This window comes from Pteronotus mesoamericanus, unplaced genomic scaffold, assembly GCF_021234165.1.
Source record: "Pteronotus mesoamericanus isolate MK-2021 breed Mesoamerican mustached bat unplaced genomic scaffold, CSHL_Meso_final scaffold_705, whole genome shotgun sequence".
NCBI lineage: Eukaryota > Metazoa > Chordata > Mammalia > Chiroptera > Mormoopidae > Pteronotus > Pteronotus mesoamericanus.
This window is the reverse complement of record NW_026555326.1, coordinates 5,239,742-5,302,625: the sequence shown is the minus strand read 5'-3', so window position 1 is coordinate 5,302,625 and position 62,884 is coordinate 5,239,742. Positions and strand designations below refer to the sequence as shown.

The 62,884-nt window shown below is 47.9% G+C and overlaps 2 protein-coding genes across 5 annotated transcripts; both read right to left on the bottom strand.

Moving 5' to 3' along the window:
• Positions 1-4,760: 4,760 nt before the first annotated feature.
• PM20D1 (peptidase M20 domain containing 1) lies at positions 4,761-24,496 on the bottom strand. Of its 4 annotated transcripts, XM_054562997.1 has the most exons (13): positions 24,266-24,496; positions 21,416-21,502; positions 20,430-20,662; positions 19,892-19,978; positions 18,407-18,540; positions 17,986-18,105; positions 17,088-17,163; positions 16,659-16,720; positions 16,336-16,414; positions 14,247-14,318; positions 8,913-9,078; positions 6,372-6,471; positions 4,761-5,158 (listed from the first exon to the last, which is right to left on the bottom strand). In XM_054562997.1, exons 1-13 carry the CDS (start codon positions 24,426-24,428, stop codon positions 5,035-5,037), a joined length of 1,503 nt encoding a protein of 500 aa, XP_054418972.1. In that variant the 5' UTR covers positions 24,429-24,496; the 3' UTR covers positions 4,761-5,034. The 4 variants fall into 4 exon arrangements, with proteins under 4 accessions (XP_054418972.1, XP_054418975.1, XP_054418973.1 ...); XM_054563000.1 differs by lacking the exon at positions 8,913-9,078; XM_054562998.1 differs by lacking the exon at positions 14,247-14,318.
• An 11,976-nt stretch (positions 24,497-36,472) lies between these two features.
• On the bottom strand, positions 36,473-55,771 carry SLC26A9 (solute carrier family 26 member 9). The gene is made up of 20 exons (XM_054563394.1): positions 55,645-55,771; positions 52,373-52,512; positions 52,159-52,269; positions 51,003-51,178; positions 49,325-49,489; positions 48,619-48,771; positions 48,216-48,298; positions 47,302-47,449; positions 46,899-47,012; positions 46,623-46,700; positions 46,001-46,096; positions 44,240-44,346; positions 43,401-43,470; positions 43,190-43,282; positions 42,946-43,059; positions 42,081-42,362; positions 40,980-41,034; positions 39,680-39,825; positions 38,188-38,253; positions 36,473-36,846 (listed from the first exon to the last, which is right to left on the bottom strand). Exons 1-20 carry the CDS (start codon positions 55,767-55,769, stop codon positions 36,799-36,801), a joined length of 2,370 nt encoding a protein of 789 aa, XP_054419369.1. The 5' UTR covers positions 55,770-55,771; the 3' UTR covers positions 36,473-36,798.
• Positions 55,772-62,884: the final 7,113 nt, after the last annotated feature.

The following is a 62,884-nucleotide window of genomic DNA, read 5'->3' as shown; positions in this document are numbered from 1 at the left end:
GCATGAGGGTTCCCTTTTCTCCACATCCTCCTCAACACTTGTTTGTTGTTGATTTATTGATGATAACCATTCTGATGGTTTTGAGATGATAGCTCATGGTGGTTTTAATTTACATTTCTCTGATGATTAGTGATATTGAACACTTTTCATCTATCGACCATCTGTATGTCCTCTTTGGAGAAATGTTTATTCAGGTCCTCTGCTCATTTTTAAAAATTGGATTGTTTGTTTGGTGTTAAGTTGTATGAATTCCTTATATAATTTGGATATTGACCCTTTATTGGATGTACCATTGGCAAATATCTTCTTTCATTCAGTAGGTTGTCTTTTTATTTTGTCGATGGTTTCCTTTGCTATACAAACTTTTTAGTTTGATGTAGCCCTATTTTTTCTTTTGTTTCCCTTGCTGAAGGTGATATGTGTGAGAAAAAAATATTTCTAAGAGAAATGTCAGAGATTTTACTGTCTATGTTTGCTTCTGGTAATTTTATGCTTTTAAGTCTTACATTTAAGTCTTTAGTTCATTTTGAGTTTATTTTTGTATATGGTATAAGAAAGTGGTCTAGTTTTGTTTTTTTTGCATGTATCTGTCCAAATTTTCCAACACCATTTATTGAAAAGACTATATTTACCCCATTTTATATTCTTGCTTCCTTTGTCATAGCCTGACTATGGCTTGGGTTTCTTTCTAGGCTATTTATTCTGTTTCATTGATCTATGTGTGTGTCTTTATGCCAGTACAATGATGTTTTGATTACTATAGCCTTGAGCATGTTTGAGATCAGGTAGTATAATACCTACAATTTTGTTCTTCTTTATCAAAATTTCTTTTTCCATTTGGGTTCTTTTGTGATTCCATATACATTTTGGGATTATTTGTTCTAGTTTTGTGAAAAATGCTGTTGGTATTTTGATAGGGATTGCATTGAATCTACAGTATGGCACTTTAACGATGTTAATTCTTCTTATCCACGAGCACACTATATGCTTCCACTTATTTGTATCTTCTTCAACTCCTTTTTTTCAATGTCTTATAACTTTCTGAGCACAGGTCTTTTACTCCCTTGGTTATATTTATTTCTAGGTATTTTTTGGATACAATTGTAAGTGGGATAGTTTTTTTAATTTTTCTTTCTGATAGTTTGTTATTGGTGTATAAAAATGCAACTGATTTCTGAATATTAATTTTCTATCTTGTTTACTGAGTTCATTAATAGCTTTTTAGGGTTCTCTCTCTATAGGATCTCTTATTCAGGCTTGAAATCTCATCTTATTCATGGCCTCCTCACCACTGAGGCCTTCCTGACTTCCTGGACCAGGCACCATGGGGTATCTAAAATAAGACCTTATCTCTTAGGCCTGGGCAAGAGAATCCCCTGCCCTGGGCGACATGCTTTAGAAGGTACCACATATTACAACCACAAAAGAACTGCATCTATTAAAAACCTAGGGGTGTTTCTGTCACTTGGACTCAGCACTCAGTGCTGACTCGGAGCATCTAGTCACCCTGAACACATACTCCTGGGACTAGCACAGTTCAAGCCCCAGAGAAACACTTCTCCATGAATCTTGCCCTACATTTTCAGGAAAAAAAAAAATCCCATCTGAACACTCTCAAGTTTTGTGGGTTGTATCAATGTGAACTGAGAGACAGACATGGCTTTGGAATGCAAGGGAGGAACTGAGTTGTCAAAGTGCCTAGCCAAGAAAAAAGAAAATTGACTTGTCAAATCCTTCCCCCAGATAGCATGACTGCAATAGATTCCTTCCTGCATGACATATTTCCCAGTGGTGCTGAGCATCCACTTTCTCGCTCCTCTTTGAGTTCCAATTTCTGGTTCTCGAGCAACTCGTGAATTAGTGTAGCACTTGCAGCACTGCACATGGTGGCTGAGAAACATTTTGTAGTGCTAAACAATTTATATTATTCTTCCATTTTGATATTTGTAGGCCTAGATGTAACATACATGAAACAGGATTCTTATCCACTTTATTGACAACTACATGAACACTGAACAGTAAAACTGTAAATAGTTTCATTTTTATAAAAACATTTAATTTGATTTAACTTTTCAAAAAAAAATTAATGACACGTCCAGCCCTTCAGTAGGGTCTCTGTCTCTCTATTGTCTGCTCTGGGAAAAACAAAAATATACTAGATCTGGAATGGCCAAATTAAAGGACTCCAGCCAAACTTTACTCCTTTACTTTTTTATTTTCTTTGCTTATAAATATTTTGTCTTCCTTCCTACTTTAGGGAGTGAGTATAAGAAGCTCAAGCTAAGTCCTTGGTGGGGGTGTCGGGTGTACCTGCGATTATCTGCTAGATCTACCGCAGGTGGATTTGGGGAGGGGTGGATGGATGGGGGCAGGGGCAGATGAAAGCCCTAGACTCCTTGCCCCATCCTGCTCAGAGCCTTGGGGCTCATGTGGTCCTGGCCTGGCCACCACTTAGCTGCTCTCATCAGAAAAGCCTTTGGTGGCCACAGGGCTGCAACACCTGTGTGCAGAGCCAGGGTTTGGAGCAGTTTCCTCTCAAGAGCCTTCCTTTCCACTCCAGGGCCTCAGAAGACTATCCCTTCAGATGCTAGCAGAGAGTGGTGACACCAGATGGGGACAGGATCCCCTGCTCGCTCTTTTCCCAGTTATCCCATGGATCATTAGAAACCTGGCTGTCCTGGGGCTCAGCGAAGGGGGAAGAGCTGAACCCAGAAGCTGGGGCTGGGGTGGTAGGAAACAGTGGCAGACAGAGGGAGAGGTGTGAATAGGGAGAGGTTGGCCAGGGGAACACAGACAGCTAAGAACTAAATCCAACAGTGGAACAGCCTTTGTCCTTGAGATCGCCTTGGACCCGAATGAATAAGCCACACACCACAGGTTCTTGGGGCAGAGTGTGTGGTGCAATTGAAAAAGAACTAAACTTGGGGATTTTTGACCTGCATTTGAATTTTGGGGCTGTCTCTTCAGAATTGCGTGATCTTGGGCAAATGACTTCTCAGAGTCTCAGTTTCCTTTTCAATACTATTAGCAGATAGACTGCCCGTAGCACCTGCATGACCTTGGACAAACACAACACCTCTGAGTCTCAGCTGTTGTCTCATCTGTGAAGCAGGGGCAATACCTTAGAGTTGTCAGGATCAAACAAGATCATTGATGGGAAGCAGGTTCCAACAGTAACTGAGGATCACAGAGTAACAGTGAGTTTGGGGCAAGGCGGCAGGGGTTAGATGTGTACCCACCAGCTAGATATGTAACCTGAGAATCAATTGCTTCTCACTTAAAAGAGTAACATCTTCTCCACGGAGGTTTTGTGGGGCTCCAATGAGATAAAGCGTATGAAAGCCCTCTATAGAGCTCTGTACAAATGTGAAGGGTTATTTTTGCTCCTCAGCTTACCCCTCTAACAAAGGCTGAACAAGTACTGAATTGGCCAAAAAAAGGGTGAGGGAAGGAATGCGAATCTCAGGGCAAGTAGCAAAAAAGCCCGAATAATCCCAGCACTGAGTTTTTAACACTTTCCATTAAGCTCCAGCTCCAAGGAGCAGCTGCATCCACACACAGGAGGGAGGTGAGGAGTGGTGGGCAGGACAGGGGGTTGTCAGGAGGAAAAGAAGCCCACTGCTGTCAAACCCCAGGGAGGTCCCGGTCTGGTAAGGAACGGCGGGAGTCTCTCAAGTCCCAAGCTCCCTTTGTGTCTCTGCGACCCCAGTGCCAGTGTGACCCACATAGCATAGCTCCCAGCCTTGAACCAAGCAATGCTGCCTTCCAGTGCCCCACACCTGACAGCTACTGAGCAGATTCAAGGGTTTGATTCCTGAAAAAGGCAGGAGCTCTGCCATCCCCTAAGGGAGGGCAGCTTATACTTCCTCATGCCCATAAGCCAGTCTCCTCCTGCCCCCTCCCCTGCTCCATGCCCTGCACTCCCTTTTGATAAGTCTGAGCGCGAAGACCTGAGGCCGGGGCCCTGGGCCCTGCTGGTCCTGGGCTTCTCTGAGGCGCTGGACCACAAGTGCCCTTTCCTGAGAGGCTCAGCCCACAGGATGTGCCAGGGAAATGTTTCCACACATTAGTGCTTCCTGAGATAGGGCAGCAGCAGCAGGTGGCAGGAAAGGGCAGGGAAGGGCGCAAAGCCTAGGGAGTCCTTGGCAGAAGCCCAAGGACGGGGACTTTCCTCTCTAAGCTTCAGGAGGTTTGGGGTTCCTCCAAAGCACCTGCCTCAGTTTCATCCCCCAGTAACCAGCTGAGGCTGCACAGGGCACTTAATTTTTGACCAGTTGTTGTGGTAATTATGGTGGTATCACTATTTGACTAAATCCTGTTCCTGAATAAATTGGAGGGTAGGGGGAGAGATGCAGGAAAGGAGAGACAAAGAGCCAGCTAAATAATCCAAGAAGAGAGGGGGAAAAAGGGAAAGGAAGTGACAGCAAGAAGAAATATATAAGCCATGGACAAGGCAGCCTGGCAAGAGCGCCCTAAGTTAAACACTTTCAGCAGGTAAAACCAGGTTAAGATTTTTCAAATCTGCATTTGGAAGCCAGGCCTGGAATGTGGTGCTGTTAAACAACCAGCATAAGACAAGACAGATACCTTCTCAGATGGAACAAGAAGGCAGGAAATGCTGGTCAGTCGAGGGATGGAGATGGTGTGGGAAGGGCGGAGCTAGATTCCTGATGGCTGACCCCTGACCTAGTTCTTGGGTGACTTTAGGAGTGAGGAAGGCAGGTGGTGATGTATTACAATGGTTTTTAAAAGTTATTTTTTGTTTATTGATTGATTTTAGAGGTAGAGAAAGGAGGGGGAGAGAGAGAAACATCCATTTGTTGTTCCACTTATTTATACAGTCTTTGGCTGATTCTTGTGTGTGCAGGAATTGAATCCTCAACCTTGGTGTCTCAGGATGATGCTCTTACCAAGGGAGCTACCCAGTCAGGGTTTGAGTGTGGTTTTGACCCAAAGTTTCATCCACATCGACTTGTTCCTTCGGGTTAGTCTCGGCCCAGAGTCGGGCACCCCTGATCCAGCTGTTCCTGGACCTCACAATTCGTGCAGGTGAGAAACTGGCCTCTGGTCTGCATCAGCATTCTGGATAAACTCAAAGATGAATTTCACCTGGGTCCTGTAGACTTTGACTGAGATTTTCTCATTAATTCCATGGATGCTGAGGGAAAGAGATTTGGGGGAAGAAAAGAGACAGCCCACTGCTGAAGCACATGTTATTGGAGAACACTCCCCACCTCATACCCCCAGAAGCCTCTGGCCTTTGACCTTCTGGGGTAGGAAGTGGACGAGGTGGGTGAGGCCATTTGTAAGAAGTGAAGTTTCCTATGACATATGGGGGTCTGAGCCCATAGCAAAGAACTGTGGAGCTAAGTAACAACGAACTTCTGGGGAGTTCAAAATCATCTCCTGCTCTGGAACCATTCTATAGTTTCTCCTCTGAAGAGAAATGATCTTTCTAAGTCTCTTTCTCTCAGGCCAGGGCCCCTAGCTAGGCTTATCTCTAAGCCAGCATGGCTCCCACGCCACACCCACATCACCAGGGGCACAAGAGGTTAGGGAGGGCAAGTGCCTACGGTACTGGCAGTGTCCTGCACTTCCCTTTAGGGGCGTCCCTGTCAGACCTCATGCCCTCAGCCTGCCTCTACACAACGCAGAACAACACACAACCACGTAACCTCAAAGACGAAGGGAGATACAGAGTTAACTACCTGCGCCTTTAAAAGAAACGAAAAAATAAATAAAAACCATGAAAGCTGTTTAGCTCATATTCAAAGATTTTCATTCTGTTGGCAATTGACTTACTGTGGGGAAATCAGGTCTGGATATGACAAGGAGCAGAGAGGTAAATGGAAGTCGTCCTCCCACGGCCCAGGGTTAAACCTTGCTGAAGAAGCCAGGAGGTAGGAATCACACACAGCAGTTAAAATGTGTGAGTGTGTCTTAGGATCCCAGTGTGTTTCCTTCTGAGAATTCAAAGCAGGTGCTCACCTTTGACCTCATGCGTGTCTACATTTCACTGAGTGATCATCAGGAACTCCAGAGTCTCCCCATTTGGGGGAAGAAAACGAGGTTCAGAGGGTAAGCACTCTCCCAAAGGGAGGAAGAGCTGGGATTAGCCCTCGAGGGTCCTACTTCTACCTGGTTCTCTTCAATCATCTTTTTAATCTCCATCCCTGAAAAACAGTGGCCTATCCCCACACATTCTGGGGAGTGGCAAGACTCTGGCAATGAGGAAAGTTGGCCAGATGGGTTCTACAATGTTTCCGTTTTAGTTTGTACACACCCCAGCCTTCCCTCATTCTGCAGACTTTCAGAAGAAAGGGGTGGAAAGGGGACAGGTCAGTTGCTTCAAACCTGTTCTACTCACTCACCTACGGAAGTCCTGAGGCTGTGCATAGAGGGGGTTGAACCGATAGATACCACTGGTGAGGTTTGAATAGTGTCGGCTGTCTGTTTGGCCAATACAAATACCTAGAAAGGAAACATCAAAAGGGGGCTTTGGTGAGCAACCAAGCCAGGAGTGATTGGAGGTGGAAAATGAGAGCCTCAGGTCACTGCAGAGCAAGGGCCCTCTGGAGAGCCTGCAGCTATGAATATTTATCATTTAACCTACCCATTCTCAAAGCTTTACTGAAATGCCATTTCAGCCAGAAACACGGAAGCTCCTCTCTAGGGCATTAGTAAGATAGCTCTTGAATGATCCAAAGCTAAGTGTCCTCTCACCAAGATGACCAGGGAGGTCAGTACCTATTTCATACCCATAGCCAGGCTACTTTAGAAATCTACAGGGGTGGGCAAAAGTAGGTTTATAGATGTTCGCGTAGAAAACTATGTAATAGCCCTGGCCGGTGTGGCTCAGTGGATTGCGTGCCAGCCTGCAAACCAAAGGGTCACTGGTTCGATTCCCAGTCAAGGGCACTTGTCTCAGTTGCGGGATGAATCCCAAATTGGGGGCATACGAGAGGCAACAACACATCGACATTTCTCTCTCTCTTCAAAAATGAATAAAACCTTAAAAAAGTTTTGTATTAAAAAAGACAATTATGTAATACAAGAATTAATAATACAAGAATAAACTGTTTCATGTACTCACAACTGTAAACCTATATTTGCTTACCCCTGTAGTATCCATGAATGTAAATATCACTTCTGTATTACCCCGCTTTCTTCTGTATCATCATAGATCAAAAATAAACACCCTCGAGGGAATTTTACTGCTATAAAATGCAATCTTCTTAAAGTGGAACATAACTTCCTATTATTCCCAGCCTGTCTTCTGAGAGTCAAACCTCAGGTTAGGCACGTCCTAGGATATTCTCCAGTGTCCCACTGTCTTGAAGCAGCTCACCCAAATCCCCAGCTTTGGCTGGGACTTGTCCCAGCTGGAGTGTGCTTTGGGAAAACACCCCCTGGAGCATCAGTTGAAGTGTAGTGGGATGATATGAGATGGTAACTTGTGTTCTGTTCTATTTTCCACTCCTGACTTTAGACGAGTAACTAGGCCCTTCACAATTCCCTGCTTTGGGGATTTCTGACAGTTGATTGCTGCCTATCTTTTCTGTACAACCCTGTCAATGGGATTACAGCAGATGCCTCAGAAGGGAGAGGATAGGGTAGGAAGCCTTTTAGGGCCAAGAAGGGAGAATATGGGACGGTGAGGACCAGGGTCACTGGATGGGGTTGGGGGAAGGCTCAGGCCCTACTCTGTGACAGAAGTCCGAGGAAGTGGCAGACGTCAGGGGGATGGCTGCTTGGTGTCTTCATGGAGGTGGGATTTTAAATCTAGCGTCAAAGATCCTGTTCTCCACATAGGCCAGGGAATGAATCGGAGGAAATCTCCAACTTGAAGTGACCTTGTAGCTAGGACAATGGATGTCTCAGAGGTAACCACAAGGACCAATGGCCACTGGCCACGGGACTCTAATGCTTTGTTGCTACATAAAACCTCGAGGGCCTGATTCAAGGTGGGAGTTGGGGGCGGTCCTTGGAGGCTGAATTTCTCGCGGAGCGGGCCTTATAGTCAGGTTTAAGTCGATTCAAAAAACGAGGCTGCTTTTTTTCATGCCTCAGTTTTCGTGGATGTAGAATTTCAGAGTAAGCTCTATAAGGACCTGTGCCAAGCAAAGGGGCAGGTCCGAAGTGCAAGCTTAGACAGTGTTTGAGGGAATCCATGATTCGACCTAGATAAAAAGGAACTGGGCCCAGTTCTTAACAGTGGAGCATTTCTTCCTCAAACCATAGACCAGAGATTCTCAAACTGTGGTCAGCCATCATCTGGTGTTAGAATCCCCTGGTATATCTGCTTAAAATGCAGATTCCAGGGTCCTCTCCAGAGCTAGTTAACCAAACTCTTTGGAAATAGGCCCAGGTAATCTGCATTTTGATATATTCCCTAGGGGGATCCTCTATTACTCTTGAATTCAAGAACCACTGTCTATACAGCATAGATTTGGAAAGTGTGCTGAAGACTAGAGAAGGGCACAGAGGTACAGCTGCTGGGGGAGAAGGGAGTAAATGCAGACGGTGCAGGTCGGGGGGTAATGCTGGGCTTCTGAGTTCTGCTGGGGGCTGTATCCTAGCATGGATCAGAACCAGACCAGGCGGAACCTGGCCACCTCCCCTTCCAAGGGAGGGGGAGTCTGGGCCGATCCTCTCCTCCATTCAGTCTGGTCTAGGTTAAGCAAGAACCAGGCTTGACCTGACCTAATTTAATTGTTTCTGCTCCTTTCCTGTTTGTTTTCTCACTTCCACTCCAGGGAAGAGGGTGGAGGGATACAGTTCCAGTCCCATCAGGAGGGGAAGCAGCCAGCTGTTTTCAGGCTCAGCAGCTGGGGTGGGGGTGGGGCAGTGGACACTGGATAGGAAACAGTTCCAGCCTCCCACCCTCCAGGCGTAGTTGATGAAATCATTACCTGGGACAATGCTGACTTCTGGGAAGAGGGACTGTAAGGTCTGGCGGATCAGCTGGTAGCCCAAGGCCTGATCATCATAGGGGCTGGGAGGCATGGGATCAAATGTGTTCAACACATGGAACTGGACCCGGTCATCAGCCACAATGTTCTTGGCTAGTTCAAGGACCTCCAGGGAGGACACAAAGAGAGTTTGACATCTTATGAATCTTCTATCCAAGTACTATGGGAATTTAAACAGTCCTGATTTCTCTTGAGCATGGCAGAGCCCAGGGGTCACAGAGGAGACTCATTTTTAGCACTGTGACACAATATCAGCCAACTGGCTGCAGGGGATAGAAGGGCTGGGTCTTTCTGGAGAGCAATTTACAGCACAGTCAATTTAGGTTATGTGCTTGGGAGACTTGCCTCACAGACATGAGGCAGGTAGGGAATTGGACAGTCAGGAAATGGTGGGCCTTTCCCCTGGGTTGCGAGCCATGGGCCAAGTGAGACTGTAGAAGAGTCAGCAGAATGCCAATCTCAACGATCTCGAGGCAGGGGAATAGGTGTGATGACCTCACTTCAGCCTGGGATAGCCTCAGACAGGTGAGAAACAGGTCACCCACTTTGCTTTCCCCTCTCTGGGCATCCCTGCTTCCTGTTTGTAACCAACTGCGCTGGAACCAGGAAGATGAGCTCAACACAGACAAAAAGCCAGGAGTCAGGGAACTGGTATTGAAGTTTTAAAACTCTGCCTCCTTTCCTCAGGAAGGAACCTGAGGAAGCTCCTAGAAATTCAGTCTAAATGACTAGAGCTGAATCCAGCAAAAGTTCTGGCAGGATGTAGACCAGACCCTCAAGACTACGTCACACGGAGCCATGTGCGAATGGACCAGGAGGCTGGCTTGGGGTGGCTCCCTCAGCCTACCCAGCCAGGCAGGGAAAACGCCAGCACTAGTTTCAACTCGCAGGATCAGCAGTTGCTTTAGACGTCTCTTCCTAGATAGGGGAGTGTCCCATAGTTGGGGGTCACCTAAATGGGGACGTTATCTTGAGTACCCTTTAGGTCAGTGTCCCCTAGGCGTGTGCTAGGAGCTGAGTCTGGAAAGGAAAGGAGGGTTCCTCTTTCTGGCTTAGAACCCCTTTGAGCCAAACCAATATCCTACCTTTGGATTGGGGTGGGGAAGAGTGGTCAGCTCAGAGCTTATTTTCACTCTAGTACTTGTGTCCCCAGTACTCTAATACAATACATAGTCATGACATATTCTTGAGGCACTGGGAGGTTCCTGAAGTCATTCCCTTGGAGGTGGGCTGGGGCTGGGGCTGGGCCTGCTGCTCCTCTGACCTAAATTACTTAAGATTCCTGCCCCTCAAAATTGAAGAGGGCACACAGGTTGGACCCCTTTCAGTGAGTGGCCACAAGACCTCAGTCTCAAAGCAAGCCCTGTGTCTACTGTATTTCTAGACTTCCAGTACGAAGGACATTAAATACATGTAAGAAATGTTGAATACATGACATTTAAAAGATGTGGACCAATAAAAATAATGTTGGGAGTTGTCTCATTAAGTGGCTTACCCAGGGTGATACAGTTAGTGCTGCTGGGCTGAGTGTCTGAACCCAGTCTGTCCGACATCAAAAAGACAATTTTAATTGCTTCCAAAGTACCTACAGGTTGACATGGTAAGGACAGAGCTAGCAAGAGGGTAGTGGTCATTTAAAATGAATTCCTTGATGGTATGAATTTTGAGCCAGAATTGGAAGGAAGGACAGAAAAGTGATGCAGAGGCAAGAGGCAGTCTGAACACGGAAAGGGGCATGCGCAAAAGCTGAGGACGCCAAACTTTGTGCCTCAGTCAGCACTTAGGGCTGTGTTACCTTGGGTGAGCTCCTTAACCACTCTGTGTTTCTGCTCGCTCACCTGTTAACATGTGGATATTAACAGCAACTACCTGGTAAGGGGTTGTGACCATTACTGGAATTAATATATGTAATGTCCTTAGGCCAGTGCCTGGCAAACAGCAAAGACTCATCAAGTGTTAGCTGCTATCTGCCTGCTTAGAACGTGGGCACTCTCCTGGGCAATAAGCAGAAACACAAGGACAGGACTAGGAGGAGGGGCTTGGCAATGGGAAGAGGGATTCCCAAGTGACTTGAAAGCACATAAGTCTCTCGTTTCTCTTAACTTCTACAGTCCTAATAGCACATTCCCACAGTGGCATGTTGTTCTCTTTTATGTGTAGACATATTTGTCTCTCAAGTGCACGGCAAATTTGTTGAAAGCAAGGACAATGGATACTTAATTGGTAAGTCCAGCTTCGGTCCTGCTGCAAGGCCGCTCATTAGAACATCCGTGACAGGTTGTCATCCAGCCTGCGCTTGAACTCTTCCAGGGGCAGCAAGCTCACCATCACATGTCACATTTCATTCTACTTTTGAGCAGCTCAGCTAAGAATGTCTTCCTTATAATGAACTGAGATAAGGTTTTCTGTAGCATCTAAGCCCAATCTTTTTTTTTTTTTTTGGTGTTGCATACACTTCACAGGATATGATATAGCACTAGACACACTGTAAACGCCCCGCAAGCTTGCACCTGTGTGGAAGTTAGAGGCCTGTGCTCCTTCTCAGGTCTCAGCGTCAATACCTCCTCAGAGGGAACTGACCACTGTGTTTGCACCTGCTCACTGCTCCACCCCCACCCCATCCCACCCCACCCCACCATCACTCTGGGACACATCACCCTGTAATTTTGGGGGGGGGATAGTTACCTCTTAAACACACTTGGGAAGGGAGGAAGAGAGGGGGAAAGGAAGGGATGAAAAAAGGAAGGAACCTTTTGTATTACCCTCTAGATGAATGGACACCCAGTCTATGAGGAGCTCTTTACCAGCCAAGGCTCCAAGGCTCCAAATTCTAAAACTCTCCTTTAAGTGAGGGCTCCCTGAGGCATCTCCCAGTGGCCTTGTTTCTATCCCTTGAGGCCCATTCAGAACAAACCTTCCTTCTCATGTGGTGGCCTATTACATTTTGGAAGACTTTTATTCCTTATAGACTCTAGAGCCCTACCTACATCCGCAACGTGGGAGAGACCAGTTAAAGATGGAGAAAGAGGAGTCTGGGAGCTGTTTGTGTTCCCAGAGGCCAGCCCAGGGTTCTGTACCCGCAGCCCTCAGACCAGCAGGGAGTGTCCTTGATGCATGGAACTGAGGCATGAGGGAACAGAGTGACCAGGGCAAAGGGTGCTGTGCACTTGCAGGATGGTGGAGGCTTTCCATTCCTCACTGGACAGGAGGGCAGGGCGGGCCTAGGGATTCCAGGGCTTTCATCAGATAGACCGGGAAGGAAGGCCGCTGTGGCACGGGACTGGAGAGGAGGGAAGGGAGCCAGAGCCTGGGGAGATGAAAGCCCCAGCTGGTGGAAACAGCCTTGGAAAGGGCATGGAGTGGGAATGAGGCTGGAAAAAAACTAGTGGAAAGAAGATCAATGAGGGGAATTCAGTGATTTCCTGGCCCCATGAGCCACCAGGGAGAGGACAAAGGTTGGCACTTGATGAAAAGCAGCAGAGCCCAGGGCCCACACCGGGCCCAGCTCCTGGAATGCAGGCTCACTCCGGGCAGGCTGTTACCCTGCCTCCACCGCCCGTCCAGAGGGCCGTGCCTCCCACTCCGTGTGACAGAACAAAAACCTTCTGTGGGGGAAGAACTTATGGGGAAAGGACCGCAGACGTCCAAGTGCAGCTGACCCTTGATGATCTGTGCCAGAGACCCAGGAAATACCACCCACCCCTAACTCTGCTTAATTCTGGAATGTATTATTTCCCTGAAGGTGGTTCAGTTGCCTCTTCTGATCATTTTATGAAGGATCAGATTTCCCTTTTGACTTCTTTTTAACTCAAACTGATGTTAAAATAAGCTGGCCTTTCCTGTAGATGTCAAACATTCTGTATAACTTCTACATATCCTTCAGCTTCCAGCTCAGGTGTCACTTCCTCAGGGAAGCTTTGTCTGTCCCCACACAGGTCCTGGTTCCTCATTATGTTCTCTAATAGCACCTGGTTCCTTTCCGTCATAACACTCATCACAGTTTGCCATTACACATTCATTAATTTTTAAGTTGATGTTTGTAGCAGACCTTTGCGAGGCTCTGCCCTCCACCCCCTTCTCTCTGAACTGTATGCATCCTTCCCATAGGATTTTATTGATGCTAGAGGTTTCAGCTATGTTAATTGCGCTCCAGCCCGTACCTCCAGTTCATCCTCTCTCCAGGCCTGAGGTACTTATTATAATGGCCTGTTAATATACTATGGGTTTCTCAACCTTCGGAACCATTACATTTCTCTGCGAACTTGCTCTCTTTGAATGCCCAGTCTGTTAAAGGCATCAGCACCTGGCCAATTACACAGGTGAAAAAACCCTGGAGCACCCCCCTTTCTCTCCCCGGCCATCCTTCTCACACCTCTTGCGGGCACCTTCTTCTCGCCCCCTGACCACAGCCTCGGTGGAAACCTTCATACCCAACTGCTCGAGATATCGCCACAGCTCCCTAACTGTCCCTCCCTGCTCCAGCATTTCCCCCGCGTTGCCGCCCGCATGACCTCCCTCAAAGCAAATCTGAGACCACTGCCCTGTCTGAACACCTCTGACAGTTCCCTTCTGTCCACAGGTGAGAGCCCAGGCACATGAGCATGATGGACTAGGCCTTGATCTCCAAACTGTACCTCCATTTCCATCTCTCATCACTTCCCCTCAATGTATCCTGCTTTTTAGCTCTACTTTAGCGTTTCTCTGAATGCCTTACTTCTAGCAAAGTCCAGCTTGTCCTTTCATTCCCAGCTCAAGTTTCCAGTGGTCAGAAAAGACTTTCCTGATCCTCATAGGATAGCATAAGTTCCCTTCTTTGGACTGGTCCTATTTTCATTTGTTCATCCCAAGTGTGGTAGCTTAAAGCAAAGAGCACAGAATCTGGAGCTAGGCTGCCAGATGGGTAATCTTGGGCATGTTCCTTACCTGTGCTTCAGCTTCCACATTCAATGAGGAGACTACAACTTGTACCTCACAGGGTGCTTGTGGGGATTAAATGAGTGTGTTGTCTATCTTAGGACAGTGCCACATACATAGCAAGCCTACTAGGCTTACTATTATTATCATTTATTAGTCTTCATCACCCACCCCCAGGCTCCAAGCTTCCCCAAACCAAGAGCTTTTATCCCAGCCAAGTACCTGGTGCATAGGGAGCCTTTGAAAAATGCTGGTTGAACAACTAAGAGACCTGGGCCAGCCCTGGGATTGGAGCCAAACCCAGGGCTCAAGAGCCACACTTCTGATACTAATCAGTCCCCAGGAGCATACAGTACGTACCTCCCGGACTGTCTGTGCAGGGTGAATCCTGAAGTTGACTACAGCCTGGGCTACTGCGGGGATGACATTCACCTAGAGGGAGAACCACATGTCCTGGCCTGAGCCAAACCTCCACACCTGCCCCCTGCCCAGGAAATGCCAACTACACCGCCAGCAGTGGGAGAGGGAGCTGATTCGATTTAAAGCCTGGGGATTAATTTTTTCAGCCAGTCCTCTGTCTTCCCTCGGCCCCTGACAAGTGGCTACAGGCGTGTCTCTGCTTTAGGGCCGACCTCTGTGCTTCCTGAGCCTGGAGGGCATCACAGGGAGCTGCTCAAAGCAAGATTCCTTTGTCTGGGACACCCAGGCACCTTTGTTCTGGCCCTGGGCAGTGCCACTGGCAGTCTCCTGTGCACGCTCTTCTTACCAGGGGGTCCAGGGCCTCTCTGCAAAGGTCAGCATTAGCACTTCCCCAGAACAGGGTGTTCACAGCCTCTGCAGGCCCCATCATGGCATGTCTGATCCCCGCAGGGGGTCCTGATGGTGCTGCTGCTGCCGGTTGCCCACATCCAATTGTGACATTTGAGTCTGTTCTTTGCCTTCCCGGGAAGAACCCAGGACTAACCAGAGAAGGGAGTTAAGCCATGGAAGGATTTCCCCCCTCCTCGGAGGCCATCAGAAAACAGATCCCCCCGCCTATCATCCTTTGAACTGGTATGGTACCAAAGAGCACCAGACTAGGGACAGGAAAGCTGGCCTCTTACAGGTTAGGTGTCTGATTTTGAGTAAGTACAACCTCTCTACGCCTCTGTTTCTCAACTGGCAATTGGGATAATAATACTCATAGAGCTGTTAGGAAGATCAAATGTAGTAACAATGTTAAAGTATTCTGAAAAGATAAAAACACCATTCAAATGCAAGGACAAAGTACTATCATTTTGGTGGACACCCTAGGTAGCTGGTGAAGACAGCTCTGGTCTGGCCGACATACTGGGCACCCCAGTCAGATATGCCAGCAATTATTTCTGGGGTCCCATTCACTTCGACTCTGCCTGGGTTCCAGATTACCAGAGCGCCACAAGGCCCATTGTATTCTAGGTGAATGGTGCATTTGAAGTTGTTGGCGGTGCTTACAATCACGGCAATGGTCTAACTCTTTACGTAGTTTCAGAAAGGCCTACACCCATGCTAATTAGCATAACTGGAAGGAAGTAGACTAATTTGCTGAAAAGCACTTCTTAGAAGAAAAGTCTATCAAAGTATTATTCACCTGAAACTTATTTCTATGAAAAGTAAACCTCATAAAGAATTTGTTTGCCACCCAATACTTAGTGTATTTGGGGAATGACAATGTCTATATATCAAGTGCTGTGTATATCACAAATGTTATAGATTTTATAAATGGCAGGCGAGTTCCTCTTTTCAACTCAGGGTAACACTAGGGGAAAATACATTAATCACTCATTAAATTTGTTAGGGGGATATATCTTTCAAAATATGAGGAAGAATAATACAGATCTTTGGTAGTAGAAAGGTTAGAAACCTTTAATCTACATGACTAATAGTCTAGGTACCATGTTTCGCAGAGTATAATGTGTAGTTTTTTGCCCAAATTTTTGAGGGAAAAATAAGGAGGTGCATTATACATGGGTGTAATGATTATATACTATAGGTATAATAATGGGCATAATAATCCTGTGTATAACGCACACAAAAATGCGGGTGCACATTATACATGGTGAAATACAGATAAATATATACCATGTTGAATGACTATAGGTCATAAGAATGAACTCCCAAAAAAACTCTCTTCACACTAGTGTCATGGTTGTTTTTCGTAAAACCCAAAGAACGTACGGGAGATCATAGACACCTCTAAGATACTAATGTACAAAATCCGACCAGCAGTTTCAGAGAGTTTGTAGATCTCAGCCAGAACTCTTGCTCTTGAGGCTTCCACAGCTGATGACGCAGGCCCATCAGCTCTGGGCCTTCCTATTATTCCAGTTGTAATCAGAGAAGGAAAGGGGACCCAGTGAATAAGGCCAAGGAGTAGAGGTGGGGGCGGGCAGTGAGGAAAGGGTGTATGGGAGCAACCAGAACGTGTTACCTTGATCCCAGCTTGGAACATAGTGACTGCCATGGTAGTCCTGACCAGCGCATTGGTTATAGGTTCACTTTCCATTGATCTAAAACAAAAGGATTCAGGTTAGGTGTTGTCTAATGGGGAGGAAAAAAATGGGTTGGGGGACCACCCACTTTTCTGAGCTTTAGAGATCTTTAAGACTAGGATGATGTCTTATATATGAATTGCATATAGTGTCTGGTGGCTGAAGGACGATGATGGGTCAGGTCCAGCTAAGCCAAGGAGAGGGGATTGGATGGTGGGTAGGTGGGGAGTGGGGGATGCGAGGGAAAGAGATAAAACCTCACCTTCTTACTAAGGGCCCAAATAGCCACAGGTTGTTCATGATTATATTGGTAGGGAAGGAAAACTGAAAGAAAAAAACAGGTCAGCAGGATTTCAGAGGGGCCAGCATAACAACAGGGTCACCGTTCCTGTGGCCTGGGTCTCTTCCTACTTTAGATCTGATGTCAGCAGCAGCCTTGAGATGGGTGGGAACCATCTCCCAAAGGTGCCTGGGTGTGTCAGGTCTTAGGGTCTCAGATCAGCACCAAGAACCCCAAGGAACAAGCCAGATCCTGTGCCTTGGCTCAGCCAGTGGCTGAAAATTAATGAGAACAGGCAGAGCACTGGTAAACAGTAGGGCCCGTAAATTTATTACTTGGGAGGCTACTTCTCTGCCACTCTTTCTTCCTCTGCCACAGCTGACCAGCAGTACATGAGACTTCTTCCCACACCTCATTAGCCAGTTGCTGCAATGTCATCCTCAATGGCTCGCTTCCAAACATGCTCGGCATCGTTGCGCGCTCCAGTCTGGAAGAGAAAAGCAGTTCTCAGGACTCACCCAACTGCAGTCAATGATCAGCAGTCTGAAGAGAAGGAGGGAGATAGGATGTATCAGCAGGCCTGGCCAGGAGGTCCCCTACTTACACCCACCAATTAACTATTCAAAGATCTCAAAGCACAAGCAAGACCACCTCTTCTTCAACAGCAGGAGCTGTCTCTGCCTACCAAGTCCGAGTCAGGGCACCCACTTGCCCTCCTATCACTTACCACACAGTAGCAGAATTGTCAGTCTCCTCCACTAAGTCTGAGTTACTTGAGGAAAGGGACTGTCCTTTTTCCCCACCATTGTATGCCCACTACTCTGCACAAAGCCTGAACATGGTAGGTAGTCATTTGAATATTTAATTCGATAAACATAGTTCTTCCCACTTTGCTAAAAAAAATTCCAAACAAACCCAGATAGAGGTAGGCTCTGTGGGTACAGACCCTATTGTCCTCCCCTACAGCCAGCAGCCTTTACTTATCTTTGTCCTCTTACCAGGGCAGGTGGAGAATTTAGACAGTGCGTGTCATTGCCAACATGTATTTCTAACTTTTGTTCTGGACCTTGGACTATTCCAGTTGCTTGAGCTGGCTTTTGTTTGCTGGACTTTGCGTGCCACGTGGGCAGATCCCCTTCTGACCTCTAACTGTTGTCTGGGTACTGGTGGCTCTGTCCTCCCTGCAGCCCCCACCACAGCTTCTCAGTCCAGCTAGGGCAGGGAGCTTAGCGTCCTCGAACTCAAGGTTGGAAAGTGCCAGGTCTTCCATCAGGAACCTGGCCAGGGAGCAGGGCCAGGGGTTGCTCACCGGCTGACAGCAGCTGCGAGGATGCCAATGCTCGTCTCCTTCGGAGGAGCTGAAGAGTGGCCTGGAGTCATGTTTACTTGCAGGATGAGGTTAAGTGAACCCTTCTCTGAGACTGAAACACTGCAGTGGAGGATGAGAAAGGGCCCTGCTAATTTCCTCTCGTCTTGAATTATCCCTTAGGCCTCCAGGCTGATCTGCACAGTGGTCTGGGGGACTAGGAGGTCAGCTGCATGGTAACTAAAGAAATGTATACTTTAAGAAGAGGAGGGAAAAGGGGAGCCCAGAACAGGCTGAAGCTCAGGGGAATTAAAGCAAGAGTAGAATATAGAATTGCTTCAGCAGGGCTTACAGGTAACCGGGCTGGGGTCATCTCGGGTGTGTGAGAATGCCTTCCAAGGTGGGGGCAGGGTATCCTACTCACAAGGCAAAGGGCTTCGTGATGCTGGGAATGAAACCATCCAAGATGAAACCACACTCGTCCACGATGAAGGCGAGCTGGACACCCCTTGCCTGCAGCAGGGCTGAAATCTTCTGAGCCCCATTTGTGCCTGACACCTGCAGATATCAAACCCAGAGCCACAGTCTTTCTCAGCCAGGTCTCCAGAGATAGTTCATGGAGACCTACTCAACTTGGTTAGGGGCTCCAGTGCCTCCTTGCTCGGTCTTCTTCCTCGGAGGAAGGGGCGGGGGGAGGGGGAAGAGCCCTAGATAATACTGCCTCAGAGATTCCTGGGATGTCAGAGCTGGAAGGGCCAAACACCCCTCATTTCACAAATAAAGCAACTGAGACCCAGAGAATAAAAGAACTTGCTGAGGGTGAAAGTAAGCAGCATCACTGGCAATAAAACATATTCATTGATCTCCCTGTTAGTTCTCTTTCCATCCCACCAACATTTCTCAAGGTTTAGTTGACAGACCTCCTGCCTACCTCAGATATTACCAAGGGATTAGTTAAAAATTCAGATCTATGCATATCATGAAGTTAAAGAGCTAATCTGAAAAGGCTATATACTGTAAATGATTTGAACCATCTGACGTTCTGGAAAAAGCAAAACTATAAAGACAGTAAAAAGATCAGTGGTTGCCAAGGGTTGGAGGAGGGAGAGAGGGATGAATAGGCAGGCCACCAAGGATTTTAAGGTTAAAAGATTTTAAGACAGTTAAAATACTATCTGATACCATAATGATGGCTACATATTGTTATGGATTTGTCCATACCCATGAAATGTATAATAGCAAGAGTGAACCGTCATGGAAACTATGAGCTTTGGGTGATTATTATGTGTCAATGTAGGCTCATCAATTGTAACAAATGTACCACCCTAGTGGGTGATGGATGTGATAATGGGGGAGGCTATGAATGTGTGGGGTAGGGAGTATATGGGAAATCTCTTTACCTTCTCAATTTTGCTGTGAACCCATAACTGTTCTAAAAAATAGTCTTTTAAAAACAAATGCAGCTCTGGCTGGTGTGGCTCAGTGAGTCGAGTGACAGCCTGGGAACCAAAAGGTCATTGGTTGGATTCCCAATCAGGGCACATGCCTGGGCTGTGGGGCCAGGTTTCTGGTTCGGGGCATACAAGAGGCCACCAATTGATGTATCTCTCGCATATTGAAGTTTCTCTCCCTCTCTTTCTCTCTCCCTTCCCCTCTCTAGAAATAAATAAACAAAATCTTAAAAAAAGATTCAGATATAGGACACAGCGCCCAGGAATCTGTACTTTGGTCAAGGGCCTTAGATCATTCTGGCACACGGTTAGACAAAGAAGCTGGCAAACCACCACACCATATCCTGAAGACCCTGTAGCTGGGGCGCACACTGGGCTGGGTGAAGAGCACAACCGCCCACCCCCTGCCTTTGGCCAAGAGGGGTCCCAGAGGTAGGCACAGGATGAAGAGACACTACCTCTTCATCATGGCCCAGAGAAATGTAGAAAGATCTTCGGGGGATGTAATTTCTGATCAGCAGGAGCTCCAACGCCTGCAGGATTGCCTAGGGGACATAAGCACAACAAATGAGAAAAAAGGTTACTGCTTAATGGGAGTAACCAGGGCACAAGAGACATTCTGCTCCCTGCATCAGGGCTGGTACAACTAGGATTGGATAGACGCTCTTTAAAAATAATGAATTCAAATTGTCTTGGGGGACGGCATGAAGGAAAGCAGAGCTCTGCATAAAACCTTGACCACCTGGACAAAAGTATAAATTTATCAATGTCAGAGCTGAAAGTGTCCCTGGGGATCATCTACTCTAAAGCCTATTTCATGGTTGAGAAATCAAGGCTCATAAAAGTTAAGTGACAAACTGATGGTTGGAACCCAGGTCTCCCGGAGCCAAGGCTCTATCATAATAATCTCCTTCCTCCAAGGGGTTAGCTGAGCACCCTCAATTAGCTGGGATGATCTTTAGGGCTCCAAGGCAGAAGGAACAGAGCATTTCAGACCATTGCAGAGTTCTTGTTGTCTAGTGTGCCTCGACCATAGATGAAGCCATCATGCTCCAGCCCAGAGAACGGGGGCACCTCCCAGCCTTGCTCAGGGGCAGGCACCACGTCAATGTGAGACAGCAGCATGTAGGGCTGCAAGCTCGGGTCCGAGCCTTGGACAGTGAACAGGTGGCTGTATTCTCCCACGACTTCATGCTGGATAAAGCCGGTTTTGAACACTGTAGGAAAGGCTAGAAGCAAAGGGATGAAAAGCAGTGAGAGGATATTTCTGTTTTCCCACCTCCTATTTAGTAAAGACTTCCAGCCAGCCTCTGCCTGGCCGCTAGGGATTAGTCTCAGATCCACCTGTCCTGGAGTGTCAGAGAGCAGGCTTCTGCTGCCCCTAGCCCAGCTTCTCCCACCCCTGTCAGCTATGGAGGGGCTGCTTTTTTATATGGTTTAGGAAGATGGCCTTACTACTACTCTTCATGAGCTTTTCATAGGGGGAGTGGGGAGTTCCAAATCTCCTTTGCCCCCTGACCCACCCTCCAGCTCATGGGCAGTGGGGGTGAGGAGAGAGGACCAATGCGATAGCTCAAGGTTGTGCGTGTGAGTAGGTGTGTAAGTGTTTGTATGGAGGTGGGGTGGGGGACAAGCGTGGGGCACAGTTCTGGAAACTAGCACAGGAAGAAGGAATTCTTAGTTCTACCTTCTGATTTATTGACTAACACATATTAAGGGCAAGGATTGGGAGAGTTAAACTCCAACCCAACAGCTGTGTGCATTAGTTCTCCAAAGGGCAAATCTCTAGTCTCTCCTCTGCCTTCACTCTAACTCCTGGATTCTCCCTTCTCTCCCTCCCTATCATGCACAAACTCAAAAGAGACCCACAGGAATGAGATTGTCCTTTGGTCAGTCACAAAATTAACCTCTTTATCACCCTGTTAAAGAACTGTGTCCACATTCCTAACTCTCCCACTGCTTTTCCACAGTTTGTGGCTGACCTTTATAAATGTATTCTCCAAACTCCGCCAGCGCTGTCACGTTGGATTCCCCCGGGCTGAAAGACACTGTGGGGATCTGGATGGCACCTGTCAGAGTTGGACAGTTGGAGTGTTGTTAGGTATGATGGGTAGCAAACCAAGGCAGGAGGAGGAGGGAGACATGCCTCGCCCACTGACTCAGCCGTCCTGAGCCTGGTCCAGTAAGATCGCCAGGTGTTCCAACATCACAAGAAACAACATGCTAGCACAGGAGGAGGGAGCCTTTGAAATTCTATGTATTGTTTCCACTACCTGGGAAAGAAAGCCTTTGAAACCATGCTTTTAACCCAAGGCCTCGAAAGGGGAAGAGGAGGGAGTCTACAGTACCTAAAGAAAAAGCCCATAACAAAACTTGGGTTAATTGCGTACTTTTGGTCATTATCTGTTTTACAAGGTTGTCCCTAGTGCTAACAGAAAGAGCCCATAAATAGCTCCGGGCAACTGCCTCAACTTTAATTAACTGCCTCCTGCCACATACCTGTTTTACAACAAGATCAACAAATGTGGTCTGGAGCAAGATGAGAATTCAGGCTAACAGACCCACACACACACCTAAGTTTGGACGTCATGTCTCCCCAGGGAATATGTACCACCTTTATCCACCAATCAATATGGAACTCCCTCAGCCCCATCCCACCACCTATATCAGTCCTCAGGACAAAGGACCCGATGCCCTTCACCCCCACATTGGCAAGGCCCATTCTCTTCCATGAGAATGCATCACTAATGAACTCTGCTTGCATGCTAGTTTACTTGCTGATCTGTAATTCTTTACTGCATCAGCAAGAAGAACCAAACTTTTCCTGTAACAAGAGGTGGGAGAGTACAGGTGACAAAAGCCATTGGTTTTTCTGCAGCCCTCTGTGCATAAAAACATCTTTTACATTCATTATCTTATTGTGGAGGGAAAAGCAATCCTTTAAAGTAGGTACTGCTGTTTTTCCTAATTTGAAGGTGAGGAAACAAGCTTGGAAAGGTTAGGTGAGCTGCTCAAGATTGTCCAGAAACGGGTAGCTGAAATTTAAATGCAGGCCTGTTGCGTTTGTTTAGGTTAATATGGTTCTTAAAGGAAAATATAATTCAAGATGGAGTAGAGAGATGGAGGAGAGTAGATTTTGATCCCTGCCCTGAGTGCTATAAATTGCTTCCCAAGGCCTCACTCTGCCTCTGAAACCACCATCCCTTTGATGAATCAGGAGCCCACAGTCCTAGGTCCCTCCATGGACAAGGTTTTGCGTGCTTTGTCCAGTGAATGGGCTCATCTTTCATGGGCTGGCTCATCCATAGTCTTACTGGTCTCTCAGTGAAGGCCAGCTTTTTGGGCACCTGACATGTGGGAAGGGGTGGATTTAGAAACTCCCAAACAAGCTCTTTCTCCTAAATAATCTCATCCACCCTACCTGGAGGTCTCAGTTCCTGAACTGCCGATAGGCTCATCCCTGTGCCCCACGAAGGCTTTGTACTCTTTAAAGGGTTCCATTATCAAGTGCAAACACCACTGTGAGGGGAAACCATGAGATTATTTGATTAGATAACTACCACAAAACACAGCAAGGGTGGGGAACTGCACCTTGAGCAGCTCGAGGTCAAGGGAGGGCCTCTGAAGGACAAACTTAATTCTGTATTCAGTTTTTTTAAGGACAAACCCTACATCATAGCCCACTACATAAATGGGGAAGCCAAGGTTCAAAAAGATTAAATAAACTGCCTACAGGAGAGGCAGAACTAAGATCTGGACTCTGGTGTTTTGTCTCCTGTTCAGTTCTAAGCCACGCTTTCTTCTGTGCAAAGGGACTCTGGTGAGCAGCTGTCCAATGCCTTCCTGAGGGCTATTTACCCTGTGCCTTTGGCTGCCCAGTGCCTTCTTGAGGGCTATATACACTGTGCTTTGAAAATGTACTGCTTTACCTCCCAGGCTAATCATTCCAGCACTCCCAGTTTATATTCAATCATAGCGGTTAACTTTTGGCCTCTGCATCTGCCTGCATATGCCTACATAGGCAGTTTCTTGTAATCCATTACTTGTAGCTAACCGCACTGGTGAAGATGTTACCCCACAGGATCTAGCACTCAACAGAAATTTGCACTTTTTTCTCCTGAAAAAAGCAGATTCATAAGGTAAATGAGGTAAAGCCTTGGTTTAAGGTGTAGGGGAGAGAGGTCTTTCAATTGGGAACGTGCCACGCTCCAGTAACACCCCCTTCCTGGAGTCATTTAGTGTTCAGCAGGTCCTGCGGGTGCTAGATCTTGTTACTCAGAGCCCGCTCCTTGCTGTGGGGTCCTGGAGAAGATCATTTAACTGACCTGCACCTCAATTTCCCCTGCCTGCATAGATTCCATCTTAAAATAACCCGAGATTTCACAGACGCTAAAACTTTCAAAGGTAAAAAGTACAAAAATCCCTGACTGCTGTGGCTCAGGGGACTGAACGCTGGCCTGCAAACCAGTCAGGGCGCAGACCAGGTCCCCAGTTGGGTGCATGTGAGTGGCAACTGATCCCTGTTTCTCTCCCTCTCTCCCCCTCTCTCTGAAAATAAATAAATAAAAATCTGAAAAAAAAAAAAGCACAAATAAAAAGGCAAGCAGGGGCTAGGGTGGGTGATACCAGAGTCCCCAGAAGTCAGATGTGGGGGAGAACTGGCATCCCCAAGCCCGGGCTCCACGTGAAGGTTAGGGCTGGGCTGGGCTGCGATGTGTGGAGGAGCGCGAGCTAAGTGGACCCTCTGCGAAGGGAGTGGGGAGTACTAGGTTAGCCGGAGGAGAGAGGGACTCATGTTTAAGCAAAGGTGGGTGAAGGGGCCCCAGGCTCACCTTTCAGCGTTTCCTTCATCCTGAAGCTCTCCTCTTGGCTGAAATGAGGAGGAATTCGCGGGGCCCTCTGAGGCTCCTTGTCCTTCAGGCCCTTCGGTGTGGAGACAACACCTAGCAGCAGCACAGCAGCCAGGACCAGCACGCAAACGTATCGCAGAGCCATAGTTCTCTCAAGTGTTGGCTCTACTCTGCTGCTGGAGTTTGAACTCAAACGCCCACCCCGCCGTCGTGACCCAGTTACTCCTCCAAGTCTCGCAATGGCTTTAGCTCCACCTCATCTTCAGACCTGGCCAATCATCGCTGGTCTAGGGCTCTGGGCTAAACAATCAAAGGGACAGCCCCGCCCCAGGCCCGCAAGGCCTGTTAGGGGTTGTGGTTTCTCAGTCCTCTAGGAGGCAGCTGTAGATACAGGGCTCTGGGCATGTGATAGGTCCTGTCTGGGCTTGATCGTTTGCTTTGAGATAAATCTCTTGCTATATGACACTAAATCAAATTAAAGCGGGCGGGGTGGGGAAGCAAAATAAAATGAATGAAACTTCTCAAAGGTTCATAAACGCCCAAAGTGAAACCAATCAACCACTGAAGTAGTAATAATGAGTAAAAATTTACTGTGCACACACTAAAAGGACAGTTTGCAGACCAGGAGCATTTAAACCAAAACATGGAATGAGGACCAGTAATATATTGTTTTAAAGCAGCTTATACAGTGAGAAAAGCAGTGACTGTTCTTCACAGTGATTGGTTACAATATTAGAATTTTCAGCGATTACCTTATATCAACCTTGGGTAACAGTTTAGGCTTTGCTTATGATGTTCAGAGGCATAAGCACGAAATGACCCATGTCAAGTTAGTCTTGCAAAATATGTTAAATTAAGTTTGTTTATTTAAACTGGTTTTCCCTGCTCTGGGAAACTTCAAGGCTGGTTTCCATTTGGTTTTGATTTTAGCAATTCACCCCTTTTGGTCATTGCTCAGCAGGCTGAGAGTATGACTGACCGGGACAGCATTACTCTCGGTTACCACGGATGGTACGGCCAGGTCAAAGAGTCTCACAGCGGCGGTTTCCATGAGTTGTGTTGTCAGTCCAGAGGACCATGTAGTTGCCATTTTCATCGTTTATGTGGTTATTGTTTATTTCCTTCAGTTATTTGATCCTGATGAGCACGATTTATCATGAGAGTGGCTGCTGACAGGCATTTAAAACTCTTGAGAGTATATAACGTGTTAGAAAGGTTAATATGGTGACCATAGGGAGAATAATAGGCAAGGATTGAAAAATGTCCTAGTCCAGAGATTACTGGGAGTCAATATTTAACCAATTAAATAAATCAAATGGGTTTCAATGTTTTGAAAGTTGTTTACTGATGGGGGGTACCCCATTCCCTCAGAGTCCCCCCGGGGGTCTCTGTGGATGGAGGAAAGTAAGTTGTTCCAGTCACTTCTCAGTCTGCCAGGAAAAGGGGGTGGCGATTACCTCAAGTGGAGAAAGCTCTGAGCCCTTCTCTTGAAATGACCTTTATTGAGGACGAAATGCACAGGGGTATACAGTATGCATACAAAGCTCATCAATCAATGTCAAAAGGCTTTGATTGAAAAAACACAGAGATTTGCCTCAGGTCAGGGTCTGGTAAGACAAGGTGGCACCCATTCGGCCCTGAAACCTGGGAAACTGATCACATTCTATGCTCGGACCCCAAACATGTGTACTCATTAACTCAAGGGCCCTCTTAGCCAGTGCAGCAAGAATAGTGACTGACAATATAGGCTCTTTTAAACCTGCTTTGTTAGAATTTTTCATAAGGACTCTCAGATTAGATCCTTAAAGTTTCTTTAGACTAAAAAGCTAAACCACGGACTTGTTCAATTGCATCCTGTTATAAGGAGATCAGGTTCTTATTGAATTTATGCAAATACATATATTGTCATAAAAAAAGACTATTTAACAAGAGTTACAGAATTCTGCAGGTTTCAGGTAGAGAAATAAAACGATAAATGCTTCAACCATTGTTGCAGAGATACACCTTGCCAAATTGTTGTAAGTTACAGATAGCTTAAAAGAGGGAAAGTGGTCCTTTATTTTTTTCTTTTTTCTTTTAATTGTTGTTTAAGTACAGTTGTCTCCATTTTCTTGCCACCACTTTCCACCTCCACGCCCACTCCTACCACGCACCCTCAATCCTACCCTCCTTTGGCTTTGTCCATGGGTCCTTTATACATGTTCAAAAGGGGTCCTTTAAACCCAGAAAATAAAACTTTGGAGAACCAGCAATGTTTTAAATGAAATCATAAAAATTATAATCTTTTTCATCAGTTCATTCAGTTTTATGTAATTAATTCTTTTGTTTCATCTTGGGTTGGCAGCTTTATGAGTCAATTAATTTTTCATTACAGTTTTAGAAATCCTTACCTAGTTTGTGTTAAAATCTTAAAGTTATCAGAAACTTGCATTCAAGGGTACTTGTTAGGGTCTTTTTCATGAATCTTTTTGAAGATGAAGTATTTCTGCAGGGACACTTTTGCAAAAAAACAGCAGAGTAAAACAATAGCTGTTTGCAAATGACAAAATATCTTAAAAATAGCCATAGTAAAAGATTGGTGACAGTTTGCATATATATATATATATAATAAATTATGGAATTGACAAGTAAATTTGGTTGTTTCTGTGACATATAACAATGGAAGAGAATAACTAGAATTATAACCAATAACATTATACCAGGACATATCAGAATTTTGAGAATTTTATATAATTTTCTGGAACACTTATAATGTGTTTATTTAATACAATATAGAGTGCTTAGTACCACTTTTTATTTGACAGTGTTTCTCATGTAATTCAACATATCAGATAAGTCTAATTAGTTAAGCAACTCTTTTTTTATGAAAAGAGAGAACAAATCTTTGAGACGTTCCAGGGACTCTCTGGAAAATCCCAAAGCCAGTTCAAGGTCAATCAGATTTCATTAAGAGCTTGATTTTTGGGAAACTTGTCAAAAATACCAAAAGGTTTAAACTTTTGATTAAATAGGATCATAAGTCACTGTTTCTTTTCATAAGCATTATATCATATACATTTTCCTATCCTTAAATATTCTTTAAATTCTCTTATATAACATTTGATACTTAAAAAAATATGTAAAGCAAACAATAACGAACACCTGTGACCCTCCACAATGATCAATAACGTGGAAGGCATATGTGTATCCTAGTGCCTCAATCCCCCAATTTCCTGCTCAAGGCAACCATTATCTGAAATGGTGTGTGTCTATGAATATGTTTAATTAAAAAAATTTTTTAATACAGTCAACATTCAATATTATATTAGTTTCAGGTGCACGGCACTTATATAACTTATATTTATATAACTTACAAAGTGATCCCTGTGATAAGTCAGTACCCACGTGGCACCATACATACTTATTATAATATTATTAACTATATTCTCTATCTGTACTTTACATCTCCCTGACTGTTTTGTAACTGCCAATTTGTACTTCTTAATCCCTTCACCTGTTTCACCCAGCTCCCCAACTTACCTTCCACTTGGCAACCATCATTTTGTTCTCTGTACCTATGCGTTTGTTTCTGTTTTGTTTGTTTATTTTGTGTATTAGATTTCACATATAAATGAAATCATATGGTATTTGTCTTTCTCTGTCTGACTTATTTCACTTAGCGTAATACCTTCTAGGTCTGCCTGTGTTGTTACAAATAATATAGTTTCATTCTTTTTTATGGCCCAGTATTATTCCATTATATATATGTATCACATCTTTATCCAATTGTCTGTTGATAAATACTTAGGTTGCTTCCACATCTTGGCTATTATATATGAAATGTCCATTATTGGTCTCTTTATTTTGTTCCATTGGTTGTTTTATCTATAAATATGCTAATATGACTGCTCTAATTACGATAGCTTTAAAATAAGTCTCTATATCAGTTAGAACTGTCTCCTTCAGTCTGTTAATGTAGTGACTTACATTAACAAGTTTTAAAAACATAAACCAACCTGACATTATTGGGATAAGCTCAACTTCAATAAAACCACTGCTGTATTTTCCTTGAGGATTTTTGCAGTTCTGTTTGATTGGTCTGAGATTTTTCTTTTTTGTTTGTTGTTTGTATTTGGTATCAAGTATATGGTATCCTCAGAAATCTCAGAGAATATGGTAGACATTTCTAGTTGCCCCCAATATACATTCCCCTTCTTTCTAACTAACAAGAATCCTGAGTTTGAGCTCAACACATTAATATCCAGCTGAAGACCACATTTTCCAGACACTTATAGCTAGATTTTGCCATGTGACTAAATTTGGAGAATGAAAAATAAGCAGAAATATGGCATATCATTCAAGGGAATATCTTTAAGGACATCTTCTTCTTAAATTCCACAGTTCTCAGATATGATTGCTCCAGCGCTAGCAGCCATTTTGGACCATGATGATGAGGTCCCATAGAGAGGGATAAAGAGCTGAGTCCTTGGGACCTTCATGGAACAGCATACCAGCTCTGGACTGTCTACCTCGGGACTGCTGAGAGAGAGAGGGAGGGAGGAAGAGAGAGAGTTGTATCAAATTTAAACCACGAAACAAAGGAATGATCTTCCTTCCATTTTTTTTTTTTGGTTGTTGTTGTGTTCTCTGGAATATATAGGTAGACCAAATTTTAACATTTTTCTAATAATTCTAGAAAGTAATCTGGGCCTGCTATTTTTCACTATGGGAAGATTTTTTTTAAAAAGGTTTTATTTATTTATTTTTAGAGAGGGGGAAGGGAGGGAGAAGGAGAGGGAGAGAAACCTCAATGTGTGGTTGCCTCTCATGCACCGCCCACCAGGGAACTGGCCCACAATCCAGGCGTGTACTCTGACTGGGAATCAAACTGACAACCCTTTGGTTTGCAGGTTGGTGCTCAATCCACTGAGCCACACCAGCCAGGGCACCTCTGTGGAAAGATGTTAAATTATTAATTTACTTAATGGTTACATGATTACATTTTGGTAAGTTATATTTTATTAGCAATTTATTCATATAGCTAATGTCACATAGTTAAGAACTTAAGCTCTGGAGCCCGATTGCTTGGGTTAAAAATTCTAGCTGCTCCACATTCATGGAGTTGTATTGAGTGACCTTAACAAACTTAACCATTCTGAGCCTCAGCTTTCTCTTCTTTAAAATGAGGATAATAAGAGTACATACCTCTTTGGGTTTTTGGGAAGATTAAATGAGTTAATACATGTAAAGCACTCGAAAGAGTACATAGCTTGTAGTAAGCATTCAATAAATGTTAGCAATACTATCATTATCTATCTTCTTATCTTTGCTTTCTTTGAATTTATGTATTTTCCTTTTTTGACAGCTATTGTTCAAACTTTGGTTCATTAACTTTCATCTTTTTTCTTTTCTAACAAAAGCATTTAAGGCTATAAATTGTCCTTTGAAGCGCTGCTCCCTTGCATGCCACAGGTTTTGACATGCAGTATTTCCATCAGTGTTTAGATCCTAAGTATTTTGAACTTTCCTTCAACTATTATTTTGAGTTATTTAGAAGTTGTTTTAAAAATTATAAATGTGAATTTATAATTTCTTATAAATTATGGTTATCTTTCTTTAATTGAGTTTTAACTTCAATACTTTGTGGCAGAAAATGTGGAATGATACCTATTTGAAATTTTTCAAGAATTTCAAAGGCCCCAGCGTATGACCAAATTTTGTAAATATTTCATGTGTGCTTAAAAAGAACTCCAAATTTGTATATGGAGAACTCATATATGTTCATCAAATCCAGCTTGTTTATTTTATGGTTTAACTCTTCCATACTTACTATTTTATTTTTTATATTTATGACCTATCAACAATGAGAGAGGTATATTGAAATCTTCCATTGTTTTGGTGGATTTATCATTTTTTTCAGTTGATAAAATTAATTTTACTTTATATGTTTTGAGACTTATTTGGTGCATTCAAGTTTGAAATTGTTATATCTTCATTTTAAGTTGAAATTTGTATTATAATGTATTGATCTTCTTTATGCTTAATAATTACTCTGTCTTAAAGCTAATTTGTGTGCTATTAATATAGCTACGCTATTCTTTTGGTGACTATTTATTTTCTGTATATTTTTTGTATTTTGGTGTTCTGATGTAGAAGGATCTCTGGATTTAATTTTTAGTCTAATCAGACAATTTCTGTGTTTTACTGAGCACTACTTTTTTCTATGCTTCTTTTCTGCCATTTATTGCTTTAAAATTAAATTTTTATTGTTGTAATTTGTTTTCTTATTCTATTCTCCTCTGTCCCATTGGTTTGACAATTATATTCTTTGTTTTCTTCCTATGATTTACCATGGAAATTTAGTATGCCTATTTAACAAATTTAAAGTTAATACCCTAACCCTTTTTCTTTAAAATATATGAAGACTTTGAACACTTAAATTATGATCACCTTCTCTCTATATGCTATTGTTATGCATTATTTTAGGGTTTTTTTTCAATTTTCTTTTGTATTGGTTTCAGGTATACAGCTTAGTGGTTAGACAATCACATATTTTATGTAGTATTCCCCTTGATAGTTTCACCACGCAACTGGTGAAGGGGCACTATATGTACTTACCACAATATTATTGACTTGTATTTCCTATGCTTTACTTACTTCCCCATAACTCTTGTAACTACTAGTTTGTGCTGCTTAGTTCTGTTACCTCTTTAACTCAGCCCTCCAACCCCTCCTCCACACTGGCAACCACCATTTCTCTCTCTGTATCTATGAATCTTTTTCAATTTTGTTTGTTCACTTACTTTGTTCTCTAGATTAAGTGAAATCATATGGTATTTGTCTTGTCTGACTGATTTATTTTGCTGGATACCGTACCCTCTAGTTCTAGCCGTACTGTTGAAAATGGTAAGATTTTATTTTTTATGGCCAAGTAATATTCCATTGTATATACGTACTGCCACATTTTCTAAATTTTTAAAAAATATTTTATTTATTTATTTTTAGATAGAGGGGAAGAGAGGGAGAAAGAACGGGAGAGAAAAATCAGTGTGTGGTTGCTTCTTGTGTGCCCCCTACTGGGGACCCAGCCCGCAATCCAGGCATGTGCCCTGGCTGGTCAATCAAACCAGAGAGACCCTTTGGTTTGCAGTCTGGCACTTAATCCACTGAGTCATACCAACCAGGGCTGTACCACCACATTTTTAACCACCCATCTACTGATAAGCACTTGGTTTGCTTCCATAGCCTGGTTATTGTAAATAACGCTTCGATGAACATAGGAGTACACATATTCTTTTGAATCGGTGTTTTGGGTGCCTTTGGAAAAATGCCTTGAAGTAGAATTACTGAATCATGTGGCAGATCTATTTTTAATTTTTTGAGGAAACTCCATACCGTTTTTCATAGTGGCTGCATTCCCACCAGCAGTACATGAGGGTTGCTTACTGTCCACAGTATTACCAACACCTGTCATTTGTGGATTTATTGATGGTAACTGTTCTGACAGGTGAGAGGCGATATCTGTTGTCATTTTAATTTGCATTTCTCTAACCATTAGTGACATTGAACATCTCTCCATATGTACATTAGCCTTCTGTATGTCCCCTTTGGAGAACTAACTGCCTATTCAGGCTCTCTGCCCACTTTTTTCAATTGGATTGTTTGGGGGTTTTTTTTGGTGTTGAGTAGTCTAAGTTCTTTATAAATTTTGAATATTAACCCCTTATCAGATGTATCATTGGCAAGTATGTTCTCTCATTTAGTAGGTCGTCTCTCTCTCTTTTTTTTTGGTGATTTCCATCACCATGCAAAAACTTTTTGGTTTGATATAATCCCGTTTGTTTATTTTTTCTTTTGTTTCCCTTGCCCAAGGAGATATATCAGAAAAAAATATTGCTAAGAGAAATGTCAGAGGTTTTACTGCCTCTGTTTTCCTCTAGGATTTTTATGGTTTTGAGTGTTACATTTAATTCTTTAAGTTATTTTGACTTTATACTTATATATGGTGTAGGAAGGTGGTCTAGTTCCATTTTTTTGCATGTATTTGTCCAATTTTCCCAGCATCATTTATTGAATAGACTGTCTTTGCCCCATTGTATGTTCTTGCCTCCTTTGTCAAATATTGATTGACCGTATAGATGCAGGTTTATTTCTGGGCTGTCTATTCTGTTTCATTGATCTATATGCCTGTTTTTATGACAGTACCATGCTGTTTTAATTATTATGGACTTGTAGCATAGTTTGATACTGGGTAGCATGATATCCCCAACTTTGTCCTTTTTTCTCAATATTGCTGAGACTATTTAGATTTTTTCGCAGTTCTATATAAATTTTTGGATTATTTGTTCTAGTTCTGTGAAGTATACCATATTTTGATAAGAATTGCATTGAGTCTATAGATTGCTTTGGGGTATGGATATTTTAATTATGTTAATTCTTCATATCTATAAACACAGTATATGCTTCCATTTATTTGTATTTTCTTCTATTTCTTTTTTCAGTGCTTTACAATTTTCTGAGTGTACATCTCTTACCTCCTTGGTCAAGTTTATTCCTAGGGTTTTATTGGGGGTACAATTGTAAATGGGATTGTACCCCGTACACACCCCCACTGGAGATTGAATATGCAACCTAAATATGTGCCCTGACTGGGAATCGAACCCACAACCTTTGGTGTATGGGACAACACTCCAACAAACTGAACCACTTGGCCAGTGCCTCAATTCTTATTTTTATTGGTTTAAAATTCATCATTATATTTAATTATTTAGGTGCTCAGACTGTCCCACATTTGGCTAGAAGCTGCTTCTGTCTGGTTCCTACAACCTCAGGATGTGCTTTTATCAATTTTTGGAGCAAGTCCTTACTTTCTGGCATAAAAAGCTATTCCAGACTTATTTTGTACCTCCCCTGCCCTGGCCCTGGAGTCAATCATTTCACTGAGGAGCCCATGCTCCTTTAAGTAAGGAATGGTTTTAGAGATCATGTTTAGCAATTCACCATGCTTAGGTACTCCATTCTGGCTTAGAATGGTGACATGGTCATCTCATAGATGTTTTGACACTACTCCCAAATACGGCGAAAGTCATGTTGTAGTTTTACAACAAAAGGTAAACAAACATAGGTTTTAATGATGAGAGATGAAAGAAATGCACCTGATTTAAACGCTGTGTATATGCTACAGAAAGCTTCCCTACTAGGCCTCTTTGGAGGCCGCAGTTGTAAGCACTCTGAACTGCCAGGCCCTCTGGAGCTGTACATACTTTTCCTTCTTGCCCTAGGTGGCTTCCCTGAGGCCACAGCACGGGACACTTTGGGGCCTGCTCTGCACTCATATCCATGAAACCTGTAATCTTTGGAGAGTTAACAGGCCTGCTCTCTGGGATTGTTTCCCAAATACCTGTACATGAACTTTTGTCTCAGGGTCTGCCTCCCGAGGGATTCAGGCTAAGAGTGTATACACAGGATATATAAAATTCAAATGGGAGGGATGATATTACTTGCTAATTTACTCAGATCTTGCTGGGCAGCTGAATAGCAGAATAAAGGAAGATTATATTATTCTATATAAATATCATTTTGGAACTGACTGACTTCTCTGCCTCTTCAATATATCCTCTTTCACCTATTTCTCCCAATTCTTGCTTTTCTGAGCTCTGTCCACTGACCTCTATCTTCCTTTCCTCTTTGCTTTGTTTTATCTCTAGTTCATCTCTTTCTGCCACATCGTATTTCTGTCTCCTTTGCTGTTTTTCTTATTCCTCTTATTTCCTTCCATTTCCCACTGTTAGCAAACAACATTGGGAGTCAACCTAGCTTGTTGGACTCTTGAGTCTCATGGCTTTACATTCCTTGCATTGTCTCACAAACCGGAGAGGAAAAGCTGGGATTAGAAGGGGTGCTCCGCCAAATTAAGCATTCTGAAATCTCTGTTGGCTGTTGATGGGATTGGCTTTGAACAGACATTTCATGAATGTTGAATTAGTTTGTGAAGGGTGTACAGGGAGGTGATGGGACTTCCATGTCCCTGACAGCCACACAAATCACAGAGTGAGCTCTGGGAACTGGTCCTGAGTATTTGGATCCCTTAGTTCAGTCTCCTTACTCTGGTCTCTGCTCTTTGGCTGGAGCATGGAGTGTATTCATTCTAGAAGCGAAAACCAGAACCTGCAGAGGAGCTGAGAGACTCATGGTGAAGTCTTACTTCCCGTCGCTTCCTTCCCCCCAGGACAGTGCAAAGCAAGGCCAGCTTTTCCCAGAGGTGACTGTCCTGCCTTTCTGGAAAACCATCCCAATACATGCATTTGTTCACATTCCAAAAGCTCTTTATTACCAAAATGAACAAAAGGAGAATGGCGCTTAAATTAAATAAATTACATGAATAGGAGTCCCAGCCTTCCCCGGAACCACATCATCACAGGTCAGTATTGCTAAGAACATTTAAAAATATTGAAATTCTGGATTATTTCTACCTTGTCCTCCTTTCCTGCTTCAGTCATTTCCAGAGAGTGGACTGTGTGAATTTGTGTTCTTTCCAAAGTATTCTAAAAGTGAAATTTTCTTTAATGTCTTTCTCCACCCCATGTGTTTCTAATCTTACCTCCACTGTGGGCCCTGTGAGTACTTACACCCTTGGACATGTTGCAGGATCCCTCCCTGAGAGCCCCAACTCCAGGCCACTGTGAGTCAGCAGTCCTCTTTAAGTCGGGGCTGGCCTGGTGGCTAACGGTGACTTCATCAACTCCTCAACGGATAGAAACACTTGGTTCAAAGGGGACCTCTTAACTTGGAATGTCCTGAAACTCTGTGATCTTTTTCTGCCTAATAGGCCAGAGCTAGACTTTGAAGGAGGTGAAATAGGGGAGAGTGAGTTGTCATTGGCTAAGGCCTTGTCTTCCTGGAATTTGGCACTATGGGTGCTGGGCACGGCGAATCCCAGATAACATTGTCTTCTGCATTCCAAGTTTTGAGTTCCATTGGCAGCCAGATGGCATAATGAATTCACAGAGAAGCAATGCCCGGAGGCCAAGAATCCGCTGGCTCTTTGCCAGCACCTCCTCCTTTAGCTCTAAGAAGACTTGTTAGCTGACCGACTCACTCAATGCACAGACGCACAATGCAGATCAGGCTGAAGTTAGGGACTGGGGTGCTTTTCCAGGCGGGGCCAGCCCAACCTGTTGGGCAGGGGTCATTAAGTTGAAGGAGCTTGGGAGAAGCAGTGGGGAGAGGCCAAAACGTTTTCTATGCACGTGCGCGGACATTTTTCCAAACACTTGCACATGTATCCTATTTATTTTCAAGTCACTGTGGGGTTCCTCTAGTTACCTCCTTATGTACATAGAGAACTTAATCCCATTTCTCATCTTTCCTAGAAGGAGGTGGCCTGGCCTCAGGTCCTGAGTTTGTTAAGGAATCCCTGTGGAGGAAGATCCAATCTGGGTCGGCCCTTCTCCATGTTCTGTGTCTAGTTGGGGGATGTAGCTGGCCTTTGAGGGGCATGCTCCCTTGCCTGGCTGAAGGATAAGGAAGAGTTAAATTCATTGGCTCTTTGCCAAATGAAGAAGGACAAAGCAGATTTCCCAGGTGGGAGAGACATTTCCCTGATGGGCTGTGAGGTCAGGGGGACTGTCCAGGCCCACGCAGGTCACACCAGTTTGCCCTAAGTTGGCACTCGCGTCCACACCCCCATCTCTGACACTGAGAGGGAATCCCAAAAGCTTTTGTGCAGAGTAACTTGTACCTGTTGCCAGGCTGCCAGAGGATTCTGCCAGCCACCTTCCGCTCCCTTTTGGGTTCCTACCATCTCGAATGGAAGGGAGCGGCCCCTGAAGCCTGGAGGAGTGATAATGTTTCAGGAAGCTGGGGCAGCTCCTTGGTGGACTGCCCCTGGGGAGGTAGCTCTGCTGGCCGTGAGGGCCCTGGTCACTCCCCAGGCCTGAGTCTGATGTGTTAAGTAGCATGGATGTCCCAGCAGCCTGGAGGTGAGGAGGAAGTGGCATGGTCACCAAAACAGATCCCTGGGTGGTGGGGAGCACCTGGTTCCAGAGGTGCAGAGCTACCAGGAATAGAGTTGGGGCAGCTGAGGGGACAAGCGACAGAGGCCTAACCAAGTTTGTCCCTGTGTCTTGTGACAGCTTGACATCATTTGACACCAAGCCAGGCAGCCCCAAGGACACTTTTGAAGCTTGCAGTCTAAGCCAGTAGTTGCACTTTCCCTCCTGTTCTCGGCTTGTGCTTCAAGCCCAGCATTCAGGGGCTCTTCCCAGAGCCACGGGGAGGAAACAGGACACTTGCTGGCCAGGGCCATGAGGGGCAGCGGAAGGGTGAAGAGGTGGCTCTCCCTTCTGAGACTGGCTTACACCGGAGATGCCAGTACGGAGGCGGGGGAATGAGAGAGGGAGGAGGAGAACAGAGAGGAGCCAAGGTCCTGGCGGAGGTGCTCTCCTCTACCTGCCGTCTGCCGCAGTCCCGGGCTCATCCTTCACGAAGTCCCAGGTGCCAGGCGCTCTGGAGGCAGCATGGGAACTGCTGGGTCCTCACAGGGCGGTCAGAGTCTCTGTGTGGAACATGCTCCCGAACATCTCCTGTGGGGAAGTTGAAGGAGTCGCATCAGACCTGCTGGGTTCAGGGGGGCTGCCACCAAGAGGTGACCTTATGGATTCCTGGACAGAAAGTAGCATTGTGAGTGAGTGTGTGAGGGCTTGAGTGTGAATGTGTGAGTGTGTGGGTGAGTGTGAGGGTTTGAGTGTGAGCGTGTGTGAAGGTTTGAGTGTATTTGAATGTGTGAGTGCGTGTGTGTGAGTGTGTCTGTGTGAGGGTTTGAGTGTGAATGTGTGAGTATGTGAGGGTTTGAGTGTACATGTGAATGTGTATGTGAGTGTGTGAGTGTGTGAGAATAGGGGAGAGGCAGGGTCAGACTAACAGGAGGATAGGTCCAGAGGTGACAGGAGAAGATGCTTGGAATCGAATTTGGAGTGCCCTTGGTGTGACCTTCCACACGTCCCTCCCCTTTTGTAGCTTCACTTTCAACGCTAGGTAAAAATGAGGGTTGAGATCAGACAAGCTCTACAGTCCTTTCTGGCTCTGATAAACTGTTTTGGTCCTGCCCACGAGTTTTGGAACATGCTGGAGATTCCACAGGGGCCTAGAAATCAGCCTGCCCAACCTTTGTGGCTCTGCATGCCATCGGTACTCCCGGAGGCGTGCTCAGAGGGCCGTGGAACTGAAGCCCACAAAGGACGGGAAGAAGCAGAAAGTTCCATGTTATTTCTATCTGCTTTCTTTTAATTTGGGGCATTGGGGTAGTGCTACTCTTCATTTGGGGACCACAGGGCCCCATGGGGATTCTAACCCCTCCCACCTGCACAGCTCTTAGCTTTTAAGGCCTGCCCACATGCAATAATATTTGTCCCACTAGAATTTGCATCCTTAGAATTCATCTGATCCTACCAGAATATAAGTTTCTTAAGGGCAGGGGTCTTTGTTTTGTTCACAGCTGTATGCCCAGCCTGGAACTGTGTAGGCAAGCAGCAGGCACTTCATAAATATCTGCTGAATTAATGAAAGAACAAATGAATCCCCTGCTAATCTTGTGAGGTAGATGGACCAGGTATTACCCACATTTCCCTCATTCTGCAATGATAAAAATTTGAGGCCTGGTGTTGTTATGTGGCTTGCCGAGGATCATGTGCTTGATGTGTTGGAGAGTTAAGAATAGATGTCCCCTCCCCACCCTCCCATCCCCATGCCTTTCAGGGAGTGAGAAGAATTAAGATCTGCTATTAAAAGAAAGATGAGAAAGAAATGTTGTTGACTTCAAGGTGACTGTTCTGGCTTGAATGTGAGAGAGCCCATTGAACACCTTGGATTTGAGAGGGTCTCCTTTTTCCCCCTTCTCACCCCCTACCCTCTGCCCCTTAGCTTACCTGCTCTAAATCCCTGTAGCTGGGGCTCTCCTCTGAGCTGTATGAGATCTCAGGGTCCACTGGAGCCTAGATGGGAAAAACGGGTGCAGAATGAGCTCCTTGACTGAACGCCAGAGTCTGGTGCAAACAACAGGCTTTGGGTGGGCACCCACGTTTTCTGATGCACAACTGCTCTCCTGCCCCTTCCTTTCCCTCCCTCCCCTGCTTCACAAAACATAGCGCCACTCTGGTCTTCCCCGGTACATCAGGCAGGCATGTGCTAGGGTCTGCCTTCTGCTGGCATTTGAGAGGCGGGGAAGGTTTACCTAGCTTATAACGACAAATTGCCAGCTGCCAGATCTCGAGAAATCTATTTCCCTCTGTTTCCTCATTTGTAAAAGTAGGATAATCAAACTCTGCTGGCTTTCTACTCACCATGCTGTTGAAAAAGGTGTGGTATAATTTATATATATAAGAATGTATCCTGTAATATGTAACTATATTACATATAATTTAAATATATAAACTGTAATAGCTGGACATCATTTATACAATAACTAATGAAGATTCTCCCAGAATCTCCCTCTTTTCGCCAAGTGGCCGAGGTTCATTAGTGGCGCTCCTGTGTAGCTTCCCTCTGTGTGTCAGGGATGGGAGCCAAGCTCCTGTGTGTTCCTGGGCAGTCTTTCAGTACTTAGAACAGATGGCTTCACCTTCATCAGTCTCTTAAAGCAAAGAGCACATGGTTGCTCTTGAGCCAGAAAAGGCTTTCCGATGACCTAAGACCGCGGGGAGGGTTTTACCGTGGGCTGGGACACCGAATCTTGGGAGGCCAAGGACAGGGGCTGAGCTGGAAGGGAACTCTGGGAGGTGGCAGGTTGCAAGGAAGGCCTGGGCAGGGGCCCCAGCCAGGCGGACTTTTTCCGCCTCCCCAGCTTTATAGAGTCTTAGACAGTGTTATTTGTAGCTTATTTGCATACCTCTTACTGAGCTAGTAAATTAAATGTCAAGAAGCTGAGACAAAACTCAGATCCAGTCTTTTCATTCATCATCAGCCTGAAATCCCCAAGCTCTGCTAAATTAAAACAGACAGGCTTACACCACCCCGCCTTGCAGAGCCTGGTCCGCAGTGGAGGAGGAGGCAGGTGAGCAATGCCACAGTACTGGGCATAAGAGGATGCACCTGGAGTATTTGTATGACCTGGACATTAATTTTTCATTTTTTTCTTTTGTTTTTGTTCTTATCTGGACATTAATATTAATAAAAGATTTTACAATATACAAAAGTGCTTTTGAGTGGCATGAAAGATATAACTATCATTTATTCCTAAAACAGAAACAAAAGAAAAATGCTTCGAGGTAGGTAATGTCAGTTTACGGTGCCTATTCTGCAGGTAAGGAAACAGATTCGGAACTGGTTTGGGGACACCGGACCTGTATTCTTTCTAATGCCCCCTGGTCCCGCTATTTCAGTGTCCTGGGGCCTAGGACTCCCCAGGTGCCCAGATCTCACCTCTTGGAAGTCACGCCCTGGGGCCACTTCTCTGGCATTTGCCTGGGCAAAGAGTACTGCGTCATGTATGCTGGGAAAGACGTGGTTGCGCTCTAGACCGCCATCTTCGAAGACGCCCCCAAAGCTAATGTCATTGTACACCTGGGCTGGAAGGAAGAAAGGTAACAGCTATTGTGGATTGGAGCTGAGGGTGGGAGAGGTTGGTGAGAGTATAAGAAAGAGAAGCCTGAGGGTTGCCTTTCTGGCCTCCAACAGCCGTGGCATTGGCCCTGCAATATCAGTTCTGGACAGCAGAGGGCAACAAGAGCTTGGAGATGCTGAACCTTCAACCCAGGCAGAAGGAAGCAGTTTGATTGGGGTGGGGGCGGGGGGGCGGGGACTCAGTACTTTGTGGCCATTGGAGAGGGAAAAGCTGAAAATGTTCATGTGGAGGCTGCTGTCATTTCTATCCTCTGAGGGTCCATCCTTCCTCCTGCTTACCTAGAACTTTCCTGCAACTTCCAGGGTGTGGCAGAACTCTTACTCCTACCAAATCCTAGAGTGGGTTTCCTGAGGAGCGTCAGTGAGGTGGGAGGAACCCTCTGATCCTAACTCTGGAGCCTGTGCAGCAGTCATTGCCATCACAGATTCTCTCTCCAGAGCAGGGCCTCCATCAGCCTGGGACATGCTCATGTCGGTTCTGAAGCTGGACAGCCCCCTGGAAGGACTCTTAGTCTCTGTGGGAAGCAGGCTGTGTGAATACGTGTCCCTTCACGTTCGTTTGTGTATCTATGTGTGCTTGCTCTGTGTCCATGTCCGTGAACTCTCCATGTGTGCTAATAATATGAAAGTCCACGGCTATGTGGACACGTCCTCCTGCTGTGTATACGTGGCCTTTGGAGACTGCGTGCATATGAAACTGCATATCCACCTTTCCTGGGTAGTTTCAGGTGTAGAGAAGAGCCCCCAAATTCATCTAGTCAATCTCCTCATTTTACACAGGTGACAGCTGATCCTAGACAGATAAAGTGACTTGGCCAAAGATATATGGTAAATTAGTGGTGGAGCGAATTAGAATCCTACTTGTCCATTCTTAGCCCCATGGTCTCCACACTGCTATTAAGATTCCTGGATGTTTACACAATCTGGCCACAGTCACTTCTGTTTTGTGTCTAAAGCTCCTATGAGCAGGTAGTAGTTTGGGAGAGTATACAGGTGCTCTCATTTTCACCCCCTTCATTGTTCGGCATTCCTCCAACCTGCTCCTACCTCTCACCTCCTGGCCGGACTTTTAATCTCCTGAGTGTCCTGCTTCTCTTACCGTGAATGTTCACCAAGAAGACCTTCACGCCGATCTTCCCATAGGTGGAGCTCAACTAGAAGCATCGGGGCAGGGAGACAAAAGGAAAGGAATGTTCTGAGTGGTCTCGAAAGTGATTCACAAAACCCACATCAGAGGGGAAGCCAAACAAATAAGCAACCCTGAGAGCCCTGGCAGCCAAAGATAAAAATAGCAGCAAAGCACACCACTTCTCACTGGAGTGCTGGCGGGCGGCTTCTCTGAAAGCTCGGAGGAAGTGGGGCTTTGCCAAGGAGGCGGGCGCTTCAAGTCGCCCCGGCCCCTTCTGATGGGGCCGGATCTTTTCTTTCAGGAGCTTAGATTCCCCAACTCTACCTCTTTCCCAACTTTGTGGCTTTGGGCAGAAGCTGCAAGGGAGGCCCAAGGCCTGGAGAGGCTAGGGCTTCAGGTCCAGGCCGGGGAAGCAGGCCGAGCCCCCAGTTGGGGATGGAGCTTTCCGTGCACCTGGCCATGGTCATCTCAGCCCTCATGCTCTCTGTTCCCCTCCGTTCTCCTCGTTCTGAGCCAGCTCTGAGGTTGGCTGACTCAGCCCTTGGAGATGGTCACTGAAAAGCTGTCAGATGAATTCTTTTATTCAAGGTGTCCCGTGGGCTGCTTGCTTGGCAGGGATGTGGGCACTGGTATTATTTCTTCCCGTCTCGGCTGGCAGGAACCAGCCGATGTAAAGAGTGTCTGGGGGAGTGTGGGGAGGAGCAGCAGACCGTGAACCAGGGCCAAGCTGGACTCTAGCGGACCCTGGGGTGATTCCTGGTGACCCGAGAAGGAACTTGGGATGACCTCTGCTAGCAAGCGGTGCTAGAGGAGGGTGGAACAGCAGTGCCTGGACCTCTGGTCTCCCTCCCCAGCCACTCATTGTCTTGGGCTGTCTGCGCCTGCTCTACACAGAGCATCTTGTCCTGGTCACATCTGGGAGAAAGGGATCCTTAGGGATTTTGAGTCTTCTTGGCATGCGCCTTCCTTCAGCCTGTCACAATAAATGCTCCAAGAAAAGGGAGTGTGGTAGAGCAGGGGGAAGGGTGTGCATGGGGGGCAACCGGCTCTCGCTCTGCCCGCGGGCCTCACCTTGGCCAAGGTTTTGATGCCCATCAAGTCCACAAAGCTGACCCCACTCATGTCGAGAATGAGGGTGTGGAAGGTGATGAAGGGTGGGACACTGGCCAGCATGTCAATGGGCTCACTGGAGGTCTCAGCAGGGGCCGGTGGCTCGCATTGAGAAGCTGGGGGGCTGTCAGGACTGAAGGTGATGTAGGACACACTGGCGCCATTAGCAGGTGTTTGGTTGTTGTTGGGGTCAGTCGGGGAGGGGTTCTCAAAGTCCTGCTGGAGTTCCTGCAGCGAGACAGTCTGGAGGGTGGGAATGGTAGGGAATCAGCAAACTGAACTAGACTTCGCTGTGGCTCAGGCAGAACCAAGGAGCCTCAGGTGAGGGAGAATCACTGAGCCTGATCATGGTGAATGCAAGCCCTGAAATCCTCATGGGGCGGCATCTGCCAAAGCCCTTTCCTTAGGCAGGGCCTGCATCGTGGTCCCTCACAACCCAGACAAAGTTGGGGGAGCCTCCAAGAGAGGCGCTGAAGCCACAGACCTTTGGAAATAATTCAGCTCTTCTCTGCAATTGTCCACGCCTCTCTGTTTCTCCCTACAACTCCCACTCCCGTCTCCACTGTGCTGCTCTGAGTTGGCTGCATGCTCCAGGAAAATCACTGCTGTTCCCTTCCTGGGGTTGGTCGTCAGTCCATGGGCCAAATCTTATCTTAAACAGGGAACTGGGGGACATGGGAGCTGGTATCCTTTCACCCAAGGATAAGAAGAGTCAGTGGCCACCAAGCAACGCTCACAGAGACTTTTGTTTTTGACGTGAAGGGTGCTGGGGGGAGGGGCATGAGGGTGCAAGATCAGAGTGGGCCGGGGCCTAGCCTCAGTTCACCTTGGTCTTCATAAACAGAGACTTCCTCTGTTGCGTGGGCATTGCTCTCCCCTTCTTCTGCTTCTTGAGGTATTTTTGCTTGGCCAGCAACACTTTCTGGGGGTCCACACCCGTCTGTAAGCAAAGAATCGACAGCAGGCTTGACTTCACCCTCTTTGGAGGGGGCCTGTTTGGGCTCCCAGCCCCCTTTCCTCCATTTTCTGGCTGCTCTCTGTCCAGTCTTCACCAGAGGACTAAGGCCTACCTTGGCAATGACTTTTTGCCTGAAGATCTCCGAGTTGGCAAAGTAGAGAGGAGAGCAGTAAGTGATGATCTTAATTCCCTGGATTTCCTGGACCTGTGGCAGGGAGACTGAGTTCAGGTAGCAGAAATGTCTTTATTGACTTTTTTAAAAGCCCTCTTTTATTTGGGGTGGGGCAGGGCAAAAAAGAAAGTCATAAGCTTGGATTACCCACCCTATTGTAGGTCTTGGGATTCACATAAAGGTCCATGTCCATGACCTGGGCCAAAGCGTAGCCATTTCGACTGGATGAAAAAGAAGAAAAAACATAAGTGGCTGCTAATAGCAAACAGACCTAGTGGGATGCTGGGGTGGGGGGGGGGGGCGGAGCAGAGACAGGGCAGGAGGGAGTCCTTTCCTCGCCCCTGCGCTTGTTGTGTTTGTGTTTCTGCGCTGGAGATGCATGCCTGGTGGCTGAGCTATAGCCAGAGAGATGACGGGCCCTTGACATAGCTCCCAGACTAGGGCTCAGCAGGGAGAAGGCGTGGAGGTACACATGGTGACAGGCTTAAGTGTCCCTAAAGTCACCACTTCCTGGTCTTTAGTTCTCAAGATGAGAAGGCAGGGCTTCCCTAACTTTCAGCATCCCCTACCCTGGCCTGGACCCCCTGGCCTGGACTGTTCTATTTAACCCTTTTGTAAGAAGAACATGGCATCTGTCCTCCGGCCTCACATTTCCCTGGGGTGGGGACCCATTTGGTCCCGTGGCTGGTGGTGCCTTTGGAAGGATACTGAGTCTTACCCATGTGCTCTTCCCCTACTTTCTCTGGCCCCCCAGCCCTCCAAGACCATGATGGCTTACTCTAGTGTTTTCAGGATATGGGAAGTCAGACAGCCCAGCCTGTGCCCACAGTCCTGGCTGGGTTGGGCTTCCTCAGACCCGGCAGCGCCTCCAGTGCCAGGCCCAGAAGGCAACAGAGTGAGGTGGGCTGGGCCAGGCCTCAGCATGGGAGCCCTTGGCAGGTGGGCCCTGGGTCCCCCCTATTGTGTCTTAGGGGAGGGGCTGTTACTTACAACTGGGTCTGGAAGACCACAACCAGGACGGAGAAGGCGACACCCACTGCCACACCATAAGGCAGGCTCAAAAAGAAGGAGGAGAGGAAGCTCACCACCCAGACACACTGTGAGGGAGAGAGATGTCAAAGCAGACCTGGGAAGAAAACTGCCTCTTTCAGGAAGTCTTCCTGGATTAGCCAAGGCCATTCTCTGCTAGCAGAACCCAGACCCACCCTTCTATTTGCTTGCCATTTTTGCATTGTTTTATGTTTTTGTGCTTTGGTTACCTTTTCCCATTTCCCCTAGATTGAATGCAGGTCACTGATCTTGTCTGTTTTTTAATAGATAAGCCCAGCACACATAGGTCTTGGAGGGCATAATGGTAACAGCAAGAGTTTTGGGTCAATCTTGAGTTCCAAGTTTTATCCTTCTACTTCCTGGCAATGTGAGCCTTAGTTGCCTAATCCGCAAAGGGGGAATAATATTGTTTGTTTCATGAAAGGATTAACCAGTTAAGAAACAGAGGTCCAAGCCTAGTGATGGGTACCCAATGGATTACCAGTGAATGTGAGTTCCCTTTCTCCCTCTGCCTGTGAGGTGTGAAGCCCAACATGGGCCTAGGGATGCTTCCTGGCCTAACGGTCTGGGGCCTGGTGGGTGGGGGGCAGGATTGGATTCAATTCAATTTTGGTAGTCACCCGCTATGGTTCTTCAGAGTTCCCCACATTCTCTATCAGATGGAAACCCAAAGCACTACATGAGTATTTGGGACTAATCACCACAGCCAGGGATCGGTGGGTGGGGGAAAAGCAAATCTGTGGTCTGGGAAGTGGGGCATGGTTTTTCTCTGCTCCTCATTACTCACTCATCTGGGGACTCCCAGTGGACCCCTCACTTCTCTGGCTCCCCTAGGAGATCATACAGCCCAGAGGTTCTGGATCTAACACTTAGAGTTCCAATCCTGACTCTACCAATGACGACCTCTGTGGCCTTTGACGAGTAAGTTAACCTCTCTGAGCCTCGGTTTCACCGTCTCGAAAGGCGATTAGTCAGTCCTCCTTCACAGGTTACGGTGGGGCTTAAGTGGGGATAAAGCTGTGTCGTCAGTACATGGCAGCTTCCTTGCCATTGCCCAGTGGAAAATGGCCAGACCGTGACTAATCAGAACGTAAGTCATGTTTGCAGAGTGTTCTGTGGTGCCATGGTGCTTCCCCACGATGATCTCATTTAATCTTCAGAACCCATGTGTGACGTAGCCACCATTGTCACTCCAGTTACAGACAAGGAAATAGGACTCCAGAGAAGTCTGGTAACTCGCTTAAGACCCTGCTCTGCTGGCTTTGAGTTTTAGGTTTCTTCCTTTGTTTTTTTACGTACTATTTCTTTTTGCTTTTCTGGGAACTATACATCAAAAAATATAATAGCTAAGTTTTTTGGAGCACAAGATACAATTCGGACAATGTGCTTCTTTCTTGTATTGTTTCAATTCTTCCCCATAAACAACTCTGGGTAGGGTAGAGAGTATAAAATATCCTTTCCACAGTGAGGAAGCTGAGACTCAGAGAGGTTAAAGGACTTGCTACTGACTATAGAGCCTGTAACATCTGAGTTAGGATTTGACTGAAGGACGCCTCACTCTAAAACCTGAGATTTTAGCACTTGGCTATGCCAATGAGGAAGCAGCGGGCCAGAGGATCGTTCACAGGAGAAACGACAGGGCTTGAAGTTGAAGGAGGGAGCAGGGCTCAGACAGGTACACAGAGGCCGCCTGATACCTACACAGTCCAGCTTGCTTCTCCTCCACAGGTAGTAGGGGTCGGCAAGTTGCTTGAGGGAGTTCTTGAGGTTGACAGCGATCAGGGCTCCTAGCACAGACTAAGGAAGCAGAACATCGTTCCTGTCACGGGGGTGTCCCCTTCCTCCTGCCCTTCCTATAAAAGCACATGACCTTGGAGCCTGGCAGGGCAGAGCTGGAGTTCCGGAGCCCTTCCCTCCCAGGGCCCTCAAATCTCCGCACTCAGGCTTAGGTTTAGACAGCACAGGGGCTAGAGCCATGGGGCCCATCCCGGCCCCATTTCCCCCCCTCCCCTCTTCTCTCATACCCACATGGTCCATGCCCAGAGACTGGGGAACCAACCCTGAGGTCTGGAGGCTGGAGGCTGGGACCAGCCCTGAACTTATGACCTGTGCCTCCATGGGCACATCACTTAGACTCTCTCAGCCTCAGTCTCCCTCACCTGTAAAATGGGGAGAGTAAACCTGTGTCGTCCACTTCACGGGTTGTGATAAGGACAAAGTGCTGCAGTGACAGTGCTTTGTAATCTGTCAAGTGCTGCGTAACCCTTAGGAGTTGCTCCTCCTAGAGACTTTGCCGGCCTCTGCTCTCTTGCTGGGCTCTTACCTTGGGGAGAGGGTACAGATAGGACCCCAGGACCAGCATGGTGATCATCACAACCATAGACACACAGAGGCTTGCCACCTAGTCAGAGAAAGAGTTGGGAATAGGGAGTATTGCTCCTGATTCATTTCCAATAGATGCTTTGATGGCGTGGAGACCAGGGAAGAGAGAGGAGGTTTGGAGAAGCAGCCTGCCTGGCTTGCAGGTTCCTGGGATTTCCTCCGGTAACTGTTCTCTTCCCTTCCCACCCCTCTCTTCCTCCTCTGGCACCGTGCTTACCTGGGATTTGCCTCCAGCTCCATCCACAGCCAGAGTGACGGAGAGAGCACAACAGATGACATGGATTTTAAAGAAGGAGCCAAAAAAGTTGCTGCAGCCCAAGGCGATCATCTCCTGTGGGGACAGGGGCAAGACTGGACGCTGTCAGTGTGGGGGTGAGGTAGTAGGGGGCGGAGCAAATCTAGTCGGCCTGTAAGCTAGATCTTGGGCCTAGGACCTGATCTACTGCTATAAAGCCAAACACTCTCCATCAAGCAGAGGTCAGCTTCTGAGGTCAGAGACCCTCTCACCCTGTGGCAGGTAGTCTTCCTTGCCTTAGACCAGAGCCCCAAGGTAGCTCTTGCCAGGTGTCTGTGGGCCCTGGCCCATACGGCTCAGTCCTGCTGGGGGTAGCCAGACCTACCTGGTTAGAATCCACGTCATAGCCGTGCTTGCTAGCCAGGGTCCGACCCATAGCCAGGTTGATGACGTAGCCCACAATGGCCAGGGAGAAGGCTGTGCCAATCATGTCCTTCCACTGTGCAACCACAGGCAGCACAGGAGTAGGGAACCTGCCAAGGAGCCAGAGAGGAGGCAGGGTCCAAGGGTGTGAGGAGAGGGAGGGCACGGAGTCCTTCCGCACCACACGGGGACCAGCCAGGCCCCACTGTGTCTCACATGACACAGTGTCATGTGAGCCAGGGTCTCACATGAGTTACCCTTTCATCTGAGTCCTCAGTACAACGCTGTAGGGCTATCACTCCCATTGACAAAGTAGGAATCTGAGGCTCAGAGGACCTAGCTCATCCAAGGTCACAGAGCCAGTAATTGGCAGGGCCTCGTTTGTTCCTGCCCAGGTTCTGGGCTCTTTACACTCGCAAACCCCCAGTGTTGTGAGCACCCCCACATCTGCTCCAACTCTGCAGCACAGCATTGCCAGAACCCTCCCAGGGACCCGTTTGCTGCCTGGCACAGAGTGGATGCTTAATGAATTTGCTTCATCCTAACAGCTTTCTGTCCATATGGATTAAAAAAGCCAATGCATTAGAACAGGGCCAAGAGCCAGGTGAAGGCTATCAGAGAGGCATTGATTTAACATCCACTGAAAGAGACTTGGGAGGGAGTGTGGCAGTTAAGACTCACTGTTTATGAAACAGCCAGCCCTGGCCCCTTGTGTGGCTCTTCTCCATAGTAAGTAAGAGTAGCCACCCACAGCTGGTCAGTGGCATTACTCTATAAAGCACTTTCACAGAGTTCGTCTCAGCTGAGCCTCTGAGCCCAGGCCTTGGTGGGGAGTGTGGTGAGGGTAGTGCAGGCTTTCCAGTCTCCTGGACTCACCCATGTTGGATCTCTCCCACAATCTGCATGTGATACTTTTTGGGCATCTTGCAGCCCCCGGAGATAGCTGTCGCCACCACCACCTGCAAACCCCAAGCGGAGAACGGGTATTCGTTCAAAGTTGGGGTCAGGGCAGTGGTCTCTCCTAAGCCTCCCTTTTCTCTGGGAAACCCAATCCCACTTGCCTGCCTCTTTGAGGAAGAAGACCCCCAAGGAGGAGGAAGAGCAGGAGACATATTCAGGGGGATGGAAGGGATTCACCCCTGACCTCCTGTCCTACTGGCTGACAGGGGAAAAGGGGTGAGGGGGGTAGGGGCTCCCTGGCCCCGGCTGTAGCTGGGCTTCTCTTCTCATGGCCTCTCTCACCGGGCCCTCCATACTCAGCCCCATTCACGGTCCTTACCACAATCATCTCTGTAGGGATAGGGAAGCGGATCTTGTGCATATAGCGAGCGTTGAGCTCCTTCACCAGCACCAGGAACACACCACTAATGAGGGCGAAGATGAGCGAGGCGATGTTGGTGTGGGGGAGATTTTTGCAAATGTCAATGAAGGTCTGGTGGAGAGAGTATAATGTCTATGGGCTCCCACTCCTTCTTCCCCCCCGCCCCACCCTTGGTGTCTGACCCCGTGAAGGGATGTCATCAATGCTCACGGAGGCACACCAAAGCAGAATTTAGACCCTGGTCACAAACACCATGCTGTTTTCCACCACCCTCTCCCAAAGGGCTTCCCTGGAGCTCACGCTGGGATAGGAATACTGATTCCCTTTCTCTTCCTCTAGAAAGAGTTCAGACTAAAGGAGGAGGGGTGGAGACTAGACATAAGGAAGGACTTCCCAGGTAGTGGAATGGGGAACTGGTGAAGAGTGTACCTCTCCTTTTCGCATGGATTAACCACAGAGAAGCTCACTGAGCCCTAGAGGTCATGTGTTTGACCTTCCCTCCCAACGTGAGGACCCCCTCAGCATTCTCTCCTAACCCGGGGTCAGCCGGCCCTCGCCTGAGAGCATCTCATGGTGAGAAGCTCACAACTAATTAAAACAGTGAACTCAGCTGTGCTGTCAGCTCGAGCCCCTCCTCATTGACAGGGCACAGTCCTAGACTCACAAAGACGATGGACCCGGGGCCTGTGTAGGAGGGGATGGTCAGTCCAAAGATGTACTTGAGCACGGATATCAGGATCTGCAGGCCGGCAGCTGTCATGAAGCCCCGGATGAAGGACTCGGAGAGGTAGATGGCCACAAAGCCAAACTGCACGAAGCCCAGGCCCATCTGAGGGGGGGAATGACCAAGAGGGACAGCAGCTCCCATACCAGCCCGATCTAAACCCAAGGCTGAAGTTCTATGCAGCCCTGGGCAGCAGCAGGTCTAGGGAAATGAGTCCTTCGTGACCTTGTCCTGCTCTTTACTGTGCCAGCAGAACTTTGGTCCCTTTAGGACACTGGCCTCTTTGTCACCACGCCTCTCTGACTTTAGTTTCCTCATCTGTCAGTGAAACTGGCCCTCCCTCGGTGTTTCCTCTGTCAGTGGATGACGCCTCCATCCACCCAGTTGGCTAACCAGTACCTTGGGAGTCACCACTCCCTCACCTCCCACGTCCCATTTATTGCCAAGCCCAGTTAATTTTGCTCCTGGCAAAATGTTCCTAAAGCCCACCCCATCTCCACAGCCCCCACTGGTCTAGGCCCTCAGCACTCTTGCCCGGTCTCTGCAGAGTCTCCCAAGAGATTCCTTGCCTTGATTCGAATCCACCCCCCACCAATCATTTTCTCCATAGACCGAATGATCCTGAAACTGCCAATCAGACACAAAGCCGCTGCCTAGGGGACAGACCTCAGACCTTGTCGTCCGTCCATGCCTACCTTTCTGGCCTCCTCACTGGCCTTCAGACACAGCACACCCCTTGCCTTGCCATTCCTGGTCATTTGGCCTTTCTGAGGCCTCTGTGCTTGGAGGGCTTGCTTTCTGTGTCTGGACCATCCTACCACGCCTTATCCACTTGCTTACTGGGGTCAACTTCTAGTCATCCCGTAAGACGTGGCTCAAACATCAGTCACCTCCTCTCTTTCAGGAGAGGCCTTTCCTAACTCTTCTTGGTGTTCCCACAGCTATTTGTACATAGCTCTATTATGCTGCTTATCTTACTGGCTACAAATTTATCTGTTGATATGGCTACTTCCTTTGCTGGGCTGTGAGCTTCTGGAGAATGGGGCCTCTTTCTTACTTATCTTTCGGCCCCAGGGCCTAGCCTAGTTCCTGGCACAGTGAAATAGCTAAGAAACATTAACTAAGTGAAGGAATGAATGAAAGGTGTCCTCTGAGGTTGCTTCCTGCTCTTGTACTCTGTCAGGTTGTGTTTCCCTTCACAAAACCCAGCAGAGTCCTTTGCATGTGGTGAAAAAGAAGTTCATATTGTACAGGTGACACTGTGGCTTGGAGCAGAGGCGGCTAGAGGGGGACAAAGATGTTAGGAAACAAGAGGACTGTGCTGGCAGAGGGCCAGGCTCTGGAAAGGGAGTGGAGAGAGGCCACGAGTCTTTGAGACAGTCATTAACTCAGGACATTTTTTTAATCAGGTGTGGATGGTGGTCTTATGGACCTGCTGGAGGGAGAGGAACACATATCTAGCTTTTCAAGGTCTCTGGTGGCCCTGAAAATGGGGAAGAGGGAGGAGGTAGAGCCTTAAATCAGCTTTCATGTCAACGCTGGGTCTTTGAGTCCGGGGCAGGGTGGTCTGATGCCCTCCTGGCTGGGGCCCTGGCAGGGATGTGGCTGTCCCCCTCACCTGGATGACAGCAGTCAGGCAGGCTAGCGTCGCTGACACGTGCAGCCTCTCGGCCTCCATGGCCGCCGTGTCCACGTAGCTCTCGTTGGTGGCATTGTTGAAGACCCGGAATTTTGACTCGGGGGCCAGCTGCAGACAGATGTTACCCACCAGGATACTGATAACAGCAAAGGTACCTGTGGTGCCCCATCCAGCCAGCGAAAGTCAGAGGTTTGGACCAAACCCGTGGAAACCATCAGGGGCCCAGGACTGCCTCCCATCCCCCAATGGGAAGGCGCCCCAGGCCTCCAAGGCTGCTCTCCAGCATCACCACTCACATCTAACCACGCTCTACACTTCTCATGGCGCTTTCATCTTACCCTATTTTGCCATACATAATGCATACTTTTTTGACCAAATTTCTGAGGGGAAAATAAGGATGTACATTATACGTGGGCAGTACCTGAAATACCTTGTATCTGTTCTTGTGTTTTGTAATTATTTGCTACATAAAATTTCTTGTACCATAATAAGTAAATGCTAAAATTCATTTTTAACACAAAAACCAAGTACCTAAATATAAATACAAAAATCACCAAATTAATTTGACGAATAAAAAATTGAATTAAAAAGTTAAAACGAGAGATTTGTTTCCCTGAAAGTTTGGGCCAGAAACATGGCTGCCCATTATACATGGCAAAATACGGTAACTGTTTATAATAGTATTTCATTGGACACGTGAGGAATTGAGCTTGGAAACACAAGCAGGACCTGACCCAGAAACAGGTCTTGTGACCAGGTCCTTTTTCTCCATCTCACTTAGCACCAGAGAACTCCAAATGTCCCTGCGGTGGCCTGCTGGGACCAGCCTGGGGGTTAGATGGTAATTTCTCACAACTATTTACCACTTTATGGTATACGGTTTATTTTGTTCCACCAAGTCTTCCCCACATTCCAGGGAAGGAGGCGGAACAGGAAATGCTAACTGAGCTCACAGAAGCTAAGTGGTTTCTCCAAGGTCACAGAGGACCTGGGACTGACACAGTGACAGTCTCTCCAGAGCCAACCGGCACCAACTAGAGGAGAATGTAGGTGGAAAATCACCCAAACCCCTTCTCCACACCACCTGTCCTCGTGACCCAGGTTATCCTGCCTGCTGGGAGGGGAGAGGTCGTACCTGGCACCATCTGGCGTATGCCCCCCAGGAAGAAGTAGGTCAGGAGGGGGAAGAAGGAGGAGTAGAGGCCATTGACTGCAGGAAGGTTGGCCAGAAGAGCAAATGCCATGCCTGCAGGGGACGAGAGATTGAAGGCTCAGGGGCCCTGTGGGTTATGGAGGCCACAGAGAGTGGGGGTGGGAGAGGAACAGGCCTGGCTGGGAGAACCCCGCACCTTGTGGGACCTGGATGGATCCACCGCTGAGACCGCCAAGCAGGTCGGAGATGATGTAGTCTTTGATTTTGTACTTGGGGAGCCAGGAGAGCACTGGGAACAGCCCAAACACCACGGTTCTGATCTTGGCTGAGGAGCATCTGGAGGGAAAAAGGGGCAGATTTCCAGTCAGCTCTGCCCCGGCTCGATGCTCCGAGTTGGAGAGGGATTACAATATCCTGTTTCCGGTCATCCATTCTTTCAAAATCCATTCAACATTTGGTGAGCACCCATGCTCTACAGTGTGCAGGAATACTGAGAAGAAAAGGCAGGGATTTTCTCTTGAGAGTCGTCAACACGCCCTGTGCATTAGCTGGCGGCCTTCTGACTGCCACTGGCTGCCTGGGAAGCCTGCAAGACTTGGCTTAGAGGCATACATTTCATGGAGGCTTAACCTTCCGAGGGGTCAAGCCCAGCCCCCATCTCAACTGGCCGTTCTCTAGGAGAGGCTTCTCTGAACTCCTGTCTGATTGAACGCAGGCCTGGGCTCCCTTGCCTGGGCTTCATGTGTGCCCTGTGTTTAATGACTTGCTTTTCGTCTCTCCCACTAGACAGCAACCCACTACGGTGAGAAGTTGCCCTCTTGTTCATCTTTGTATACATTGTGCATTACATTGAGTTGCTTAGTAAATATTTGTTGAATAAATGAATAAGTGAAAGGATGAGCTGATATTGAAACTCAACGATAAACTATCTAGGCAGACTAAGTATATACAAGGTGGGGCAAAGGTAGGTTTACAGTTGTTCTCATTGAAAATAACATAATAATTAATAAATAATGATACAAGAATAAACTCTGACTTCTGCGTACTTATAACTATAAACCTATTTTTGCTCCACCCTGTACTACTAAATGCATTTTACTGATATAGACTCACCATTATCTTTCTGCTAGTAAATACCATACATTGGCTTACCAAAATCTCTCGTTACGAGATTGTTTGCAAGAGGATCTGAGTGGGGGTCATTTCCCCCCTCCCCCAAGGATCCTTGGTGAAAAAGAAAGAATAGGTTATAAGCCTTCTGCTAAACCTTCCCTTCTACGGAAAGTAACTATGTTCTCACTGTAAAAATTCAAATAGTACAAAAAAAAAAAAAAAAAAAGGAAAAACTCTGAGTGGGAGCTGCTGCCATCTTTCTTAGAACATCCTCCAAAAGGAAGGCTCCATTGTCCCTGCACGGTGCCTCTGTGGACCCAGCATCCTTCACGCGTGATGACTGCAGCACCCGGTTCTTTCCTTGCTCATTCGTCAGGAGAGGGGAGACTGGGGAGCTGTTCTCTGCTCAGCGTAGGGTGGGCAGAGTTCATCCCTGCCCTGTTTGTCGAACACCTCCAGGTCCTTCCATAGAAACTCGGGAGCGGCAGGAACAAGGGCCTACAGACTCGAGGGCGACAGCTGGGGGATTGATGGCTAGAAGAGGGTGGGAGGCATTTGCTTCTCTTCCCCGAGCTGAGGGAACTCAAATACCCAGAGCCTGTCTGATGACTCACTGGCCTGCTCTGATGAGGCCCCCTTTCCTGCCTCGCACCAATTCTTGCTCTTTGCTGTTGCTCAACAATGGTTTCCCTGACACTGGGTCCCCTGGATTTCACCAAAGCCTGAAACCCACACAGACAATGCTTTGCACCCTGTGTAGTCTATACAGATTTCCTGTCCCAACCAACACTCCGTGGAAAAGCATCACCATCTGCCTCTGACTCCTTAGTCTCCTCTGGGGTGGGTGGGTGTGTCTCCCATCTCTGGGATGGTAGGTGGGGGTTAGGCTGTGGTAAATAGCTTAAAGCATCTCCAAAGCCTTGTCTTAAGAGAGAACCAGCCCTGCAGGAACTGTCTCGGGTTTGTTCGTGGCAGGGAAAACTGGACTCGTGAACAGAGAGCTGGTTAGGGAAAGAAAAACAACCTACCTGAAGCTTTGCACCTGCCCAGTCCTACTTGCAAGCCTGCCATACGTTGAGCAAAACAACCTGAAGCCTGAGAGAAGGGCAGGAGAGTGATGCCAAACACCTCTCCAGAGGCTCCAGAAGCCAAAAGGGAAGTGGGCAGAGAGATTAGCTTTCTAGACATTCATTCATTCATTAAACAAATATTTATTGGCGCAGCTTCTGTGCACCAGGTAGTGTGTGAGGTTCTCATGCCAGCCTTGTGAGAATTGTTAGTTCCCTGCCTGCCTTTATGGTTTTCATCATCCTAATTTTTCAGGACAACAGCAGATACCCTCATCCCTCCAGCACAGAAACAATCCAAACTTAAATTCTTCGGGCACCCAAGGTGGCAGAGCCCACCCAGCCTGGGAGCGCAGTCGTGGGTACAGTGCGTGGACACGGGCCACCCAAGGCCTTCGCTGGAACGGGGCAAAGATGGAGCCTCTCAGGGGAGGAAGGGTTGGGCCTGAACTTTTGGTGAAAATTGAAGTGGGTGATTCCCCCAGTCTGAACCAGTTCCACCTGCATCTCCACTCTAGCCATTGCCAGTGACCTCAATCCAGGTAACTGAATCAGCCGCTTCCCCCAGGGAGTAAGGAAGAGGGAGCCAGCCCACGGCGAGGCCCGAGCGGCCGGAGCGAGGTCTGCCAGAAGTCTGGGAAGGGGGAAGGTGTTGCTTGTAGCCTCAGGCTTCTGGAGTGTGGGTATAAATTGCCTCAGGAAGCCTCTCCTTTGAGGGGAGGTTTCACTACCCACCACCATGGTTCCAGGGACCTGAGACCGGATATAACCAGGGGCTGGCAGGACCACATCCTGGTAGGCACCCCTTTAGGAGGTCCCAGGAATTTAGGGGCCACCTTTGGGCCATCTCTGGACCAGGAGGAGGAAGGAGCATCTAGGAGGGAGAGAGGACAAAGAGCATGGGGTGGTGGCATCTTCAGATTCTTCTTAATAAGGAGGGGACAGGACATAGAAATAAGGGCTCTGATGTCCCCCCTGCCACCATGCTGTAGCACGTCCATCTATAGCTCCCTTATGAGCCCAAGAGAGACCTGAGTGGACTGAGAATATGGCAAGACCTCATGCAGGGGGTTGGGGGTGGTCCCGCTGGAGCTATGGAGGGTCCTTGCTCTCTGGGAGTCCCAAGAGAGATGAAATTGTAGGATCTTCAATTCAGGGTTCTGAGCCACCCCTCCTCAGGGCTTTCCTAAGCTCTGTCTTAGGGGTGCTGGTGTGGGAACCATGCCTGGTGCAGGAGAGATTTTGGTGGGGAGCAGAGGACAGGAGTCTGGGCTCTGGGTCATGTTACCTGAAGGCATTGTGAAGTTTCTCTCCTAGTGGGTATGTCCGGTCCTTCTTCTCAAACTCATCATCGAAGAGGGTGAGAGAGTATGCGGCTCTGTCTATCACGTAGCGGGGCCTGGGCTGGCTCATGTCTGGGGCATTTACAGGCTTTGGGAGAAGCAGAGAAGGGGAGGATGAGGGACATCCCTCCCCAGTGCCAGCTTGGGCCTTCTCTCTCTAGTCCTCACTGCAGCAGTTTTATGCTGGTCTTCCCCGCCCCGACTCAGAAGGTGCCTCCCTTCCTTCTTTCACGTCCTTCCACCAGACTCACTCCTTTTGGTGGCCTTCCTTCCCAGGCACTGATGATGCACACACTCGCCCTGGCTGTTTTGCTTGGCGCCCAGCATGTGGCTGGCACTCTGTACCTGTGACATCACTATCACCCCCGCTGAACACAGGGTCAAAAAAAGGCAGCAGTGGGAGGGCAGGAATCACAGCTGGGGTTCAGTGTGTTAATTCTAGCCCTTGCTTACCCTCAAGGCCCCTGGTGCCTCTACAAGCCCCTCCATCTCTCCAGACCTCAGTTTCCCTGGCAGAAAGGTGAATACCGTTCCGTCAGCTTGGAAGAAATAAAGAGAGTAGCCTGCCCAGAGGCCGGGGATGGCCGAAGTGACCTCAAGGTCCTTGAAGGGGATGCCCAGGACTTCACCAACAGGTTTCCCAGGGGATGAGGGACAATGGTCTGTTTGGGGAAGTCAGGACAGTCTGCGCCTGCTGGCCCGCCCATGCTTCCTGTGGCTAACCTTTCCCCCACCCTGTGTGCTGATGTTTCTCTCCTCCTTGGCTTTTGCGCAACCTTGCTGATGTTCCAGAAGCCCAGCTGACAGAGCTAAGTGCTGGGTCCAGAGGAGGTTCCTGTGTGACCTTTCCCCCTCCTCCCTCCAACCACTGGCCTGTCCTCCTGTCTCCTGCCCTCCAGAGCTGGGAGAAGCCACCTGGACGACCTCCATGGGGCAGGCTTATAGCGAGGGTTGACTTCTGGGAGGTGGGGATGTGTGGGTCGCTGTGGTCAGTTTGGCAAAAGATTTGAGATGGGGTTGAATGTAAGAACCCACTCAGGGCTAGGGATGTTCCCCGCTTCCTAGGGGAGAACCCGGGGGCATGGGAGGTTATCAGAGTGGAGCAGTTGAGGCCTTCTGTGGGAGAGAACATGGGGAGAGATGGAAAGCACATTAGCTAAGGTCCTAGAAGCTGGGTTCTGGTCTGGCTTTACTGGTGAGGTGAAAGGGGTGGCTTTACCTCTCTGAACCTCAGGAGGTTCCTTGTCAGTGAAATGGGGGTAACAGCTATTTCACAGGGTTGTTGTGAGGATCAAATGACGTAGCAGACAAGAAGGGTTGTGTGAAATGCAAAGAACGCTGCAAATGTGAGTTGTTATAGTAAGACGGTGCTAAAATTGATAAAGGTTGAGCTGGTGCATTCCATTCATTTGGTTGCAGGACCCAAGTTCCCTGGTGCTTGGGGCTATAAGGAGCTATAAGCATGGACTGGAAATCCAGCAAAGCTTCACGGGCAATGCCCGACCTGGGGAAAAGTGAGGTGGAACCTGCCCACAGCACCTGTGCCCACCCCCTTGCCTGGTACTTAGTATGTACGCTACAGATGCTCATTGAGTGAATCAATAAATGGCATTTTGGAGAAGACATGGGTAGAACTGAGGAGGAGCCATGGTGTGTGAGACACTCCAGGGGGAGAAGCAAGAGATAGAACAGCACAATGAAAACAGCACACGTTTTAGAGCCAGATGACCTGGGCTCAAATGTTTGGGTTCTTCCTCTGTAAGTGGGGATAATAACAGTTCCCGGTGGTTCCTGTGAGGATTAAAGGAGATCATTTGTGTGAAGGAGCTGGCCTTCCAAGACACCCAGTAAGTAAATGGTAACAGCGATGCCCACTAGGGTTAAGATGGGAGGGCGCTTCCTTCCTCCTAGGAGGGACTATTCAGAGACTTCCAGGCCTTCACCCTCCAGTAAGGTGGGGTGGCCTTTCTCCCTACTCTCCCCAGAAGCTGAAAGGATCTAGGCGGTTTGCCTGAAGGGCCCTTTGGGAGCAATGAGTGTGGAACACGACCCTCTGGAGGAGCCGAGAGCTCCAGCCTGGCTTCAGAGAGAGTTATGGTTTGGCGGGGAAGGGGGTCTATTCCAGGCCACTTGTAAAAGAACAGACACATTTTTCAAAGGGGCTGACCCAGAAGAAGGGAGCCCCTTGGAAGAAGGGTGATGGGAAATCTGGATTCCATGCCGACTGGCAGGCAGTGACTCCCGGAAGCCCCTTTCCTGGCAGCTTTCAAGGCTCTGAGTTCTAGCAGCGCGTCTGTGAGGAGGGAATTGTTACCATCTGATCCTACTGAACCCCTCCGAACCCAGCTCCCCAGCCCTGTTTCCCCACTTCCTCAGTGGGGCTTTCCTCCCTGTCCCCCAGGCCCGTCCCGCACATCTGTCCCTGCCCTTCCCTCGCCCCAGCCTCCACCAGGAATCGTTCAGCAATCCCATTACTATTTTCTTCCAGTGTCTCTCCCGTGCCCCACCCTGCCAGTCTTATCTCACACCTGGACGAGTCCGACCGTCTGCTAACTGATTCCCTGTCACCAGCTACTCCCCGGCTTGGGAACCCTCAGCTTCTTCATTTCCAGGAGGATCAAGCCCAAACCCCTTAGTTTTAGCACGTTTGTCCTTTCACTATCTGGCCCTGTTTTGATGGACTCAGTAACTGTGTTGGCTGGGTCCCCTGGCACCTTCCAGTGCCCCCAGACAAGCTTGGCTTGGTTTTACCTCTGGGACTCTGCCCACACTTTCCTCCTAACCTGAGGTACCCTGAGTAGCTCTGCCTTCCTAGACCTGCCCGTGCTTAAGACCTGCTCGGGTTCCTCCTCCTTCCCTCTCATCCTCTCCTCCTTCCCCCTGCTCCCTTCCTGTTCTTCTCTGAAGCCTCTCCTGACCTCCTGCCCTGGGATCCCTTTCTCCTGAGATCTTCTTTGGGACCTCTCCAGGCTGTTCGCCAGCATTGGCTTTGGCCTCTCCCGGCTGTTACTTGAGGAGGTGCCCTGGTCATACTTCCTAATTCCAAGAATAGGGGTTGAGGTGGGGTGGGGCTTAGGACAGGAGGTTGCTTCATCCCGAGCCAGTCCTTCAGGCCCGGGAGGAAAGGGGGATGGGAGAGGTGCAAAAGGGTGAGCCAGCAGGCCAAGGCGCCACCTCTCCTAGACAGTTTTCAAGAGTTAAGGGGCTTCCAGGAACCCCCAGAGAGGGCTCCTGCAATGCTGGGTTAAGTGTGGGAAGGGGGAAGAGGGAGCAAGAAAGGGAGAGGGGTAAAATAGACGTGATGACTTGATTCCTAGTTAAACAAACAGAGCCCTGCCGAAAGATGTTAGGATCGCTGAAAAAAGTTAAGCGCTCAATTGCCAGGTGTGTCTCCCCAAGCCCTGCCTCCCGTCAAAGAGCACTTCTATCCCTGCCGGATCAGGGATAAATAGCAGGTGCCACCGACAATACTGAGGAACAAAAGTGTGTCCCTGCCCCCTCCCCACTGTGGAGGGGAGGAAGGGCAGGTCCTGAATTGTTGGAAAGACCTAGATGGGGGCTGCGATAATTTAGGGAAGTAGAAGGAGGGAAGGGAAGAGTAGATGGTAGGAGAGGTGGGTGTATGGACAATTCCCAAGGCTTGGCAGGGGAATGGGGTCATATCTGGGAGCAAGAGGATCCACACGTCTTGCAGAGCTAAGGAGCTGGAGGGGTTGCACAAAAGGGACATGGACTTCATCGAGAGGGCATGGGCCCTTTCCTGGGCTTCTCCAGGACCCCTCATCAGAACCCCAAGGCCCCCCACAGTGAGCTCATACAAAAGGAAGCCCAGGTATCACCACCCAATGACGAGGTCTGGCTCCATCCTCAGAATACTGGGGGCAGAGACGGGCTTGAGCACAGTGTCCACATTAATGTATAGAAAGGCTTGGGCCGGCGCCTGGCCGTGGCCAGCGTGCAGAAGATTCTGACTGTGTTATTGTTACTACTACTACGATTACTCTGGCGGATTCCCTTCCTTGCTCTGCAAACTCAGGCAGTTCACTCTGTCTTTCTTAACCTTCCTTCTCATATCTGCCCCTACACACCCCTTTCCGCCTTTCCCCATGCCATGTCCCTCCGAAATTTCCCAGGACTGGTGAGAGGAAATGCAGAAAATCTTCTTAGAAGAGGACAGAACACCTGAGGAGCAGGGAGGCGAGGGGCCTGGGTGTGGGGTTTTGGGCAGGTCTGCGGTGATTCTGTCATTGTGACCCTGGCTGACTTCTCCTTAGCCCTGCCTGGCTGGCTGTGCATGTGGGGGTTTCTCTGATGCGCACATGTGCCAGGCACGCAAGCAGTCCTGGCTTGGCCAACCCACCCTGGTGTTCTTATCACTGGTTCCTACCTGGGCTGTCGCTGTGTCCTGGGGAATGGAAAGGTCACTTTGAGATTTTCCCTTTGCTCTAGCTGCTGGTTCCTCCCTGCATCATCCAGCACAGGAGCCGCAGTGAGGGGGCTGCCTCTGAGTGGCTGGTGGGTGGGGTGGGAGCTGAGGATGGGAGAGGAGGCCCTGAGCTGGGGACCCGGTTCATGGAGCAGAAGGAGTAAGGTATTGAATGCAGGCCCACGTGTCTCCAAGGTATTCATCAATATTCCTTTTATTCTTATTGTCCCCATGTTTCTTGGGCACATGTCCTATCCTTACCCCAGCCTAATTTCCTCATTAGTATGGGAGAGGGACCATGAGATACCCCTGAACTGGCCTCCCAAGCTCTGTCTGATCTAGGGCCTGGTGTCCTAGAGCCACTACTCCCTGCCCCCCTCACCCCCACCCGGTCCCCACTCATCTCTAAGCTTGCTCTCCCCTCCCTCTCCTCTTTCCTTGCTGGGGACAAGGACCGGTGCAGTGATGAAGAAATAAGCTCTGGCAAAAAGAATGAGGCTGGACTTTGAAAAGTACTCTCCAGCAGTGAGACCTGATCAAGGTCATGGGATCTCTGAAATGGACATTTAAGGTTAGAGACCCAGAGGCCTGTAAGGTTATGGCTGGGCTCACTTGGAGGCCGGCAAGTGGACTAGGGGACCAGTGAACGGCGGCTGTTCTAGTCCAAGGAGCATGGAGCTTGGTCAGTGCTGAGCTGGTCCCCATTCCCTCAGGAGGGCCATTGGATCCGACTGTGGTTGTTTGGGGTGATGTAGCACATACCCACTCAGTTGTGCCAATCCCTGAGTGGGCCCTCAGTGTTAAGAGATAAAAGAGTCCATTTTTGTCCCAGGGTTCCATACACGCGAGCTTTCAGAACAGCCAACCAGGCCTGGGACGTGCCCAGGAAGGTCCTCCTGGCGGTGGAGGAGGTGTGTGTGCCGGCCTCCAGCTGCCGGGGGCGGGGAGGGTCTGGCCAGGTTCGGAGTGGCCCTGGGAGCGAGCGAGGAGGGCCCCGGGACTCTGGGAGGGGGGTGTCTATGTGAGTGAAGCCATCCAGGGGAAATCGCTCTCCTGATCTGCCCAAACTGGGGGGCTGTGACTTCCTGAAGGGCACACCCTTAAAGCCAGTTTTCCTCCCTGTACTCAGACCCAATGGGGCCACGTGTAAGTGGGGTATTTACACTACAATGATAAAAGATTTGCTTGACTAGGTTGTGGGCTGATTTTGAGCAACAGGGGCAATGCCTGAGGGTGACTTGGGACCCCTCAGAGCTGTGGTTAGGAGGCTAGGAGCCAGTGGAACCATCCCAAACCCTCCTGTGTTGAAGGACTCACCCGGGAGTCAGGTCCCCTGGGTCCTGCTCGCACATGTCTGAAAAAACTGGATCCTCAGTAGCCCTTTCCCACTTTCTGGTTTCCCTTCCTTCTGCCTGGATCTGCCTGGATCAACATCCCTGGATCAACGGCCACAAATGGATTCTATGCAGCCCATGCAGGTGCCCCAGCTGGTGGAGACGTGAGTGAAAGAGGACATCTGGGGGGCAGAAGGCGGGGGAAACAGCCCACAGAGCCAGCCTGTGAGCCAAGTGTTAAGAGCTTTTTGCTTCCAAGACTGAAAAGAAAGGGAGAGGTGCAGCCAGCAGCTTCAAAGGCTGGCGCCCCGGGGAAGGTCCAATATTTTTGTTCTTTCCTTTGCAAAGGAAAGAAGCGCTTGCAAAGGAGAGGACTGTTTGGCTTCACTCTGTTTTGGGGTCTGGCAGACCTCCTTCCCTACAGCCTCCATCCTACAAACTCCCTTTAGCCTCTGCCGTGTAGCTCAGGTCCTCCCATGGATGTGAAGACCCAATGGGCTCCTCAGAGGTTCGGGGCTGGGGGCTGCTCTCAGACCCAGGGGCTGGAGTACCCCTCCCACTGGTTGGCACACAGCCCGCTCCCTGACCAGTAGGTTCCTGCCACCCCTTCTCAAGTAATCCTGTGCCCAGTGGGGTGGGCTCCATGGGGCTTACCGGTGGGTGAGCAGAGCCGGAGGGGCAGGGCCGCAGGTGTGTCTGGGGAGCGGGCAGCTGAAAGGTGTTCCAGAGGTGTGCGAAAGGGTTCTGCTCAAATAATCCAGGGAGGCGTTTATAAATAACTTTACCTCAGGGCCGCGGGGTGAGCCCCGGCTTCTGATTGGCTCTGAGGGGAAGTGGTTTTGAACACTACACCATAGCTAAGCCTGAGGAGATAGGAAAAGAAGATAAGAAAAAAAGGTCCCAAATGAACAGCCCTTTTTTTGTTTTACCTGAGGAGCAGAGCTGTTTGATGGGAGCTTGGCACTTCCTAAATCCACCCTGAAGACAATAGGTCACATTCAGCGGGGCCCCTGCCCCACAGGCTCCCCCAAGGCGGCAAGCTGAGGCTGAGGAGGGGACAAGGCAGACCCCGCTCCAAGCTTGCTGTCCTGTTGCGTATGGGGTTAGGGTCAAGCCCAATAGCCTCTTGGACAATGGGACCCATTGAGGCCACCCGAGGGCTGGGGTCCTGGGGCTGCTTGCTTTGAAGGTTGGAGCGCTGGGGGAAGGTTGTTGCGGGGGGGTGAATAGTAGGCCTCTGTGCACCCCTGAGGCTGAGGAAGGGGACAAGCCTGGCCTGGGAGGCCCTCAGGGTCCTTGGGTGGTTTGGGGTTGCAGTGGAGATCTGGTTCCCAGTTCTGTCCCCAACCTTAAGTTGCTTGTAAGCTCTATGCCTTGGTCTATCCATCAGAGCCATGAGGAAAGTACTCTTTGCCCTCCTGACTT

Coding starts and splice junctions, on each gene's coding strand:
- PM20D1 (XM_054562997.1), bottom strand. CDS start 24,428: ATGGCTCTGCGATACGTTTGCGTGCTGGTCCTGGCTGCTGTGCTGCTG. Junction 21,503..24,265: donor GATGAAGGAAACGCTGAAAG/GTGAGCCTGGGG, acceptor CAACTCTGACAG/GTGCCATCCAGATCCCCACA. Junction 14,319..16,335: donor TGTTCCAAGCTGGGATCAAG/GTAACACGTTCT, acceptor TTCTCCCTCTAG/GTGAATGTCATCCCCGCAGT.
- SLC26A9 (XM_054563394.1), bottom strand. CDS start 55,769: ATGAGCCAGCCCAGGCCCCGCTACGTGATAGACAGAGCCGCATACTCT. Junction 52,513..55,644: donor AAACTTCACAATGCCTTCAG/GTAACATGACCC, acceptor TTTTCCCTCCAG/ATGCTCCTCAGCCAAGATCA. Junction 46,701..46,898: donor GAGCTGGAGGCAAATCCCAG/GTAAGCACGGTG, acceptor TTCTCTGACTAG/GTGGCAAGCCTCTGTGTGTC.